Source organism: Sorghum bicolor, chromosome 2, assembly GCF_000003195.3.
Source record: "Sorghum bicolor cultivar BTx623 chromosome 2, Sorghum_bicolor_NCBIv3, whole genome shotgun sequence".
Classification (NCBI taxonomy): Eukaryota; Viridiplantae; Streptophyta; class Magnoliopsida; order Poales; family Poaceae; genus Sorghum; species Sorghum bicolor.
The window spans coordinates 65,173,668-65,225,830 of record NC_012871.2 but is presented as its reverse complement, the minus strand read 5'-3'; the positions used below and the strand labels follow the sequence as shown (position 1 = coordinate 65,225,830).

At 42.8% G+C, this 52,163-nt stretch overlaps 9 protein-coding genes across 11 annotated transcripts; 5 read left to right on the top strand and 4 right to left on the bottom strand.

Annotated features, from left to right (window-relative positions):
* Positions 2,464-6,825, bottom strand: LOC8054863 (DEAD-box ATP-dependent RNA helicase 7). The gene is made up of 14 exons (XM_002460496.2): positions 6,232-6,825; positions 5,715-5,849; positions 5,484-5,624; positions 5,285-5,396; positions 4,983-5,053; positions 4,743-4,897; positions 4,544-4,655; positions 4,092-4,193; positions 3,914-3,974; positions 3,660-3,831; positions 3,475-3,571; positions 3,291-3,385; positions 3,076-3,209; positions 2,464-2,927 (listed from the first exon to the last, which is right to left on the bottom strand). Exons 1-14 carry the CDS (start codon positions 6,739-6,741, stop codon positions 2,689-2,691), a joined length of 2,136 nt encoding a protein of 711 aa, XP_002460541.1. The 5' UTR covers positions 6,742-6,825; the 3' UTR covers positions 2,464-2,688.
* LOC110432559 (probable sodium/metabolite cotransporter BASS5, chloroplastic) lies at positions 12,748-16,337 on the top strand. 2 transcript variants are annotated; one of them, XM_021453263.1, is made up of 8 exons: positions 12,748-13,170; positions 13,419-13,519; positions 13,623-13,759; positions 14,363-14,556; positions 14,644-14,896; positions 15,044-15,297; positions 15,377-15,459; positions 15,755-16,337. In XM_021453263.1, the coding sequence occupies exons 1-8, from the start codon at positions 13,032-13,034 to the stop codon at positions 15,818-15,820; spliced, it is 1,227 nt and encodes a 408-aa protein (XP_021308938.1). In that variant the 5' UTR covers positions 12,748-13,031; the 3' UTR covers positions 15,821-16,337. The 2 variants fall into 2 exon arrangements, with proteins under 2 accessions (XP_021308938.1, XP_021308939.1); XM_021453264.1 differs by having other exon boundaries at positions 12,749-13,170; positions 13,629-13,759.
* LOC8054862 (ycf49-like protein) lies at positions 16,491-19,400 on the top strand. Of its 2 annotated transcripts, none has more exons than XM_021453265.1 (5): positions 16,491-17,822; positions 17,930-18,008; positions 18,308-18,376; positions 18,766-18,917; positions 19,132-19,400. In XM_021453265.1, exons 1-4 carry the CDS (start codon positions 17,575-17,577, stop codon positions 18,871-18,873), a joined length of 504 nt encoding a protein of 167 aa, XP_021308940.1. In that variant the 5' UTR covers positions 16,491-17,574; the 3' UTR covers positions 18,874-18,917; positions 19,132-19,400. The 2 variants fall into 2 exon arrangements, with proteins under 2 accessions (XP_021308940.1, XP_002462684.1); XM_002462639.2 differs by having other exon boundaries at positions 17,248-17,822; positions 18,766-18,908.
* LOC8059021 (protein LITTLE ZIPPER 1) lies at positions 20,667-21,901 on the top strand. Its single transcript, XM_002462638.2, has 2 exons — positions 20,667-21,284; positions 21,385-21,901. Exons 1-2 carry the CDS (start codon positions 21,151-21,153, stop codon positions 21,590-21,592), a joined length of 342 nt encoding a protein of 113 aa, XP_002462683.1. The 5' UTR covers positions 20,667-21,150; the 3' UTR covers positions 21,593-21,901.
* Positions 22,496-26,652, bottom strand: LOC8059020 (transcription factor VIP1). Its single transcript, XM_002460495.2, has 4 exons — positions 25,461-26,652; positions 25,228-25,360; positions 25,055-25,139; positions 22,496-23,102 (listed from the first exon to the last, which is right to left on the bottom strand). The coding sequence occupies exons 1-4, from the start codon at positions 26,513-26,515 to the stop codon at positions 22,873-22,875; spliced, it is 1,503 nt and encodes a 500-aa protein (XP_002460540.1). The 5' UTR covers positions 26,516-26,652; the 3' UTR covers positions 22,496-22,872.
* On the bottom strand, positions 28,977-31,233 carry LOC8059019 (pentatricopeptide repeat-containing protein At2g36980, mitochondrial). The gene has a single exon (XM_002460494.2). It carries the CDS (start codon positions 31,076-31,078, stop codon positions 29,186-29,188), a length of 1,893 nt encoding a protein of 630 aa, XP_002460539.1. The 5' UTR covers positions 31,079-31,233; the 3' UTR covers positions 28,977-29,185.
* LOC8054861 (probable 1-acylglycerol-3-phosphate O-acyltransferase) lies at positions 31,390-35,303 on the bottom strand. Its single transcript, XM_002460493.2, has 9 exons — positions 34,914-35,303; positions 33,989-34,225; positions 33,705-33,751; positions 33,275-33,393; positions 33,037-33,197; positions 32,484-32,593; positions 32,293-32,392; positions 31,864-31,987; positions 31,390-31,770 (listed from the first exon to the last, which is right to left on the bottom strand). Exons 1-9 carry the CDS (start codon positions 35,129-35,131, stop codon positions 31,642-31,644), a joined length of 1,245 nt encoding a protein of 414 aa, XP_002460538.1. The 5' UTR covers positions 35,132-35,303; the 3' UTR covers positions 31,390-31,641.
* On the top strand, positions 44,944-47,725 carry LOC8054860 (DNA polymerase delta subunit 4). Its single transcript, XM_002462637.2, has 3 exons — positions 44,944-45,213; positions 46,876-47,069; positions 47,246-47,725. Exons 2-3 carry the CDS (start codon positions 46,895-46,897, stop codon positions 47,464-47,466), a joined length of 396 nt encoding a protein of 131 aa, XP_002462682.1. The 5' UTR covers positions 44,944-45,213; positions 46,876-46,894; the 3' UTR covers positions 47,467-47,725.
* Positions 48,542-51,154, top strand: LOC8054859 (nucleolin). The gene is made up of 2 exons (XM_002462636.2): positions 48,542-49,945; positions 50,657-51,154. Exons 1-2 carry the CDS (start codon positions 48,636-48,638, stop codon positions 50,838-50,840), a joined length of 1,494 nt encoding a protein of 497 aa, XP_002462681.1. The 5' UTR covers positions 48,542-48,635; the 3' UTR covers positions 50,841-51,154.

Genomic DNA, 52,163 nt, shown 5'->3' with positions numbered 1-52,163 from the left:
TTTTAAGGCATCTGATTCTCCTTTCACTTTCTTTTGCTAGATCACCTGTCCTTTAATATTTTTATTTTTTTAAAAAGCATATGCTCATAACTTATAAAACGGAATTAAAAAGCATAACTTTCACGATAAACTTAACAGTACTAACTCAGCAGTGCTTCTAGACAACATAAGTTCGAGGAATAACTCAACATTGCTAACTTAGTCGTTCTCAAAAAAGTTATACTATAACTTATGTACATAAGTTTACTCCCACTATTTCAAATTATAAAGCATATTGACTTTTCTAAATTGAATTTACTATGTATTTAGACACAACTATATATGTATACACATAACAAAATCAATATATGTAGAAATATCAAAACATTTTATAATTTGGAATAGAGGGAGACATAATTTACACAATACAACTTATGTACATAAGTTGCACAACTAATACGCTAGTGTATATAGAAAGTTACGCAGTTATTATACACAAACAGAAGTTATACAATACAACTTAGCAGAATAGGTTAGCAGCATAACTTAGCAGAATAAGTTAGCAATATAAATTATATATTATAAGTTAATATACATAAATTGGTACTAGAAAAATAAAAATCTTCAAAACATATAGAAGTGGGGTCTAGTTTTGTTCGTCTCGTCACGTTGAACACACCGGTGTAGACGAAATTAAAAATAGATACATCATTTAAAAGTTATAGTAATTTAAAATAAATGTTTTGCTTTTTTTTATGATGACGTCAAAAGCAGAGGAAAAGGGAAGTGGGAGGAGGGGGAAGGAGGGTGGGCAACCGGCGTGTATTAGCTGTCAGATCGTTCGCTGGATATTGTTCGCTGGATTGAAAACTGCTGAACGACCGTGAGAATGGAATTGTGTACCCCTGGCGTGCTCCCCGTGCTGTTTGTATAGCACTATCTTATAAAGTGATCGGTTTCTCCTAAGGGTTAATCATATTTTTTTTACAACCCGACCCACAAGTTTAAGCAAATATAATAATAGTCTAAAGAACAAGTTAATCATTACTTTTGCTAATGAGAAGGAAAGATATGAGTGCTTGGTGAGAGGAGAGCACTAGGGTCACACGAGCTTATGGTGTAGTAGACCTAGATAGTAACTACTCTCTCCATTCTAAAATAAGTGCATATTTTGCACTTTGAGACTAATGTCCCTTTTATATGAGGCGAATGAATGGAAAAAGCACATTGGGATCCATGCAGTGGTGTGGTGCACTAGGATCATGTACTGGTGTGATGCAATTTTTACACCCCTCTCTCCCCATGATAAAAGGGACACCGAATCCTTTCAATAAACTCTCATTTCTCTCACTTTTGTCATCCATTTTCTCCGTTGCCGACTCCAACCTTAGCAGGTGGCGAGCGAAGGACAACCCAACAAGTGGCATCGCATCCAACTGTTCGATGTAGTTGGATCTCTCGTACCTCAAATCACACGTCTAATTGTTAGCTCTTCTTTTAACCCCTTTTGAGAGGGAGCGACACCGGTCCTAGGTGTCGAAGCACCCCGTCAAAGAGAGGCGTTAGTAGAAGAGCTGACAATTATAAGTAGAATTTGGGACACAAGAAATTCAACTATCTCGAACGGTTGGACATCGGTGCCACCTGTTATGCTGCACTTCGACAACCACTACTAAGGTTTAGACTAATAACAGAGAAAATAGACGAGTGAGCAAGAAAGAAGATAGTTTTTTTTTTTTTTTTGAAACGAGAAAGAAGATAGTTGGAAGAAGGGGTGCATGTCCCTTTTGTCATGGGTAGAGAAGACAGAAGAGGCAAGGGAAATGTTATAAAAAGTGTGCCAACTCTTGATTGAGATTGAGGTCCGTGTCTACAGATGGGTCCAAGGATGTTCAGAACATACATAGAAAGTGGCAAGATTCAGTAGACGAAAAATTATATAGCAAGTTTCTAAATAGATGAATTGTAATAGTGTTTTTTTTAGATTTAGCATAAATACAAATAATCGTCTCCATATTGGCATGCTTCGTTATCAACCGGGTTGACACCGCCCAAGTTTTGCGAACATTAGTGAATTTCACTCAGGCTTTGTTTAGTTTGGGAAAAATTTTAGATTTCGCTATTGTAGCACTTTCGTTTGTTTGTGACAAATATTATCCAATCATAGACTAACTAGGATCAAAAGATTCGTTTCGCGATTTACAAGTAAACTGCGTAATTAGTTTTTATTTTCGTCTATATTTAATGCTTCATGGTGCCGCAAGATTCGATGTGACGGGAAATCTTGAAAATTTTTAGGAACTAAACAAGGCCTCGTTACTCCGTTCCTTCTTGATCATTTAAAATGTAAAAATGGATAAACAATAGTGTATGTATTTTTTTAAAAAAAAAGGAATAAACAAAACTGGAGGCAGACAGGAATAGCAACTATATGTATATATACTTTCAGACTACAGGAGGCCGAATCTGCACCCATGCCCGACAAGTTGAAACAATACATATAAAGCTTTACTTAATAAGTCACGATTGTAATTTTCGAGTAGATTTAAACGTACACTCTTGCGTTGGCAAAAGTGAGTGTCGTATTCGAACACCAAAAAAATAAACAAAAGCCGATACAATTGCAGCCAAAACTGAGACTATTCTCTCCCCCTCCTCAAAACTACGTCAAACACAACATAGTTCTCTCAAACGCCCATGCAGCAGCTTCTAATTCCTCCTGTTAAATCTGTTGCCGCCGCCTCCCCTCCCAGAAAACCCTCTGCCGCCACCACCTCTGCCTCTGCCACCACCACCGAAGCCGCCTCCACGGCCACCACCAGAGAATCTCCCACCACCTCCACGGCCAAATCTTCCTCCGCCAGAGTTGCCTCTTGACTGCTCCTTCTCTTGCAAGGGTGGCAGTTGCTTGACTTCATCAATTGTCACCTGTGCAGCATTCTCCGAAGCTGCATGATCATGGAGTGTTTAGTATGCAAAAAGTTATTATAGATGGATTTTAGAAAATAATACAACACTTCTACTGCCTTATTTGAATCGCATGACAAGAAAAAGGGATTCCAGGGACGCATCAGTAAAATATTTTCATGCTTATACCTTGAATGTAATCTTCAACATCTGCTGCAGGAACATCAAATACAACACCTGTTCCATCAGCCGTGAGGGTTGCACCCTTTACATCTGCAAGTTTCTCTTCTGGCATGAACCTTTTCAATATAGTAAAAGCAAACCTGCAGGGAGAAAAGGATTCCCATTTAATCAAAAGATCATACAACCCTCATGAACCAGAAGCACAAATTACCGACACTTACCCAGGTGACCACATCGGTCTGCCAGTTTGAAGATGTAATGTAGTGTAATCCTCCATGGAAGATAACAATGATCTTTTCTTTATGTCCGTGTAACCCTAAGGTACATATTTCTGTTAGATACAACAGCCAATATCTAAAGCACAGCAGAAACAAGGAAATGTAGAACAAGAAAAAAAAAACTTACAACTGCCTTTGCAAGTGCCTTGGCAAGCAAGTCAGCTGCAGACAGGCTGGAAGAGCTTAGCAACTGCTCTGCTTGCTGCCTGAAGACAGGAATAACACTGCACAACACCCATCCAACATGCTTAATGACAAACCAATAAACAAAAGAAACGTGCTTGTCCCAAAATGATCATTGAAGTATCTTACCTATCTGACACACTCGAAATGGCATCTGCAGCTTCACTGCCAGCAGATTGTGCTACATCAGTAGGCTGTGGCGCAGAGATATGCTCAAACTTAACCCCAGACTCCCTTTCTAGTCTGTTGACACTGTATTTATATCTGGGCTCATAAAGCATGACAGCAACACCAGTATTACCTGAAAAATCAAATGATTGCATTAACAGGTAGCAATTATAAACAATAGTTTACGCCAACAAGCATAATAATGTTTAGCACACCTGCTCTCCCTGTCCGACCTGACCGGTGTATGTAAGCTTCAACGTCACGGGGAGGTTCACACTGGAAGTTGTAAATGCAAATGGTAAGTAATTAATCAAGCAAAGGCCTACGCACTACAACATTTTTGGGAGATCAAGCCTAGCTATAGAAATTACTCAACTGCAAAATAGGCCATACCTGAATGATAAGCTGCACATCATTAATATCCAGACCACGAGCCGCCACATTTGTAGCAACCAAAACTTGGAACTTCCCGCCACGGAATCCAGCAAGAATGACCTAAATTATCCCAAAAAAAACACATCACATATCTGCACCTTGCAAGTTGCAACTATAACAACAATGTGAACGGGTAGGCAGATCAACAAAAAGATTAACAAACAAAATTTTAAACTGAGCATAACAGTGATAGCAACAAAATAATAAAGAACGAAGTTCAGCTGTATCAAGGATTAGAATATTTCTGATTTTTTAATGGTATACATTACATGTCAGTAGTATTACACATCTTGTAAACACAGTACAAACATGTCAATGAAATTCAGAAATGCATGTTAAACAGACAGTATTGCGGATTAGTCAATTATATCATCATATTATAACATGTGATCAAAGAAGAATTCTCATACTTCACGCTGAGCTTGCACGACATCTCCATGCAAGGCACGGGATCCAGGAATCAAACCAGAAAGCTCTGATGCAGAATCCTTTGTCTCAGTGAAGATAATGGTTCGGCCTCCACTGAAGCAAAGAAAAGAAAAGTTCAGCTAAGTCAACGAAAATTAAACAGCATACTGTGAAATGACGACCATATATGGTAGTACATACTGGCTATAGCATCGGATAATGTCTGGAATAACTTGTGCCCTTGCTGCCTTGTTACAAGGAAGAGCAAGGTGCTTAACAGATGCACTGGCCTTCAGTTTCTCATTACCGACAAGATCAACCGTTTTCCTGTCAACTTTCAGAAACCTCATAGAGAGCTACAATAATTCCAAAACGCATTGTCAGTTCATAGAAATACTGGAAAGATATTTAAAACAGGCAAGTCCTATAAAATGATCTTACCTTATTCACCCAATCTGGCAGAGTGGCACTGAACAGAAGTGTCTGTACTTTGGTAGCATCTTCTACTTTGCCTGTTCATATATTAGAGGGAGTGATTAAATATATCAAACAGAAAGTTAATCAATGCTGCTGAATGCTCCATTTGAAAACCATATTAATTGATCCATTTAAAAATCAGAAAGTAGTAGATAAAAAAGTATATAAAGAAAATAGTTGGTTCATTTGCACTAATCTATATTGTAACAAAAGAAACATGTTTATGTAAGAACCTACAATACATAGAAACTGACAAATGAGCATACCAAGAATGAGCTCGACATCATCAACAAAACCCATGTTAAGCATCTCATCAGCTTCATCAAGGACACGGAATTTCAAGTTTTTCAAATTGAGAGTTCCTTTTACAATGAAATCCTGCACAAGTAATGTAACACACATAAGAAAAAGAGAAAATGAGCTCACAATGCAACGAGCTGGAGCTATCGAAGACAAGATAATCACCTTGACACGACCAGGAGTTCCAACAACAATGTCCACACCCCTTCTCAAAGCCATTTCTTGAGGACGATAAGGAGAACCCCCATACACACAACATGCGGAAAGCCCAAATGTTGCACCATAAAACTCAAAGTCGGCATGCACCTGAAACTCAATTTAATGATTCTTTTATGTCAAAAAAAATGTGCAAAAGAATCCAATATCTGGAATCAGATAACGGATACAAGTTTTTACCTGATTGGCCAGCTCTCTTGTGGGTAGCAGAACAATAACACTTGGGGTCCTGCCATGTTCAGTTCGTCTAGATGCCTTGTGTGCCCCGTTAACCAAAGACTCCAATATGGGCAAGACAAAAGCCAAAGTTTTCCCCTGTAGGAAATAACATTTTTGTCATACAGGTTTTCACAGAAACTATTTTCATCCAGTACTACATAATCATAATTCTATACTGATGAGAAGTGTTTAGCTGGCTGTCAGCAACAACCATTCGCCTCCAAGCTATCAAATGCATTACTACTGTTCGAGCAGAGCAAAACAATGAGACCATCTGTTGTTCAAAATCAACAGGTATCATAATTCTCATGGAATTCATACAGATACAGAAAAAGTTTCCATATCGCTCACCAAGCATTGCATTCAAGTGTACGAGCAGGGACACAGTCTAGCAATTCAAAGAGTCGTACGTGCTAAGTAATAAGGACTACACCATGTAAATCAACCAAACGAATCACGATTCGGAACTGCTTCTCACCTGACCGGTGCGCGCTCGGCCAACCAAGTCGTTGCCGTCGAGTACGAGGTCGAAAGTGGTGGCCTGGATGGGGAACAGCGCCTTGATCCCCTTGGACCTGAGGCTCTGCCTCAGCGGCTCCGATATCCTGAAGTTCGTCAGCGCGTTCGGGTCCGCGGGGTCCTCGTCGCTGCTGGCCGTGATCTCGCCGTCGTCGTCCGAGGCTGAAGACGAGACCTCGACATTCTTCTTCGTCTTCTCCTTCTTCGCTTTCTTCGCGGCGGGGGCCGTCTCCTCGGAGCTGGTGCTGCTCTTCTCCTCCTCGTCAGAGGACGAGGCCGACGGGGGCGGAGGGGACGGCTCCTTCGCCTTGCGCTTCTTCTCCTTCTTCTCTTTCTTCTTAGCCGAAGCGGCCTCCGCCTCTGCCTCCGCGGCGGCGGCGGCGGCCTTGAGCTGCTTGCGCTTGGCCTTCTTGGAGGCGGAGTCGTCGACGGCCATGGGCTCCACGGCAGAGGCAAGGGCGGGAGACATCACGGGTAACGGGCGGTGGCTGCTGCTGGTAGGGGCGTTGAGGGCTGGCGGCTGCGAGGGGAAGGCGCAGCCGGAAAAGAGGGAGAGAGCGGACGGGGTTTCGAGTACTTGTAGGTATGCCGCGGAAAGCCGGAAACCCTAGTGCAGCGCGTGAGGGCCACGTGACCGAGCGCGGGAGCGGTTCGAGTGCTGACGTGGCCGTTGATATTTTGGACTACGGGCGGCCACACGCTACACGGAGCAGTTCCGTAGCGCTGACGTTTTGGTCCGCGTGTCTCAGCGTGAGAGACGAGAAGGATTGAAGGAAGAAGGCGCACGGGCCCAAAGTGGCAGTGAGACAATAAGAGACCCGCTCATGGGCCACAATTGGATGGTGGTTGGGCTGGCCCAGTAGAACCCAGTGTGGCTAAACGCTTTTCTTATGAATACTGATCTTAGATTTAGGTTGGAGCTGTCATCAAATCAAATCTTTGACTCACAATTACTTGTTGCGTGCTAAGTTGAAAATGCTAAAATATTAAGTGTAGATTTCTATCAAAAGTTTGTTTTACAATAGTAAAATCATCACTATCTTGTCAATTGTATATTGGACATCCACAATGGAGTGAAAAAGCAATAGAAGCCACGTACATAGACATTGTGTAAGTGATTATTTTAAAAAATAATTCATAGTAAGAGATATCCATATATTATAGGTTTGATAATCTCTATGCAGTCTTCATAGTTAGCTTGCCTCGGCATGAGCCACAATACACTGTGCAGCACACTCTGGCCTAGTTTAGTTGCAAAAAAAATTATAAAATAAACGTTATAGCACTTTTATTTGTATTCGATAAATATTGTCTAATCATAAATTACACGCAACCTGTTATTTTTTAATTTATATTTAATGTTGCATGTATGTACCACAAGATTCAATGTGAAGGAAATTTTAAAAAACTTTATAAACATTATAAGGAACTAAACAAGGCCACTTCTATGGCGTGCTTGTCATTTCGTCGAACATGCTTACACGCAGCAGGCGTAACCTGTGGGTGGTGTGTATGATGCGGGATGAAATCACCAGTCTTGGAGGCACGAGAGGTAGTATACTCGACATTGAGCTAGAAAAGGTGGTTCAATCCGCAACGTTGCTTCTCGCTTGTTTTGGCACCGTTTGCTACTCGACATAGTCATGAGCAAAAACGTAGTGTCTCAATATCAAGAAACGCATCATGTTGGAGTGCACACGTCTAGGCTGTTGAAGCGCCTCTGGTAAACCAGGAACTCAAATGTGATACAATACTAGTCCTAGGAGGCTAGTAACACATTTATTACATCAGATAAGTTTCAACGCTGGAAAGCGTGGACAAGGAAAGCACGCTATAATAATAAGACACCAAAATACAACACAGGTCCAAAGGACCCAGAAACAAACGATATCGCCATCGAACATCTGACGAGTCCCAATGCCACAGGCTTAGTTGGGTGCAGACACGACCTTACTCGAACGCCACTTCGGGATCGAAGTCCGGATCTTCCTCTGTTTAATAAAGCAAGAGTGAGTACAAAGTACTCAGCAAATCCAACCTTACCCTACGGAAGGGGATAACAGTATATATGCATATGGATAAATCAAGGATGAGGCTTAGTTTTATTTGCATAAAGCTATCTTTTTACACATGCAAGGTTTCATTTCACAAATACTGTTGTAAAAAACTCTTTTTCCACATATGATAGTATTTCTAAAAATGGGGGTTTGATCACAATTTTAAGTGTTGTTGAACCCTTGTCCCCACAACACAATGGCAGTCAACCATTTATTTCCAAAATCACACTCACTATCATATTTTCACTCATCCCAATCAATCTAGTTGTTGAAACCAAACCATAACCCGTCCGAGACCGCGGACATGGCTATCCAGATAGATTTACACTCTGCAGAGGTTGTACACTTTTCCCACGAGTAGGATACCATAACTTACACCGTCGTGCAAGCACAGATCCATCAAAGTCATTACCCTCCATAGCTAAGTAATGACGCTCACCACGGGAACACTAAGGCCACATATCATGATACCACAATAATTCACAAAGCTCTTTTCATATATTTCCACAATTTCACATACATCACTTAGTGTTCCGTTGCACACCTGCCTTCAGGTGATTGCCATACTAACTAGAGGGATTTAGACTAAGCCTTTCCCATGCAAGGCGAGTGGTTGTACGATAAATGAGTTAGGCAAGATGAATCATCAACTCAGTCCTTAATCGAGACAAGACGGATATCTTCACGCTTAACCCCGCAAGGTATAAGCCACAACACCAGAGCATCCCCAAAAGAGATCCCATCCGCCTCATCTCTATAGTAATCACATTTATAACTTGTTCATTAATCATTTCACAATACCCACAATTTATTTTCACCACTCACACCTTTACTTTTAAAATTATTATATTTAAGAAAATATAGCGATGAGTATCCGGAATGAGTAACAAGTCCTAAGCATACTAAATAATAATATTTCTGTCATAGCATATTATTTGTTCCTAGGTTCGAACAAGACAATTACCGGGTAATATCAATTCAAGGATGGCTATTCAACAGGTTTTAACTAAGCAGCAAAAATACTTCGTACATATATCGTACATGCAATATTTAAAACGGTTTCTACGGGTTGTGTTTAAAAATAGGATCAATATGCATCAAAGGGAATCGGTTGGACTTGCCTCCGTCGGCGTCCTCGGCAAACTCCTGCTGACAGTCCGGGTCCTCGGCGTCAAACTCGCGGTACTCGTTTCCAACGTTCTCGTTTTCCGGCTCGTTCACTCCGTCAGCTAAAATACGCGACGAACGACACAGACAACAGGCACAGATAAATAATCATATAAATTCAAATGAGCTCCAAAAATCATGAAATTAATATGGGAGGTAGGTCATGATTTTAGATGAATTTAGGAAAAAGAATTATTAAAATCAGAGTTAGCATGTGGCATTTGTGAAATGGCTGGACTTTAATCATGCGAAAAAGGCTAACGATGATTAAGAAATACATGCTTCACGAGATGAATTTTGACTGGTAGTGCATGTTGCATGCATGCATGTACTATTTGGAGTTAATGCTTATGGCCCACACATGCATGGTTAGAGAGAAATTAGCAGGGGTCCTTAGAGCTCTTCTGTATGTCATGGTTCTATTCGTTGAGTTCTTGGCAGTGAATCGGTACAGACAAATACAAGGAAAAATATAGAAAAATACTACAGAAAGACAGAGAAGAGCAAGGAGATGCTCATGAGCTGCTCACCTCGTCTTGCGATGACAGTCGAGCTCGGCTTGTGCGTATGGCCGTATACGGTATACGCGAAGTGAGAGCGAGTGAGCGAGTGAGTGAACGTGTTTCTCGGGTGGTGAGAGTGAGCACCCGAGGCTGGCTTTTTATAGGCCAAAGCGCTCAGCTGCGTGCCATTAAAAATGCTACTGTAGCGCATGGTCGGTGCCTAATTTCATGCGAAGGACGATGTCCCATTTGCATGCACGTTGCATGCAAATGGACGGTGCCTAATCACCGTGTCCTTGCATGCAGGTGCATGCAAATGGTCGGTGGCATGTCCTGCATGCATGCATGAGATATATATTCGTGTAGGTGCACTGCTATGTTTTCTCGCATGTAAGCTTGCTGGTACTTGCTATTATTTGTGCGCAAAAAATATAAATGGTGTCTAGTTGTACGTTGCGACTTGCTATCTTTTTGTACAGCAAAAGAGGCGCGGGAAAAAGGCAAGAGGTGGGGCCGGCATGCCGCGGTGCGCGCGCGAGTGAGTGCGCTCGGCGAGGGGGCCGGGCGTGAGTGCGCTGCGGCGCTGATGGTGGTGGGGTCGGCGCACGCGCCGTTGCCGGGTATCGGGCAGAGCGAGCGAGCAAGAGGGATAAGTAGCGGACATATGATGCTCATGCCATGCGGTGCAGGTTATATTTAAAGATGGATAATTAGAATGGATGGAAAAAGGATTAGATGGAGATACTATAAAGCTCAAATGATTTATAGTTTTTAAAATATATTTTGAAAATAATTTTTTAATACGAGTGATTTTTGAATGTAAATTTTTAGGATGTTACAGCTGTTGATCCACAAGCTCGAGCCATGCCATATTGGCTCGAGCACGCTGACCACAACTAAGATCAACACATGTTAGCTGGATCGACGTCCTAAAACCTATGATGACTGCTCTACCATTAAACACAAAAATGTGTTTGAACAGTCGATATCGCGTGATGGCTAGATCCTAAGGTTAGAGGGTATGAGTGACATGACTTAATTGGTTGCCCGAGTTCTCTCGATTCTATACGAAAAGATGCACATATATATTTTGGAAAAATCCACGTAAACCCCTCAATTATTTACGGTGGACTATTCAACTTGAAACTATGAAACCAGATTATCTACCCTTGAACTTATTAAAACTGGTCAAATAACCACCTCAAACAGTTTTGCATGGTGGATTTACTATAGTGACAGTGTTTTTGTCCTTTTTTATTTATTTGAAATCATAAAATAGAAAAACCAATTTTGTTGGACAACATATGAGTAGATTTACACAGTAAACACATATAATATAGTATGATTTAGCACGAAGTTTTTGCTATAACTTTAGATCTATGATTTACTGTAATTAATTTGAATAATTTATAGTTGCGGCTTCTATAGTCTAACTGTGGTGAAATTCTTATGATTGGCTAATTATTATAAATCTCTATACCCGTAAAGAAAGTCGTTTAGGACTAAGACACGATCTTCAAAACCTAACTTTGACTCCTTGTTTTTATAAAAATATTTACCAAAAAGTGGTATATGTATATTTTTATGAAAGTATTTTTTCATATTTTTTATTTTCAAACTCAATAACTTAAAAGTTATTTATGTTTTATATTCCCAGTGTTTGATACAAATCTTGTCCAGAATAACTTTTTTTATGGCTATGGAGAGGGTATCCTTGAAATGTAGTAAAAATTTCATGCTCATTGGATAATGTATAACTTAGTTATGGATTTATTTAGGTTTATGCTTGTTAAATTTATACTTTATATATATCTAAGTTATACATGATCTAATGAGCATGAAATTTTTACTACAATTCAAATATACAATAATTAGCCCACCATAAAAATTTTACCACAATTAGAACATAGAAGCACCAGCTATAAAATATTCTAACTAATTACAGAAAAACTTTATACTAAAGCATATATATATATTTATATCATGTATTTACTGTGTAGATCTACTCATAGAGTCCAATAAAATTGAATTTTATATTTTATATTTTTTTTTATGATTTACTATGTCTTTTTTTATGATTTAATAGAAATAAATATAAAAAGAAAAATACAAAACCATCGTCATTCTAACGAAACCATAGTTCAAAACTGTTTGAGGGTTCTTTGATCTATTTTGAGAGTTTAGGAGGTAGAAAACTTAGTTTTATAGTTTACCGCTTAAGGGTTCTTTGATCAGTTTTGAAAGTTTAAAAGGATAGTTTGGAGGGTGAATTAGTCTACTCTAAATAATTTAAAAGATTATATGTAAACTTTTTTCCTATATATTTTTATCGTTAAAAATTTTCATGTCTTTCATTGAGGCATGATTCACGAGAGAAGAAAGGTAGGACCGTAGGAGTAGGTGCCTTGCCCTATTAAGGTCGCACGGACAAAATTCATAAAAGGCATCTGCGCCGCACCGAAACGAGATGCACATGCTCCAGCGGTGCCGCGCGGCCACCCGCCACCCGCTCCGTGCGACCGTGCGCGCCTCTACCGTCTGTCCGTCTGTGACTCAAACCGTCCGTGCATCGATCCATCCAAACTCTAAAGACCATCTTGAATTTTGTTTTGCGAACGAGACATTTGGAGTTTAGGCCCTCTCTCCATTCAGAAAACTTACATATAAATATTTCACCATTTGGTACTGGTAGCCAGTGTGGATTACTACTGGAACTGTCCAGTATTTGATCCAGATGGTTACAAAATACAAACACGTTTCGAGATTAAATTAGCCAGATAGCACCAAATCAGAAGGTGCTAATCCCGTTTGTATAATCCCCAGACCAGTTCCTTCCATTCCGTCCCTGGTCCCTGCCCACTGCCCAGCCCGGCTGTTCTTCGAGCTTCCCAACAATCTCTGCGGAGTAGGTCACCATCGCAAATCGCAAGCAGACGCCGGCCGAGACTCCCTTTCTCCCTTCCTCAGCTGCTGCTGACCTGCTGCTCCAGTGCCCCCACACGGCCACACACCCACTCCTCGCTCGAGGTCAAATGGCCCCCGCCGCAGCCGTCCTGAAGCGGGCCCACCTCGCTGGCGTCCACTCGTTGGCCCTCCGCCGCCGGCAGCCGGGGCCGCCGGACCGCGTCTCGGTGCCTTCTCTGGCGATCCCGTCGCCGCGCGTTTCTTGGCGTAGGTGCTCCACTCTGATCTAGAACCTCTCCAATCTTATGCTGTTGTACTGGTGTGAATGGATGATGCCTGGAGTCTGTTTGCTGTAGCAGCTTCGGAAACTCCTCACTTGATGGTTTGATTCGTTTCGTCTCCCAATTGATTGGTGATATCGCCGTTGTGTCAAAAGAACAGAGCTTTGGACTTGTGGGTTCAACATGAGGATTGAAAAAATTGTGATGTTGTTTCTGTTTCTTTTGTACAAGCAGAGCAGGGATCTGGAGTGGTTGCTAAGAGGCGCTTCTGGGCGAGTGCGAGTGGTTCCTTGGCGAAAGATAACACTGGGGAGGACGCGGCATCGCCTTCTCAGGTGCCGTTCCGATGCGGGCTTGCAGTTTCTTTATGCCTTAGCTAGTGGGCTTCTGGTCTCGGGATGGTCACTCACTATCTGCTTTTTACACTTTGGATTAAAGCTACAGGGAGTGGAGGAGAGTAAAGTAGATTTGTTGAAGATTTTGAAGAGTGCTAACTCCATTATTCCCCATATAGTGCTGGGGAGCACAATTCTCGCGGTGGTGTACCCTCCTTCTTTTACATGGTTCACTACCAGGTCTGTCATGCAAGTTTTTGCTCTTTGTCAGTCCAAATTCAGTTATCGATCTGTTAGCATGGAATCTACATCGTTGGATCAATGGTCAGTTGAATGTATCTTTCAGCTACACTTTAGCAGTATATGAAAGAGGTGGTACAACAAAGCCCTGTTTGGCTTCCTTTGGCTTTGGACACTTATCTCCCCCTGATGACAGTATCTAGGACCATTTCGTTGGACAGTTACTTTTTCTTGAACTTATTTCTTGATTGTTCTTCCAGTCCCATACCATAAGTAAGGAATATAGGGGAGGACGTTTACTCAGAAGTATGCATATAATTGATACCTGAAAAGGCATTTAAAATTATGTGTTCATCCATACTAATCACCATCTTTCCGATCTCTATATGGTAATGCTTTCTGGTTAGGTCTCTGGACTATAGGAATCCTCTTGGTTTATGCTCACTGATAAACTCTGATGTCCTTTCTGTAATGATTAATCATTAAGCTTATAAGCTTGGCTTTTATTTGTGCAATTATATAGTTTCATGTTTGTGTCCATAGCACAGTGTTCTATATTTGCACCTGTTATTTACATTTCCAGGGGGTGTGTTATTATTGCAGGTATTATGCACCAGCGTTGGGGTTCTTGATGTTTGCTGTTGGTGTAAACTCAAGTGTTAAGGATTTTATTGAAGCAATAAAAAGGCCAGACGCTATTGTTGCGGGCTATATCGGACAGTTTGTCATCAAGCCTTTGTTGGGATTCCTTTTTGGTACTCTTGCGGTCGCAGTTCTAAATCTTCCAACCGGTCTAGGTAAGAAAGTGATTCATGCATTTTTATATGCTTTAGAAGGAGCATTGCAGAAATATGTGGTGAACTCTGCCGTGAACTTGTCTGTAGGTGCTGGTATCATGTTGGTTTCATGCGTGAGCGGAGCACAGCTTTCAAACTATGCAACTTTCCTGACGGATCCACATATGGCTCCTCTCAGCATTGTTATGACATCATTGTCAACAGCTACTGCAGTTTTTGTCACCCCAACATTATCTTACTTTCTTATTGGGCAGAAATTACCTGTAGATGTCAAAGGGATGATGTCCAGCATTGTTCAAATAGTTGTTGCTCCAATTGCTGCTGGATTGCTTCTGAATAGGTATTCCTTTCATTGCTTTGAACTGAAGTATAGGAGACAGCTGTGCTAGATTGAACAGTTCCCTTACTATATTTCTGATCTTTGGCACCCACTTTGAGTAACTTATGTTTTCAGGTCTAAATTCATGTTTTTTTTAATATTACACAGATTCCTTCCAAGGCTCTGTGCAGCTATCCAGCCATTTCTCCCTCCGTTATCAGTGTTTGTCACTGCTCTGTGTGTTGGCTCACCATTGGCAATAAATATCAAGGCTGTTTTGTCGCCATTTGGATTAGCCATAGTGCTGCTCCTTTTTGCATTCCACACCTCATCTTTTGTAGCTGGTTATCATCTTGCTGGTACTTGGTTTCACAAGTCAGACGATGTAAAGGCACTACAAAGGACAATATCTTTTGAGACAGGTGACGTGCTCTCCTATCACATGAGGATATGTTCTTTCCAATTTGTTTTGTTGTCTCACCAGTATATCTCTTGATGCAGGAATGCAAAGTAGCCTCCTTGCTCTTGCTTTAGCAAACAAATTCTTCCCAGATCCACTAGTGGGTGTGCCTCCAGCCATATCGGTATGTGAACTTTTACCATCCACTAGCCTGTTGCAGATTTATCTCTTACAAATGGAACTTTCTTATCAATCTGACATTAAGCTTGGGGACAGCCATGGATAGGTCAATACATGGTTCCACGGTATTAACATCTGTCCAGCAGATAAATAACTTATTACTTCGACCCGATTCGCGTGAAACTTCACCTCTGGGCTTAGAAATCAACACAAACTCTGCAAAAGAGGGGTTGATTCTGTTTTGTCTGCAGAGAGATTAATGAGGATCTTACCATTGTTCACTTGATTCATTTCTGCAGGTTGTGTTGATGTCCTTAATGGGATTTGCTCTTGTCATGGTGTGGTCCAAGAAAACAGAAGCCTAATAACCCAGTTCAAATCGAAGCAACTCTCTTTGTTTCTGACATCGCCATAACCCGTGTTGAAATTTAGTCAGCCTAACTGATCCCCATGGATAGCAATTTAGGAAGGTTGATCATTGGTCAGGATTGCTGCAAAATGATCATCGTGGCATACAATCTGTCTCTCACTATTTATATCTGGTCTTGGTTCTGTCGAACTAAGATTTCTAGTGGCCTGAAATTTCTTTTGAGGAATCTAGTGGCCTGAATTCTTGGATGATGTCGAAAATCCCATGTGAAAAAACCTCTCTAGGGCTTGACTGCACTCATATCCACCTCAATCCACGTGTCTTGGAGTGGATTGAACACACATCAGATTGAGGTGAATACATGTATAAAGCCAAACAAAGGCTTATGGATTTGTTGAGATGGGATGCATGAACGGGCCTCGTCTCCCTTAGATTGTGAAGAAACCCCCGCTGATTTTTTGGTGGTTGACTAGTTTTCCTGAATCAATCGAGTGCTGCTGTTTCTGCTCTTATCTATCTAGACTAGATAGAATTTTCATGGTTCAAATATGAAACTCGTGCGCGCCCCTTCTTTCCATCTGAGTGAGCTTGCAAGTAAGTGTTTTTTTTCACTAAATTATCTTCCAATTTACATTTCTTTTTGAATCATGCCGGCATGCCGGTAACGGGGTTCAATTTCTGGCCAGTTGTCATAGACTCATAGGGTAGATTGTCTCCGACTGCTGTTCATCAAACGATATCAGTTCTCGCATGATTCGTCAGAATTTTTCGTATTCAACTGCACCTCGATGACAGCGTTACAGGAATACGAGTGACCTACACATATGGTTGCAGCTATACACATGTCCATTGTCCATTTGAGTATCTCCATCGGTGATCCTTAAATCAGGACCGGATTTGAGACCTCCCTTTCTTTTTCGAACCTCAAATAATTGATTAGACTCCTGCACTAGTCTCCAAATTTGAGCCCTTAGAACGCATCTACAAGAGTTTAGTAAAACAACTTCCTATTTTAGTAAAAAGAGAAAAAGTCTTCTCCAACAATTTGATAAAAGAGGTACTTAAAATAAAAAAAAATTATTAAATATCCTCCTTAACTCATAAATTTGTAAAGTAGAGAGAACTTTGTATCCCTCTAGTAAAACATATGATCGGCTCTAGTAAACAAAAAAAACAACAAATAGATGTAGACCTTATTATAATTTTTAAATTTTAGAAAGCTATTATAGGATACTGTTGGAGAATTTAAAGTTGCTATTTCTTTTATTAACTTGCTAGATCTATTAGTTTACATGCAAATTATACCAAATTTCTGAAGATACTCTTAGAGCATGGTTAATAATAGAGTCAAGTGGTTGACTATAAGTCAAATTATAAGAGTCAACCTATATATAAGTTTATATTTTTTTTATCTACAATATTTCTTTATTATTAGATGTTTTTGTTCTTTTTCCTATTTCTCTCGCATACATCTCTATTGGAACCAACTAATGTCTATGTTTAGGTGCTTATATGAGAGCCAAACTCTCTTCTCTCCTTCTTCTCTTTTCCACATTATTAGCAAAAACATTAATTAGCTTGGCTAAGCTGCGTGCTCTTACATTCATAATAGGGCCCAATTGTCAGCGGAATACAATTTCTTTTCTTTTCTTTTTTCTCTGTTTCTCTTCTCCCCTCGTGCCGTATCCCTCACCAGCGACTTGCCGGGGTTCGGGTTAACGCCAACCGCACGCAGTTCCCCTGCGTCCCATGGCGTCCCTCCGCCTCGTGGCAACGCTAGCGCCCTCCGGTCCTCCTCCGCCACCTCGACGTGAGCGCCGGAGACCGCCCTCCGCAGTCCGTCCGACGGGTGGGGTGGGCCTGGCGGTGGCGGCGGCTACCGTGGCCACGGTCGCGGCGGCGGCCGCCTCGCCGCCGGCGCTCGCCGCGCTGTCCGAGCCGGCGAACGCGCTCTCGCTGCCCACCTGGGCCGTCCACGTCTCCAGCGTCGCCGAGTGGTACCGCTTCTCTCTGCTACCGGCTGCCTAGCGATTGCTCCCGCGCCTGTAAGCTCTGTGAGGACTGAATGTCTGAATCCAATCCCTGACGGGGATTTGCGTTGCAGGGTGACGGCAATGTGGCTGGTTTGGGACTACGGGGAGAGGACGGGGCTCAAGGGTTGGAAGGGCCTCTCGTGGGGGATGGTGAGTGCAAATTTCGTCAGAGCTTTTAGATCTTTGCTAAGATATCGTTTGCTGAAGAAATGTGTGGTGGTTCTTGTCTATCTGCCTGTAGAACTACAGATTGCGATGTTTTGAGATTTTGGGTAGGAATGGTTCACTTTAATGTTATCTTGAGCAGAATAAACTTGTGTGTGTTTCTTTTGTTTGCAGAACTATGCTATTTAGGCAGTTCATATGTTCATAAATTTTCAACTGTTTTGTCACTGCTCATGTGATGTTTTGTTGACTGAGACTGACAAATCTTTATTTCTGTCGAATAGGTTCCACTTCTTGGTGGAGCAATGTGTGCTTGCACGTGGCATTTCTTCTACAACTCAGAATCTCTGGAAGTAAGATATTTCCTTGAGTTATGTTTGTTGTTTGCTGATATGATTATCACTTACCTGTTCCCATTTTTTTTAATGTTCTCAATTGTGAGATGCCATTGTGTCCCTGGCTTACTTAATGAAACTTAGGTTAGTGTACACCAGCAACCATTTTCATATATTCTTTTTGCTGAGATCCTTATGCAGTCATGTTTTACTATTTTTTGTGATAACATAATTTTAAATTTGATAAAAGCACAGTAGGGGATCAAACTCCTGTTTTCTTCTTCAAAAAAAAACCTTCATCTTTTTCATAAAAATAGACAAAAGCACAATGCAATACAATCCGTATTTGAAACAGTTCTTTTGCTCGTATTGTTTGCCTTGGTGAAAGTGGTTTTCTTTATTCACAGGTCCTTGTTGCCCTTCAAGGTGCTCTGACAGTTATTGGTAACATAACAATGTGCATAGCTGCATACCGCATCTTCAAAGCATCCCAGGAAGGCTCAAAAACTTCATAGGCTGCAAGATTTGATCTTACAACCGGTTTGAGAAGGTAAATGAGGTGTGCACTAGCTTTTCTCCGACATGGATGAGAATGGGGAACTATTTGACTGCTGTTTAGCCATTAGCTAAAAGTTTCTTAGAAAGGATTACCTTTCAACAATATGCACCCTCTGTTGTAGTATTATTTGCCTTATTTCTCAGGGGTAAGATAAAAGACAATGTTTGGAACTCAGTCATATTTTGCTTCACTCAGGAATGTTCTTTATTTGTAGGGATGCTACACCTCATTTGAAAATTGACATTGCTGAGAGCCTGAGAGGATGGTAGGAGAGGAAACAGATAGAAGGTTGATTGGCTTTACCTTCTGAAACATGATTGTGACCGTGTTGAAGGAAAAACAGAGCTGCAACTCTCCTGTAAATGCCTGTGAAAATCACCCTGAATTCGTTTACAGCCTCAGATAAGCAGAATCCATTCACTCGATACAAAGAGATGGCACTCAGTACGCTACAGTTTCGAGCACTGAATGTTAGTACCATGATACCATCTCCACCACTGCAAAACCCTGTCCCCGCAAGCTCATCCGTTCATGGCCATCAAACCAATCCTGCCAAAAAGGCATCAAAGTACCTGCTCTCTATCTCGAGGTGCCACTGGCACGTGGCCTCATGATGCTAAACCCTGAACACAACATGAACGTCGCTGTTGCCGGACGAGGATCGCACGTGTATGTATGCATGTATGTGTTCACGGATCATGGCGCATCTACCTAATGTGATCCCATGATTCACATGCGCATTGGTGAACCGGGTTCATGCGGGGGGCCAGTGTCAATGGCGAAAGCTGCAGCAACGATGGATGATTCTGTGTTCTGTCAATGTGTGCAGGGAGGTCAAGCGTCGGAATGAAACCTCCACTCGGCAAAGATATGCATCAAATGAGTGGACGCAGGACCGGGATTGGGACCCGGTGGGGGGGACACGCGTCGCGCATCGGTGAGCGTCTGGGACGGCATCGGACGGTGCAGATCCAGAGCACAGGTGCTGTTGATCTTGTGGTGTCAAACGCAAATTCTTGTGTACCTCCTTGGTTACGTTATGTGTGTGTAATGAGTGCAACTTTTGGCCAAAGTTGGGGGGCAGTGGCCCAAAGTGTCTTCCCTGCTCCAAGTTTTTTCTCGAGAGATTCTCGCTTCCATGATGGTCCTTGACGCAGTAACAGGGGGCTGAATGGCTGCTGCTTGGTGACTGGTTTCTGGGTGAGAATGGCGTGGAATGAAGGACATCTCTCATGGAAACTTGGCCTCCCAAGTTGGCAGAAACTGTGGTGGTGACCGACAGATCATTTTCAGGCCTGCGATAGATCAAATGGGAATTCCTTCCCACAGTAGACTCTGTTGGAACAGTGCAGCGAGAGTTCTGAATGCAGACGGCAACTCGCATGTTTGTTTGCAGATAGGGGGAGGTGAGGACGTGAGGTAAAAAAAGGCGCTGGGGAGGCATCATTCTGGCGAAGAAACCGCACGAGCAAAAAGGATGAGATGCTCGAAAGCGAATTTGACCTCCCCGTGCCTTGCTCTTGCTTGCACCATCGAGTACCACGAAAACTCTAAAGCTTCATCATGCAATGCAAGCAAAGCACCCGGCCCAAGAAATCAATAATGCAAGCATGGCCATTTTGCTTTTTTTGACGTGTATATTTACCAATGCAAAAAAGAAGTTACACACACACACACACACAGAGAGAGAGAGAGAGAGCACAATTATTCAGCCAATTCATTTTCAAATCTGGGAGCTTCCTGCAGAAACCCAAATGATTCCCTTTATTTGTAGTCTTCTCCTCCCCAACCTAGCTACTCCTGTCAAAAAGATCGTGCTGTCTCGTCGCCGATCCATCCATACTCTCTCATCGATTTCTCCACGCCCCTCTCCTTTTTTTCCCCGATGGAAATATGCTGCTAAATGATTAGCGCCCGGAAGATCCATTGTCCCATGCCATGCCATAGTCCATGCTCCATGATGGAGGAGGAGCTAAGCTAGCTGCCTCCGTCTCTCTCTCGGCTCACTCACATGCGTCATGTCAATGTGTGCATGCACCACCAAACAAAAACCTAAAGCTACCACCACCAAAGCCCCGAGACGAGGGGATCGGAGGTGAGATGAGATGAGATCTCTCTTCTTTATATATAGCCTTAAAGCCCTTAAAACACTTCGTCTCGAAGTCACTGAGCTCCACCAAAGAATCTACTAGTAGCTAGGAGCAGCAGGCGTACGCCACCCACATACAGCAACATGTGCTCCGGCTCCTCCTGGTCCTGGAGCAGCAGCAGCAGCAAGAAGCACCCGTCTCTTGTTGTCGTCAACCTCGAGCGGCAGCTGCGGAAGACGACGACGTCTCATGTCTCAGTTGCCATCAGGAGAAAGAGGTAACTGATTAGCGTGCTCTGTTCAAGTTTCTCAAGCTTCCTCTGCTCAAATTGCAGCAGCAGCAGCAACAGTTCCTGCAATCACACCACATGTATGCAGGCTGAGGCTGAGGAGGTTGAGGTTGAGAGCCGGAGCAGAGGCCATGGAGATGCTGAACCTGAAGCTCTACCTGGAGAACCGGTGCATCCTCGCCGAGAACGAGAGGCTCCGGGAGAGGGCCACCGCGCTCCGCCGCGAGAACCTCGCGCTGCTGCAGAACCTGTCCAAGACGGCGGCCGTGCCAGAGGCAGGAGCAGGAGCTGCGTGAGATTGCTTCCTCGGCTCTGCCTGCCTGCTGAAGATGAAGTAGCTAGCTTGCGTCCCCTCTCGTTGGTGCATGTGCTAGTTGTGTGGACACTGGACAGGACAGTGAACTCCTAGTTATCATCCATCTGCTTGGCTGCTGCGCCATGTCTGTGCTCATAAATCGCCAGGTTTCCTGGAGCTCTCTTGGTCTTGGGTGCTCTGTGCCATGGTGTTTGTACATTATAAGTGCGCGGATTAACTAGATTTTGTTGGCAACTACTACTGACTCTTTTGGGTGAACTGGGCAAGGAAATAAAAGCAGCTTTTTTTTTATCATAAGAACACGGTCAAGTTAACTTCCTTTTGCTACAAAACAGAAAGAGGCAATGCAAGGAGCCAAGGATGATTTGCTAAGCTTTATCAACTCTTTCAAATCAAAGAGTTAGTTAGATCAGGAATGAACCTTTCCTGCCTTTTCTCTTGCTGCAAAGCTATAGACTTTCAGCATATCTAGGCATGATGAGGACCACAACCCCTCGATGCTTTCTTCACCTATCTGCCCTTTTTCTTTGACAAAAGGCTAGGCAATGCAAGATCCATTGATACGTGTTGTGACAATGAGCCTGTTCTTTCAACAGTGTTTTTCTCGGAGACAAATCAGCGAACAGTACTTTTAGCCATAACTTTTCAAACAATCAAACCAGCTCAATATATATGCACACAAGTATATCCAAAGCATGCACCAAACTTTCCCAGAGTCTGTTCTGAAATAACACTTTCCCAGAGCCAGAGCCTACAAACCAACAGCAGATAGATAGCAGCCCCATTGGGCAGTTGGGCACATTCTCTGCAACACCGCGCTGGACAACAAGATCAATAGCAAGTTATGCTAAAACATAAAAACATCAACTACGGCGAATCCATCTGAACTTCGAATAGAATGATTAATGAATAGCTGCAGGATTTCACGCATCCGCATCTACAGAATATGTTGTGGCCCACAATTGACCCCCTTTAATTCGCAACACAAATGTACCTAAAAATGATTTTAATAATTCTAGCGGAAAATTACAGAGACTAAAAGTTTGTACAACACAGAATCCACCCAGGCATTACCAACATCCAACAACCAATGAAACCAAATAGCTTTGCAAGAAACCACAAAAGACGGAATATCCAACTGCTGTTGTTCTAAAACCTAAGAAGAAACGAATATCCGGGAACACAAGGTATCCCTTCATGAATCTGCAGTATGAGTGACCTTCAACCATGTGCTGGGCCGAACAGGTCTGTGAAATCTCCTTAATGGTTCCACTGCTTCTGCTGAGCTTTGAACTGCTCTGATTCCTGTTGCTGCTGCTGCTGAGCCTGCTGGGCGTCTGATGGCTGCTTCTGCTGTAGCTGCAGCAGCTGCTGTTCGAGAATCTGGCGGTTCATATGATGATGTGAACCGTTCGGCACATGAGGATCACTGGCCTCACCAGCAATTTGTTTCAGACGATGCACTTCTGCAGTCAGTGCTTCATTCAGAGCTGGATACAGAACCATGTACCAATGATAAAATCAGTAGTTGAATAGGCCAAAGAAACAAGTTTGCAATGTAAATACCATGGAAAAATAAGGTCCATTATTTTTTCGAATATGCAGGAGATCTGCATATCATTGCATTAGCACTACACACCCCCACTGTTATGAAATTACATACACGCCAGTTAGTTGAAAACAAAAACAACCCAACCTGTAGCAAAATAAGGTCCATGAAGACACAAAAAATACATAATAATGACCATGAAGCCCGATAAAAAACATTGAGATCCTAACACATGGATTATGAAAACAGGTAAAACTAAAGTTTGCAGCACAAACCAATAATATTGAAATTATCAGGGTTCAAAATTTCGGCGAAATTCCGCTGAAATTTCGCGAATTTCGGTAATTTCAGTGGTGGCCGAAAGAAAAATCCGAAATTTTATTATATACTAATACATGTGCTATATAACTTTAGACTCATATTTTCTATTGTTTATATTACATATTCTTCTATTCAATAGATGTGTAATCATAAATCATATTGATACTTGTTTAGATCTAATTTTTTAAAAAATAAAAACATACTTCATGTGATAGTCTCTAAAAAAAATTCGGCGAAATTTCGGCCGAATTTCGCGAAATTCGGTAATTTCGGTGGTGGCCGAAATTTTTGCGATAACGAAATTAAAAACCTTGGAAATTATTTTGTTAGAACATTGATGCTATTCATTCAATTATTTAAATTACTAAAACATACATAGGTCATGTTAGGGCAATTTCAAGAGACTCTCTGTATCCTTCCTAATTATTAGGAATAGAGATTTTGATGAAAAAACATCCTCCAACAGCTTCTTTAATTGGATATCCAATAACTCTCTAAACGTCAATTTAAAGAGGGAGTTTAAGAAAGACTCTTGGGGAAGCTCTCAGTGGACTATACAGTCAATTAGAGAACGATGAGGTAAAGCAATAGCATGGAATGCCAGGTCTAAGTTGAAGACACTGGGAATAATAAGGACACTAAATAAGTAAATAAGCTGAACATATGCCAAGTCGGCAATGCTGTATTGGCATCGAAAAATCAAAAGAAATGCATTCAGACTTATTCCAACCTGCTCATAACACTAGGTTTAGGTTTACTCAATAACAATCTTCATTTTGTTCGTATTCTCTACATTCCCCTTCTATGGACTCGCTACTCGCTATTATACATGTCACCCACACCCCCTTCTCTGCGCACTTCAGAATGTAGAAACTGCCATAGATTTGGATGAATGAGAACAATCTTCATAGCTCAAGCCATGAATAAAAAATAGAAAATATTTCCTCAAAACAGATGCAAACGTAACATCTTTTTGAGAAAAAAGGAGCTTACAGTAACCCACTGATGCTAAAAAAAAAACTGTAACCCAGTAATGAAAATATTTACTATCTTCTGAAGGTTATAAAATACGTTTCAGGGAAATGGTAGAAGATTAAAAATCATATAAGTTGGGGAACTTATCATTTACAAATCATCATTTTTCTTAGAAAAGGTCTGCATCTAATGATCAGCCAATAATCACTGCAATTTACATTTGACACCTATTGAAAACGCACATATAAATATAGGAAAACATAAAATCCTATTTCTTGAGTTTTTTAATGTGCAAAGTTGCACATGCAAGTCCAAAATAAAAGAACAACTGCTCAGTGGAAAGCATGAGACTAGAACCAAAGAAAACAGAAAATAACGAGAGTTGAGAGCTATGTAGGTATTGTGTTAAGAGAAAACAGAAGCCAACATCCTTAGAGCATCTCCAAGAGTTCCAAAAATTTAGTTCACAAAGAAAGAAAACAAGCTTTACAACAAGAAAATATAAATCAGTCACCGATGGAACAGGAAAATGCTGATTCCAGAAAGGATGTACAACAGTAAATGTTTTTTTTTGTGGGGTGGGAGGCATAAACGTACCATCTTTCAGCTGTGCTTGCTGCTCCATTGCTTGCAGCCTGATCTTCATCTCACTGTTCATAGTTTTAAGTGCCTCACATTCCCTCTGCAAATAGATATTAAGCCAGTATAAAGCAGTGCCAAAACTTGGGCCAAGACCAAAAATGATCACCACATTCAGAGAACAAACAAACCTGCGACGATGCTGCTTTCGAAGATAGTGTGCTAGTTTCCATCTGCAGCACGCGAACCTTACGCTCAAGCTCACCCATGTACTTCACCTTGCGCTCCTTGGACTTTGCTGCCGAGATCCGATTAGCAAGAATCCTGCAAATTTTACCAGAAAAACACTCGATTTCAGCAAACCAAACCACTACTTGGAGGCTGGATCCTCTCATAAGATGAACTCCAGAAATAAAATTTGAACCTCTTGACCCTCTTAGGATCAGCAAGAGCGATCTCAGCGAGGCGATCATTGGCCATGATCTTCTTCATCTCAGACTCGGTGAACTCTCCGTTGATAAGTTCAGAAGAAGCAGTCGCAACCGCACTGCCCGATGCCCCACTTCCAGCGCGCGAGAGGCTGCCGCCGGCGACTGCCACCGGAGACGCAGGCGGCAGTCTCAGAGGAACCTGGCCCGGGCCTCCAAAGTTGAGATTGCTCATGATGCTGTCCACCGACAGGCTGCGGCAATGGCGAGGATGGCTAGCGCTGCTGCTGTCTGCGTTGCCGTTGCCGCTGCCGTTGCCATTGCCACTAGCCGCCCAGCTCTCAGCCTCATTCTCGCTGCTATCAGCGGGGCTCCAACCGCGTTGGCTGCTGCTTAGGTGGTCGTTCCTTTCGTTTTTGCTACCCCCGGACCCGGAGGAGACGAGCAGGTTCGGGTCCCTGTACGAGCGGAATAGCTCCTCGAGCACGGAGGCGTCCCTCGACCTGCTGTAGTCCCCAGCCGCAGGAGTCGTCATCGGCAGGGGCGGCAGCTGGTTCGGGCGCGAGAACCCGACGAGGAAATCGCTACGGGACCTCCGGTGCCCCGCCCCACGCGGCGGCAGGACGGACGCGGACGGGACTTGCTGCTCGGAGCCGCCAGGCGACGGCGGGGAACGCGGGACCGCCGCCGCCGCCCCCGCCGCAGGAGCGGTGGAGTACGGGAGCGGAGCTAGAGAGTCCACGGAGAAGAGCGGCGGCTTCGGGAGCGACCGAGCGAGATGCGATCCGGCGCCCGGCGCGGGTGGCGCGAGCGTCGGCAGGCTCTGGTAGGTGCTGAAGGCCGAGAAGCCGGAGGAGCTGGACGCCAGGCGGGGCGGCGCCATCGGCGGGAGGAAAACCGTCGGCGCAAAGCGGCGTTGGTACTGGGAGGCGAGGTCCATGGGGAGCTGGGGCTGTGTCTGTGGCGGGGGCGTTTGGGGCGCCTGACCGCTCGTCATCGGCGAGAGGAGGCGGCCGCGGCGAGCGGGATCGGCGGTCCTGTCCTCGTCCATGGCGGCGGAGGGGTGGGGTTGAGCCGGAGCCTAGGGTTTAGGAGGAGCGCGTCGCGAGGGGGGGAAGGTGGGGACCCGGGAATATTACCGGCGGCGAGGTTTTGTGACGGCGAGACGAGCGAATGCGAACGCGGAGGCAAGCGAGCAAAACGTGAGGGCGGGGGAACGGGTGCGGTGCGGTGCGCGCAAAAGGAAAGGCGCGTCGACGAGAACGGAAAGTTTGCTGTTTGCCTTTGGCTTCACGCACCACTTGGGCTTGGTGGGCTTTCCTTTCCAGCGCTGCTTGCCATGGCTGGGCGGCCCGAAAGAGTGACATGGGCTTCGCGATCACGTGAACTCCATGGCCACTTTTTTTTTTGAGCCTATAGGTGAAGCCCAAACATGAGGCAGGCCTGCAGCAGCAGCAGCCTGTTCAGCTCGTTGGCAGTTGGCACACGTTTACTACATACATACTCGTTCATCTTCATCTCATATCTATACTAATGGCCACTTGATGTATAGTATAACTTCATTTCCGTATGACTTTTGGAGTATTACTGATAAATCATAGAAAGTACAGAAACGGATCAATTGGATGAAGATGCAGTTCCACGCTTAGAAGTTGTTCTTGTTACATTTCGGTCCTGTTGGTTCCTTCTAGAGTTCTAGTAGCTTGTGCAGTTCTGCTAGTTTAGAAACTTAAAACTTGGGGTGTGTCTAGTTTCGTTACTGGTTGGTCGTGGTGTAAGCTGGTAACGCCACTTTTCAGTTTATATCTGTTACTTGTACTTTGTGGCTTTATATAAAAGCAGGGATTTCCTCTGTAAGAAAAAAGATGAAGGCTCGCTGTAAGTTAAGAGTGTGGTAAAAAAAGGCCCGGTGTATGAGAATGAACCAATGGTTGCACCTTTTTTGAGAACGTAAACTTGAAAGATGTACTCCATCGTTGTGAGATGATTGGTTTCGACTCAAAAATCACCCCATTTGGATTATGAATGGAGGACATATATAATAAAAGGCTTCTACAAGGTTTTAACGTGTGGTTGGCCAGATACCCATCGAACTGGGTCAGCTTCATCCATCGGAATCGATTGTTTTGGGCCCAATTTGATCCTGAATTTTCTAGGCCGAGGGTTGTGCCACCACCTCCCTAAAGTATACATTATTATGGATCCATAAACGTAGGCACAGCATTGTCAGAAGAGGGGATAAATCATGTGGAGACCAGAGGTTGCACCTTAATGCGTTGTTCGGTTAATCCCCTTCCAATCAGGCTTTGTTTGGTTAATCTTCTTCTCAAGTGGATTGAAGGGAACCGATAGGGATTTTAACTTGTACAGGGGATTTAATCATCTTCAACCCAAGGCCTTGTTCGCCCAAACCATGGAGATTGGAGGGGGGGGGGGGGGGGGTGTTGAGAAGGATTTTGACTTAGGCCTTGTTTGGATGTAGTCGGATTCACATCAATCCACATGTGTTGGGGTGGATTAGAGTGGAACTTGAACTAAATTCCACCCCAATCCACTCCAACACATGTGGATTGAGATGAATCCGACAACATCCAAACAAGGCCTAAGGGGATTTAATCCCCCTCAATCCCTCCCAATCCCCATGGATTTGGGACAAAGCGAACAGGGCCAATCCCCTCCAATCCTTACTAAACCCAACAAGGCCCAAGTTAGCATTGTCCATTATGCAATGATTTAGTGAAGATGAAGGATAACAATAGAGAAAATGGTTGGATCCACCTCCCCGAGTCAATTGGTTCATGATGTTTGTGTTTCTTTGCCCTAGGTGTGTGTGCATCATCTTCCACTAGTAGGTTATCGAGGTATAAACCATATGTAGTGGCTGTTTAAATTTCGTCCGCACGCTGCCACACCGCTGTTGTGGCAGTGCCAAAGAGTGACATGGAAAATCACCGCCACAACTGTAAGAGAACACGCTGAAATGAACTAAAATATTTGTGGTGTGCCTAAATACCAACCAAACAGCTCTCCTTTTTTTTTTCCTGTGGTCACTGAAGCTGAGGCATAGCGAGTTAAGACTGGCAACCAAAAGTATTGTACTCATGCTCAAAGATGGCCTAAACCTCTGAATTTCCCTTGGGTCATCGGGCACTTTCCAACAACAGGTTATAGTAGAGGTATAAACCAGTCCATATTGTATTCATGTTCAAAGATGGATATGGCTCTTGGGCCATCGCATATATTGCATGTGATGTTGATGAAATCGTGTGTATGGGAGGTTTATTTCACTCTCTCTGTAGAAAACCCAGATTAGCCATACTACACTACACCTTAGCATGCATCTCTCTCTCTCTCTCTCTCTCTCTCTCTCTCTCTCTCTCTCTCTCTCTCTCTCTCTCTGAAGGATTAGCATGCATCACTCACAGCACATTTTTCTTATGGAGAATACCCGGCCTCTGCATCCCACAGCTTCTAAAGGGAAAATTATAAAGGGTAAAGAGCACACTTAAATATAGAGAAATCAAATGCAAAGTCTATTATTGTTTCGCTGTCCATTCTTAGCGAAGATGTCCAAGATGACAACGTCACAGCATATAAACACAAACAGAACCTAGCTTGAGCTTTCGTTAGCAACACTGAGTTAGAACTTCATTGCCGTAGAGCATATACGGAAACAAAGGAAGTCCCATTTGGAACATAACAACAATCTCAATGCGGTTCACTATGATGACCTATACGACTGTACATCGAAAAACATGATATCTCTCATCTCGCCATCCAACAAGCTAATAACATCCCAACCTGAATGATCAAGATCCTGTGCACCTGATACAAAAACTTTAACAGCACCTTGGACCTCGATCCAGCTACAGCCAGGTGATTTCTTGATGCCATACTCAGCCATTGCTATTCGCACCCGCTCAGCCTGGTTCCACTGCCCAGTGGCGCAGAATAAGTTGGACAGCATGACATAACCCACGTCTCCCGCAGACTTGGTCGCCACCATGTCTTTCACTGCCTTCCTTGCAACACTAAAATTCAGGTGTTCCAAAGAGCATGCGCTAAGCAGAGCTTCACGTATGTCGCTGTTATGTGTCTGAATCATTTCTGAATAACGATCCAGCATCTCCATGGCCTTTGTAATGTTCCCTGATCTCGCATACATGTCAAGAATGCAAGACAGATGCTCTGGCTTTGGCTGAATTCCATGAACAGACACCATCAACTCGAAGAAGGTTTTCCCATGCTCCAGAAGACCAGAGTGGCTACAGGCTGTGAGTAAGCCTGTAAATGTCACCTCATCGGGGCAGACATCATGGGATTTCATGCTGTCGTACACCACCAGTGCTTCATTGGGCAATCCATTTATAGCAAATCCGAACAACATTGTGTTCCATGAGACCAGGTCCTTGTTGACAATGGTACTGAACACATTAGTACCACCCTCCAAATCCCCGCACTTGGCATACATGTCTATCAAGCTGTTGGCCACATACAAGTAGGACACAAACCCGCTTTGGAACACCCTACAGTGGACCATCCTTCCACTTGCTAGAGATGCCGCAGTAGCACAAGCATGCAGCACAGCCCCAAATGTGAAGTCATCCGGATGGATGTGTTCGTGTGCCAACATCTCGACAAATAGAATGAGTGCTTCATCAGCAAGGCCGTTCCTTGCAAGTCCTCCGATCATTGCAGTCCATGAGATGACATTGGTCTCAGGTACACTTCCGAAGAGAGAAGTGGCTTTTTCTACACAGCCAAGCTTCATGTAAGCATCAATCAGTGAATTCCACGATACAATGGTCTGCACCTCCATGGACTCAAAGATCCGCACGGCATCATCAAGTAAACTGAATTTAGTATACAGGGAAATCAGAGAGTTACTGACCTCGGCCATTGCATTCCATCCACTCTGCACTACAATCTTGTGAATTGCAGAGCCAGCAGATGGGTTGGCCAGCTCGGTGCAAGCATCAACAAGAATGCAGAGTGTTGCATCATCACAGGTGAGTCCCGCCATTCGCATCTTGTTGAAGAGAAGCAAGCAGTGGTTAGCATTGCCGCTGCGTGAATATCCCATAAGCAACGTGTTCCAGGCGACATTGTTTCTGTTGGGCATTTCATCAAACAGTTCCTGTGCGAGCCTCAAGTCGTCCGAGGCGACATAGGCATCCAGGAGCGAACACCAGGACAGCGCATTGCGCTCGCGCATCTCACCGAAGGCGCGCGCGGCGTCTTCCGCGCGGGCGCACTTGGCGTACATGGAGATGAGCGAGTTGCCCACTGGAAGCAGCGCCCGCAGGCCGACTCGGAGGAGGCGGGCGTGCAGCTGCGCTCCGGCGGTGGGGCTTCGGAGTGCCGCGGCCGCGGAGAGTGCAGCGGTGAGCGAGAACGCGTCTGGCGCGGGCGCGCGGGAGAAGAGCGCGAGCGCGTCGCGCGGCTGTCCGGCGCGCGCGTAAGCGGTGAGCATGGCGTTCCAGGCCACGGCGTCGCGCCGCGGCATGGCGTCGAACACGGCGCGCGCGGAGGCCGCGTCGCCCGCGCGGCCGAGGGAAGCAATCCGGGAGGTGGCGGCGACGAGGCCGGCGAAGGGCCCGCCCCCCGCCGCCATGCTCTGCTACCCGTGCAGCCGCGCGACCAGCGGCATGTGGGCTTAGGCTCATCAAAAGTTTGAGTAGGCGAGAGAGAGGTTGGCTGGTTTGCGTTGTGTGAACTGCCGTTCAAAGTTACTCTGCGCAACAATTTCTTGAAACTTTGTAGAAAACCATTTAACAGGAATATAGAATTTTAAAAAGACCAACTTTTTAAACAGGATCAGACTGACCCTGGCCAAGTGATGCTACCTTGCCAGTATCGGAACTCTGAAGGAATGGAGAGGTGCTTTCTGCGTTACTACTAACAAAACAGACTGGTTCACTGAAATAATGTGGTTCTTGCGTATTGCAAGTTGAAAATCAAATAAAGAATCGTACATACATTACATAATGTTAATACATTATGTTTCTTACAGTCAACACAGAATATATACACGGCATAATCCGTATACAAACAAATTGGTGGAAGAGGGCACAAATATTTCCAGATTGGTGGAAATGAGCAAAGATTTCCACCATCGTATATCTTTGCTTCATATAAACTATTGTTGGGCACGATAAGATTGTTGAACATGCCACTTCATGCAGATATTAGGCCACCAGGAAATGTGAAGCCCTCCTCCCCATTTTGGGATAAAAGATTACGGCACGCGTAGAAGACAGCCGAGTGGAACCCTGAAGGGTTGTCTATAAACACAAAATGTCCACTCTGCAGCACATGACCACTAAAGTTTAGTCCTTGAACCAGTATTGTAAAATTGCAATTCGTGACTATGCAACATTGCCAGCATGGAAAGTTTACCTGTGGCACCCTGATTATTTCACAAGGAACTTTCATGTCCTTCCGTGCTTGCTGAGCCCCTTGGTAGTTCATCCAATCTTCCTGACCATATATGAAAGTAGTCGGCACTTTCCAATCGGATGCGCTGTTGCAAGTTAAAGGACAATAAAACATCATGATACATCAAGAGACTCCATTTACTCCAAATGAGATGATGATTTCATTAGTTTGGACAAGTTGTTGCGTCTAGAATTAACCACCCCAATTGAAGTGATAATTTAGTTTGGACATGAAAAATATTTTATAGATATCATGCAGGCCCGCATCTCTGCTCCTGGATATTATTTACAAAAAGATGGAATTCCAAGACTTCAAGAGACTAAATATTGTATTGTGAACGATCATATCAGAGAACAGTTAATCATAAGTAGATAAGTATAAGAAGCTAACCACTGCAGAAGAGGTTTCCTTGCAAATGCCCCGAAGGAAAATATATATTTCAAGCACAGCTCTCCACTAGCTTTGGCAGCTAAGGTATGGTAAATATAATCTTCATACATGACAAAACAACAATAAGGTTCAGAGCAAGTATAATAAGAAATAACACATTTAGTGCGTTAGCTATTAACCAAAAAAAATACCTGTCAACAATGTTGATTCTTGATCTGTTAGTATATCACCAGTTGAACGTGTACCAAACCTGGCACTGGTATATCTTTGTACTAGACCTGGACCCCAAGGGCCCAATCCTCTGTTCGAGAAAAACAGATAAACATCACAAAAAGTAGGAGCACCTACCAAAAAAAAAAAAGAGAGCATTGATCTTTGTTTTTGCAACAAAGCCTCACATATTTTTCCCATTGGAGCAATCGAGTGTGCTATCAGAATATATTTAAAAAAATAAATGGCTATCACATATCAAATAAATGGGTACCAACTCTTTCAAAAATAAGTCTGCTATCAAAATATATTTCATAGTGTACCTAACCGAATCTTATTTGATATTGTATATGTTTATGCATTTTTCTACTTGGCCAAAGCCATAAAACTATAAAAATTTAACTTAGGGCAAAGCTAAAACAACTTACAATTTGGAATGGAGGGCAAAACAACAAATAGAGTCACATAAAATTTTAGTTTGTAATATGTAATGCTTCAAAAAGAAAGAGAATAAGTGCACTAAGCTTAGATTACCTAATAACTCTTTGGGGAGTAAAATTGGACTCCCAAAGATGATTCACTAGCATGCCTTTCCATGTTGCTCGAAACTTGGTTAACCACTCAGAGCTATGGTCTGTTTCTGACGAGAAGCCAGCAGGACCAACCAAAACTAAGTGCTGAATGTGTTCAGGGTGCTGAAATATGACTGAGTTGTTAGTGATGATTGGCATAAATGGAGACACTGGATGTGGTAAATGTTTTAGGAACATACCTTTAGGGCATACTTTGCCGCAACATATCCTCCAAAGGAGTGACCAAGCAATATAAAATTACTGAGGTTCTTGGCCTTGCGCCACTCCTCAAAAGAATCTATGAACCATGCCTCAGTTTCTGTTTACAAACACACCCATAAGAGAGGCAAAAGATTTTAACTTGTTACTACACCACTCATAAGCATATGAGAAGAACTGAATCGATATATGAATTTGGTGGAATAAAACTATTTAGGCTTCATAAAATGGTTAAAACCACTAAGATTTCATAGAAAATAACATATCAAAATACCACCAGAAAATTAGAGAACATGGCATGATAAATGATGCAGAAAGTTAAAAGCCAATGACAGTTGTGGGTTATCAGTAACATGATAAAAGAACTAACATCATATCTAAACTTGTGCAGGTAAAGAATGAAGTATCAACCTTCGGTACTTTTACATGTGAAGTCAGGTCTGCTTGAACCACCCCAGCTGCAAAAGGAATGAGAAACGTCAATGCTATAGTGCCATCAAATGCATCAGAGGAAGATAAAATGAGAATGGACGGCGCTAAACCATATGCCATGACATTTTAAAATTTATAAGGACCAGTTATTTTATAATTAAATAAAGTCATTTTTTTCTTGATTGCGATAAATCCACTACTGATTAAAGACCTATAGTGATCAACAACAAAAATTATTCTGTGCCATTTTTGTCAAAACTTACCCAAGCTGATCAATGGCAATCACCCTAAAACGACTTGCAAGGGCGTCAAAGTTTCGAAAGAAGAACCCCTGTGAAGCTCCATAGCCATGGACCATAACCAGGGTGGGGGCGTTCTCCTTGCCATCAAATGTTACAGTATTAATGAACCTTGGTTCATCACTCGCTGACCTAAACCATCTTACTTTTGACCCAGGTGGAGCTGAGCCAATGTTGACTTGTTCCTGGACATACCCAGTTCTGTAAAGACAAAATGAAAGGTGTGTCATGTACCAGCAAAATACAAAAGAGAAACGCATGTGTATTTCCTACCTCACTCTTTCACACACCTTGCAACATTTCATTATAATCAGAAGCAACCGTGTGCTTACAACCACTAGGTTCAGATGAATGAGAGTACTTAAGTGACAATGTTATGATTTTTCTTTTTTAGAAAACTTACAGGTATGATTTTGAGTCCCCAACATTTCAGTTAGTAGAACTCATAAACTGTTTGCTCGATAACTTTGCAGCTTCGCATTTAGCTAGCAGTTAATTTCAGCACTAATAGCAGATTGCAGTGAAACAGCAGCAATAGCCCAGTCAGACTTCATGAAATGGCAAAGGCACGCAATAGTCCGCAACATTTCAGTTATTTTATTCTTAGCCGGGCTAGGCTACAGATGAACCAACAACCGATCGCCGAATTAGCACCGGCGCAAATGCAATGTATTTCCAAGCTAAGCGATCGTGCATCTATTCCGGTCAAGAGCCTGAACTTTGTACCAATTGACACGCAATTTGATAAAGAGTACTCTTTGATGAACTGATGGGCGAAATGAACTAGCTAGCTGTACCGCACCAGCGAAATGAAAAAGCCTGAAGTACCAAATCCACACAGTATTCAGCTGCTACTTTGCTAAAATTGGAGGAGGGGGCGAGGTCGTACTTGACTATCGAGAGGAGCCGCTTCTCCGCGGCGATGATGCGATCCGTGGAGGTGGGGATCCACCGGAGCGCGCTCGGCCACACCCGCGCCCACCTGGACCCCGCTTGCGCCGGCGCCGGCGCCGCCTCCGTCGTGGCCGCGACCGCCGCGGAGGCCGAGGCCCGCCTCATCTCCTCGGCTGCCATCCTGGTCGTCCTGGCGACGGCAGCGAGGCGCATACGACGCGCACGTTTCCCTTTCCCCCCCCCACACTTCCTCCTCCTCGACTGATGATGCTCCTGCAGTCTGGAGACGTCAGGTCTGCTCTGCTCGTGCTTTTCCGGTGCGACCCCGCGCCCGTGCCCGCGTGCCGAGCCGTTCGGTTCGGTAGCGTAACCGGCTAGCTTTTTTTTTGCCGTGTTTTTAAAGGGAAGAAAGGGAACAGAGACACGGGCTGGTTCGCCGTTCTCGCCTCCGCGAGCCGGAGCCGACGACCGCGCATCTGCAGTGCAGCGGCGGCCTACGTCAGGGCGTGCGTGGTGCCGTGGTGCGCCACATGCCGCGTGGGGTGGGGTCTGGGATTGGAGCGCAAGCCACCAGGGGAGGGAGGGGAGCACCGGAGCAGCGACTCCGCGAGGCCGGTCGGTCGTCCCGTCGGGCCTTTTGACCTGCTCCGGCTTCTGGAAAGTCGGCGGCGGAAACGTACGGGACGGCTTGCGCGAGAGATGACGGCAGCAGGTATGGCCGAGCCCGAGCGGCCGGCCGGTCGCTTTCAGATCCATGGAGAAATCAAACACAAAATCATGCAAAATCACGAGAGCGGGTGGAAAACGAGTTAAATCAGAGTAGGAGGAGAAGAGAAAGAGGGTCTATTTGATTTAATCGCCATAAAAAAAAAGGGGGTCTATTTGATTCGCTCATCGTGCCTGGAGTTGCCTGGCCACTTGGGCAGGCAGCACGCCCGATTTTTCCGTTTCTATTTTTCTTGATTGATCTGAGATCTTCTTGTTTATGCCCAGATGATATGGCTGCAGGGTTTTTTTTTTCTATACAGATGCATCTCTCTACGATAATAATCAGATCGATTTTCTTGTAGCATGTGAGACTCTAGTATTTTTTTAGCATGTGCGTACATAGATGATTTCTCTCTATGATAATCAGATCGATTTTTTAGCATGTGCGTACTGACATCCAATGGTGGCCTTGTTTAGTTCACCCTATCTCCTACTCTCCTATACAACTAAAAAGAATAAAAGGAAGACATTTTTTTCGTGCGACATTTGTTTGGTGTAACCTCAGCGTTCTCTCCCCTTGCGATCCCACGGCGCGGCTCCACGGACGAAATTGAAGGAAACACAAAAGGAAACGTACGCCTGTCTCCTTCATCGCGATCAGCGCGTCTCCTCCTCCGTGCGACCACCGATCCTCCTCCGTGCGACCCCGCTCCACATCCGAGCACCTACGTTTGAGCTCCATCATCAGCGCAACGACTCGGTGCAATCCCCACTCAACACTCGACGCTGCAACGGACCATTGCGCCGTCGCCAAGTCGCTGCTGCACCAGACCACTGAACCACCGTGTCCAGGCCAAGTCGAGGAGGCCAGCCGCGGACTCCAGCAGTCGCAGCAGCAACGAACAACACTGCGTCGAAGCCGACTTGCCGAGTAGAGGCACTGGCAAAGCAGGCGACGGCAGCGACGTCGTGACTTGCTACAAGCCGACGACAACCATCTTGCAGGCGGCGGCCGCCGGTAGCGGCAGGCAGTCCAGTGGATAGTGACGACAGGCGCCTCCAACTCCTCTGACCACTATAATCGCATTTCAAGAACTAATTCTTGAATCAGATTTGCGGACAGCCGCCGGCCGGCAGTTCTAGCAAGAGTCTCTGATGATTTATTCATCGACAAAATATCTTAAAATTTGCAATATTATTTATCATTTTTGTAGGATTAAACTTTCTTAAAGTTTCTACAGAGATTTCATATCTCTTTCATATGTTCTGAACAAGAATAAATATATAACTGTAAATATCAACCTATTATTCCATTTGATCTAAAGGTTGTGCATTGATACATGGAACACTTCAGCAACCAATTAAAAGGTATGTGTCATATACATAATCTTTGTTTTTTCATTTTTTTTGTAAAGTGTTTTTAGAACAACAACCATGTAATCCTAAAAATATTATTTACACAATTAACTTTTTGTATACCTTTCTAATTATTGTTTTCATTTGCTTAATATCTTGTCATAATATTCGTTTAGATATATAGTGATGGTATACAGAAAAAGAAAGCATGTTACTATAGTGGATGATAATATCCAAGCAGACTGCAAAAAAAGAAGAATTAAATGAATGCAGAAAAAAATAGAAACCAAAAATAAGAAAAGAAAAGGCGACGGAAGTGAAAATTATGACTAAAATGCCTGCATTTTAATCATTGATATTGCTCATGCTTATTTATCATTAAATAAAGGAATGATTTAATTTCCAACAGATTATATCCAGCATCTAAAGGAAACTTATCACTGAAATGCCCTGGTAATATATATTACAAGTTTTGATTTATCGTGTATTTTTTTGGTGAATTTTATGTGGATTTCACTGTTTCATTCCACTTGGGTCTGAGTTAGAGTGACAGCTTTGAGCTCTCAAAGTTTTCTTAATGAGTAACTGATCTTATACTAATGTCATTTAATTGAAAATGCGCTGTTCTCTTGTAGACCAACTTTGTTCTACTGTCCATGTTTGCAGTGCACTTGCAGTTGTACCTCAAATACCACTAATGCCTCAACCTGGGATCCTACACCTTGATTTTGCTATAGCAGATGAGTCACCATAAAAAATGTACTATTGCAGTCCCTGCTCATTTGGAAGAGGTCATTGAGTAGATAGCTTGTGGTCAGCCATGGACATAGACCATGGAAGAAGATCATTGTCATTGACTCATTGCTGAGAGTGTCTACCATGGAAGGGGAACAATGTAAACTCCCTGAGATTATAGCTGTTTGCAAAAAAAAAAAAGATACAAAGTTTGGAGATTCTTCTTGTAATTTTCTTTCAGAGTTCAGCGAAGATAAGCACTCAAGTGTGCAAAGTACACTCAAACAAGTGATGGTTACAAAAGTTCACATAACCACAGACATTTGTACTTTGGTTTACTGGTCAGGTGAATAGCCACATCGTACGACAAAAACATCATGTCATCGGTTTGCGGACCCTTGTGGTCCTGCCCTGGCACCCTACCCGTTTCATCTAAATGACACTCCCTATGGACCAACACGAATGGTTCTTTATAAAAATGCCACCTTACAAAATGAACAACGACATCGTTACGTCATGTCATCATAGTAGAAAACAATGCCCATGTTGATCGTCGCTCGCCTTCCACATCTATCATCTCCACTGCCTTCATCATGTTTGTGATCTTGCGACGTCGTGTTCTTCGTGACTGTGTTAATTTTATGAATTTTTTTTAGATTGAATGCCACTTTAACGTCGGTATTTAATTTTATTGTTATCTTATCGTGCGATCCATGTGTTTTTTTACAAAAGTTTAGCTGTCCCGTAGCAACGCACGGGCATGCTGCCTAGTAAAACTAAAAAGTTTTTAAGATTCCCTATCATATCGAATCTTTCGACACATATATGAAGTATTAAATATAGAATAAAATAAAAACTAATTGCACAGTTTAACTGTAAATCGCGAGACGAATTTTTTGATCCTAGTTAGTCTATATTAGACAATATTTGCCACAAACAAACGAAAGTGCTACAGTAGTAAAACCAAAATCTTTTCGCATCTAAACAAGGCGTAAGTACACATTTATCTTTGAAGGATTAGAAAGTGAGTGGCATATGTATATTGATTAAAGTAGTAACTCTATACACGTTACTTTAGAAAATGACGACCACAAAACAATGTAATTTTAGCATTTCGAGAAGTCAAAACTGTTTGAATTTTGAATAAATTTATATAAAAAGGTACTATTATTCTAGATGCAAAATAAATACCGTTAGGTTCGTTATAAAATATATATATTCATAATAAATTTATTTGGAGACATAAATGCTAATAGTATTTACTATAATTGTATTCTTTTGTAAACAAAGAGAATATATATACCTAATGTGAACTACCAGTTCGCTTGTTTCTTAAATTTTCTCATATATGATGCTTAAATGGATAAAAAGTTTAAAACCACGTTTCCAATTATGTTATCTAGCAAATAGCTCCGATGTTAAGTGTTCTATCAATTGTCATTGCCATTTTTAAATAGCGGCAACTTCGACGTCTTCGAAGACCGCCAATAAAATATGGGCCTTTGGTGAGTAGAGATTTAGTGAGGCAGACAAGGCTAGATGAACTATATAATGGAATAGATCAAACTGTATCCATCAACTTCCACTAGCATAGAAAAGATTTTTAGACGCCACCTATTTCTATCAGAGGTGGTTTAACTAGCACGCCGCCTCTAACCACTTTGAGGGCAATGTAGCTTCGCGGTCACCTCTAAAGATCAATTTTTAGGGATCGCTCCATTAAGAAAACCATCTCTAGAAATAGTTCTATTTTTAAGGGCGGTTGTGTCAAGAGGACCGTCTCTAAAGATCCATTTTCAAGGGCGGTCCTCTTTATAAAATTGCCCAAAGACGATTCCTTAAGAGAATCTCCCCTACAAATGTATCAAGAGAGGTGGTTCTCTTTAGTCAACCACCTCTAAATACCCTTTCTTCCTCCTCGGGGCAGTTTGTTGAGCACCATTGTTCAGCTCATTTCAGATGAGGAAAACTGTGTTTTGGAAGCTTTTCTCCCAACTGCATGATTCCAGTCTACTAAGAAATACTATACATGTCTCAGTCGAAGAACAATTAGCTATGTTTCTGCATATAGTTGACCATAAATTGAGAAATTGTGTAATTGCCTTATATTTCAAGAGATTCGGCAAGATCGTAAGCCAGTATTTCAGTGAGGTCTTGATAGATGCACAACTGATATGGTTCTTTTATGCAAGACCATTACAATATAGCTGATCCAAACCAAGTCACGAAAGACTTGGATGCTGAATGATATGGCTAACTATATATGATAACATAAATGATGCACATTGGCAAGACTCAGACAAACTAGAGTCTGATAGTGATGATTGTTAGGAGGTGGTTGCCCTTGCTGCAGTTAGCAGTCAAGTTTCTTCATCTAGTGTCGAGTTCATGAAGCTTAACAAGAGAAAAATTAAAAGGGCCGAAAAGTTTAATACGCTACCTGCTTGCTGCAAAGGTTGGTAGGGCTAGCAAGTCCAACACAAAACCGTCTCCTGTCTGTGACGATGACGATATGGATGTCAAGATAACCAAATACTTTGCGTGGTATCCAACAGAACCTTGCAAATGTAGGTTGCACCTCCTCCAGACCCTAATGGCCCTCTATGGGATATGCTCAAGAAGATCGCAATGGCACCAGATGATAGGCTTGCAGTTGGAATGCACCTTTATAAGCCAACAAGTTCATTGTAGCTTTCTTACAAATATGAATCAATAATACTTTGAGCGTTGGGTGTTCAAATATTTATCTAGTGTTGATCTTGGTGATGACTGATTATGCTTCACAGTAGCTAGATGATTTTTTGATTATGGTTGATGGGGTCTGTTTCTGCTGCACCCTTTTGGAATCAGTACTATGCATGACTACATGCTAATTAGGTGCTGCCGAAGTTGATGGTCAGAGAGATACATGACAGACTCTTGGGACAATCTTGTATATCGGTGAACTATTATCTAATCTTAAGTTGTAATGTTTATTAGCTTATTGTTTGAGAACTCGTCATGTAAAAGATTATGATTATAGCTCATATAAGTTCATTACTTATAATTGGAACATAAGTTCATAGTTCATTTGTTTCATATTGTGTTGTTCCCATTTGAAAATATAATTAACCATTTTATATTAGATCTGATATTTTATTTATTTGTTCTCGTACTATGAAAAGCTTCTTATATAAATAATCACTTTAATAATAAAGTTCTTCATATGAAGATAATCTTGTCACTCTTAGGCCATGTTTGGTTGGAGCTTATTTTTTTATCACCCATCACATCGAATATTTGGACACATACATGGAGTACTAAATATAGACTATTTATAAAATTAAAAACACAACTAGAAAATAATTTGCAACATGAATATTTTGAACTAAATAGTCTATTATTGAATACTAATTGTCAAATAAAACGAAAATGCTATAGTACCTGATAAATTTTAACACCCCAAACAAACACCCTCTTAGACAAGCGAAGTGTAACCCAGGCAAGCTAACACAACCAAATGACGCGGCTTTTTTACAAGCTCTGTCTTTCATCAACCAAACCATGCCTGACTTTAGCTTTGCCTGGCCAATTCTTGCAGGTTGGTGATAGCCTAGGCAGCTATCCCAGTGTTCCATCCAAACTAACCTCGGGTTTGTTTTTAACTATTTTCTTTAATATTGATGCTTAATTTATATATTATATACTCCCTCAATTTCAAATCATAAGTCATTCTGACTTTTTTGAAGAGTTAAAATATTTCAAGTATGACCAAATTTATATAACTATGAGGATTTCCACGTGTTGCCGCAGATATGAAGAAAGAATGCAAATAAGTTAGAGTGTTAATCACTAAGAATCGGGATATATATATATATATATATATATATATATATATATATATATATATGTGTGTGTGTGTGTGTTATGGTATTGGTAATACAACAATATATGTTAAAAATGATGTGATTTGCTAATGTGAATAGTTTGAATGAAAATATAATGACATGTGTTAGTTGGATGTATTAGTGGATGATGATATGGACACTTTGCGTGGTGAGATAGTTAAGGTCTTTGTTTAGTTCCCAAAATTTTTTGGTTTTGGTTATTATACGTTTTTATTTGACAATTATTGTCTCATCATGGACTAACTAGGCCTAAAAGATTCATCTCGTGATTTACAGACAAACTATGTAATTAGTTTTGTTTTTTTACTATATTTAGTGTTTTATGCATGTGCCATAAGATTCCATGTGACGCGAAATCTTGAATTTTTTTTGGTTTTTGGGGTGAACTAAACAAGGCCTAAATATGCTATATGTGTAGTGGAATGTTCTAGTAGATGCTGATGGACACTTTGCATGACAAGAGAAATAACTAGTGGTGTTTATCTTTATAAGAGATATAGATAAAATGAATAACATTTATAATATCAAATAAGTATAATTGGATTTTTCATTCATTATATCCTCATAGTTTACATATTTGATGTCAACGATCTTTATAATTTTGGTTAAATTTGATATATTTTGACTCTCTAAGAAAGTCAGAATGACTTATAATTTGGAACTAAAGGCAAGTTTGTAGATGTTGACTAGAACTGCAGCTGCGCGTGACAGAAAGAGGGGCTGCAATGAAGCATATATACGTCTACATCTAGGCCTAAATCGTCTCTACATGTATTATGTGGCATTCTTGTGACAACCAAAGAATTTTTTTTTTAAATTTTGATCTATAATTTTTTTATTTGATAATTATTATTCAACCGTAGAATAACTAGGCTCAAATAATTTATATTGCAAATTATAGCCGCATAATTAATTATTTTTTATTTATGTCTAATGCTTTATATATGTACCATAAAATTATATGTGTTTGAAAAATTTTGGATTTTGAACAAGGCCTCAGTCCCCACTCCTCAGTCCTCGCTTCCCACTTCTCACGCTCTGTCCCTCCCTTTTGCGCAACTGGGCGGCCGCCGACGCCAACGCCAACGCCAGGTGACCAGGCCTTCGTCGGTCCCTTCCCTGGTCTTCGTCGCATCCGTCGCCGGCGACGAGCACCCACAGGGTATGTGTACCTTTTCTCCTGCGTTCTTATGGGGAACCGTACACCCGAACCCTAACTCTTTGGCTATTTGTAATCGGATTTGATCTCATCTCAAGTGTATATTGAAAAAAAATAGTATAGATGGGTAGATATTTGATAATTATTATTCAACCGTAGAATAACTAGGCTCAAATAATTTATATTGCAAATTATAGCTGTATAATTAATTATTTTTTATTTATATCTAATGCTTTATATATGTACCATAAAATTATATGTGTTTGAAAAATTTTGGATTTTGAACAAGGCCTCAGTCCCCACTCCTCAGTCCTCGCTTCCCACTTCTCACGCTCTGTCCCTCCCTTTTGCGCAACTGGGCGGCCACCGACGCCAACGCCAACGCCAGGTGACCAGGCCTTCGTCGGTCCCTTCCCTGGTCTTCGTCGCATCCGTCGCCGGCGACGAGCACCCACAGGGTATGTGTACCTTTTCTCCTGCGTTCTTATGGGGAACCGTACACCCGAACCCTAACTCTTTGGCTATTTGTAATCGGATTTGATCTCATCTCAAGTGTATATTGAAAAAAAATAGTATAGATGGGTAGATCCATGTGGTCCGCCCCTGCTGCCGTTCCAGTTGATCCATCCATTGTTAGATTATAGGTTCGTCATCTTCGTCTTTTAGTAGTGGCGAAGCCAAAAGTTTTATAAAGTCTGGGCGTAATGTCATAGTAATACTAACAAGAAAAACATGATGAAAGATTATAAGAGGGGTTAAGTGCTAAGAGAACAGTGACTCGCTGACTAAGTTTAAGCATGCTCAAGCGTTCCTAATCACTTAAGAGTTCTGTGATATAGTAGACATTACAATTTTGATATTAAATGGAATAAATAAAGAAGAGAGTGGAGAGCAATTGAGAAAGAGCAAATGAATACATAAGTTTTGTCTATCTCCCCTCTTTCCTTTTATATAGGAAATGTGTGAGGGAAATTTTTCATAATTTCTTCTAATAGGGTTTGTATTTTAAAAAAATATTTTTAGAGAAATTATTATGTCACAATGTTATGTGATTGGGCCCTGGGAACATTAATATAATCTCTAACATATATTGTTACTAGCAAATATGCACGTGCGACACGCACGTGTCTTTAGGATCTAATTTAAATACAGTGAAAATATTAATTGTGTTGTCAGTATTTAATAAAGGTATATTTCTAGTTTAGTAATTTTAAAATTTTTCATCTTAGAGTGAGCCTAACATCATTCTTTATTTTATATAGGACAATTCAATTTTATTTTCTAGGGATATGAACACAAAATATCTATCCTATTTTTTCACTTTGGTTTTTCGTTCATTGAGTCATGGTACTGTATCCATCCTGTTTTTTTCTTTTCTCTTTATTTTGGTTTTTTTATTTCCTCTATTTGTTTGCACGCAATAAGAAGTCTAAGAGTCAGATTTTACTTCCAAGCAAAATAAAATATGAAAGGAAAATATGTATTCATGTAAGAAAATATGTATTCCTGTAATAAGAATCATATTTTTCATGAGTGATAACTTATGTATAGCATATTACAATACAATAAAAATTGAAGAGTTTATCTTTTCAAAATTCACTTAGCACCGTAGAAGTTTCTTTTTCTTCCATTGTTTTAGTAGTTCCCTCTTGGAAGATATGCTTCTCCTGATGATATGTTTTTCTGTTGATGTATTTTATATTGGAGTCCAAGAATCGGTCTGGTCATGTAGACCCTGAATGAATACGTGCTTGATTTTTTGTTTTGTCTTGTTGGTTGCCTCTTCTCGTTTTGTTATATATTTGTTATAAAGAGCCGTGTCACATTAGGAGTCATATTGAAATTTTGCAAGATCGTAGAGTCTGTTTAGGACTGTACATATGTGATGTGAGATTGAGTTATACACGTTTACATCTTATATACATGTAAGATGTAAGATCACGTATGATGGATGGCTCATATAGCACGAAGTCTAGATCGAACGGTTATTACATAGGGAGACTCTCTAAAAAAAACTCGCTCTTTTATAGTGTGATGATATATATATATTAATTATATAGGTGCTAATTCATCAAAAGATGTTAGAAAAAAATAGAAGTTGCTCAAAAAAAAAGAAAAAGAAAAGAGAAAAAAAATTGTATGGGCTTTTATTTAGTGGCCCATCAATGCCACGCACCGCCGGCTCCTAGCGCAGCGCCGACGCTCATCTCCCTCGCAGCGCCGCTCAGGCTCTGTCCCTCGGCGCAGATCTTCTGCTCCTCCCCCACTCGCGCTCAGGCTCGGTGCCAAGGATCGGATCTTCCGCGCGTCGGCGGCTCCCCCTCGGCGGCGTCCAGCGACGGAGGGGCAGTCCCAGGCTCGGCGGCGGCGTCGGCGGCTCCCCCCACCTTCTGTCGCCAGTCGCCTCGCGCCCTCGCCTGCGTCCTCCGCGCACCGGCCGACGACCCTGCGTACGCACCTCCCTCTCCCCTCCCGCCTCTGCTGTTCCCGTGGGAGCCCGGCCAGCTGCCCAGGGAGGCCGGGCCTTGGCTCCGCCGGTGTCTTTTAGCGCCCTAGGTTCTTGGAATCTTGGTTCCCAGTTAAGGTAGGGTTGCAATTTCATTTGAAAAGACATGGGGATTCAACTGAACACCCATTCCACGCCCTGGAAAGTGGAAGTGCAATGGATTGGCGACCGAGGAACATTTCTAATGTTGTGTTGGTGACATGAGCATGATGATTGACATTCTGCAAAATCGTTCTTTCTTGTTTTTTTGCCCTGTATGTATGTATTCCAGAGCGTCAATCCCACTGCCTTCTATTGAGGTACACACATGTGCTTGCAGTGAGCTCAGAAAGAGTGTTTAGGAATTAGGCATGCCTTTTTCAGTGTGGTTTGTAGATTATGTCACTAATGATGATCTTAGCTTGCTTGGTCTCGGTGTATCGACTCATGGCTATGCATATCCAAGCAGGGCTGTCTCAACAATTTTGAGGGCCCTTGGGCAAGCAATACACCAAGGGCCCGACAATCCAATATTTTAATATTACGATTGAAGTATATAGTATTATTATTAATAAGAGTTAACTTGCATTCATAAAAAAGACAATACATTAAAGAAGCTAAAAAAACGGTAAAATAACTATTATGTTCATGCTCCTGATCCCTGACTTCAGGGTCACTTGAAGTTGAAAAAAAAACTATGTATAGCACCAGACAAATGTTTCTTAATTAGACAACATCTAACATGTTTTAAAAAAATATTGAATAGAAATTTAGAAAAGTAGTGCAGGCAGCTAGGCCCTAACTGAACTGAAATTATTTACGGAGTTCCGTCTTCGGTCTGGCATTCGCTGTGTCAAAGTCAAGGGATGGCCGAATGGGGAATGCTATACGATCACGGTCTTACGGATGACGGATTGGGGATTGATCCACCGGGGAATGCCAGGCCTAAGGAACGCTGGAGCGACCACAGGCCCGCAGCGGCGCAGCAGCACGCCGTCACCGCGTCCAGGGCAAGGAAGTCGCGACTCGAAGGGACGCGTCATGCGTGATACGAAGCGCTGGCTAAGCAGAATAGTTGCAGGATAATCAAATGAACCGTATGAACCTGAATACATATACTATAGATGGGTATACTCATGGGCCCCAAGCCGTCGCACTGCCTGCACCCCATATGAGACGGGCCTGTATCCAAGTGACCATGCATATCTATGATGCTAATATTAGATGATTGCTACATTAGATCTCACTATGCATTTGGCTCTACTACAATGATGCTAACAGCTTTGTGAACAGTGACTGGACCAATGTTTCGCTACCTGAGGGCTGACTATTATATGCATATTGGTTATACGGTTATACCACAATGATGCTAGCAGCTTTGTAAACAATGACTGGGACAGTGTTTCATTACCTACAGGCTGCCCATATTCAGTTCTTTATTTACACAATACCATGCTTAGTGTGCAGGACTAGAGCTCTGAATGTAAAGATTTCTGGTGGCTCTCTGCGTGCACACTTGTAGTGTAGGAGTATATACATCTTTCAACCAAAAAATAAATAAATAAATTCTAGAGTAGGTCTGATTTCAAATTTCTGCTGGAAGGAATTGACAAGGAAACACTTGCAGGACTGAAGAATAGAGAAACATGTCGTCTGGTGGTGTGAAAGATTTTTACCGGCAGAAAAAGAAAGGAGGTGTGACCAAGGCAGCAGCATCTTCGAAGAAGAAGACACAGCAGTACACTGGTGGGGCCTCTGTTGGCGCCCCAGATACTGCTCAGACATCAGCTCTAGTTTCTCATGGCTCCTGGGATCTCAAAGGTACTCTTGCTACTTGCTGAGGAGGGTCACAGGATGATAGGAGTAATTTCTGTGCTCCTCACTTTGTGGGGAAGTGTAGAAGTTCTTTTTTAATTATACTCATATATCAGTGCTATCTCAAGCTCTTTTTCCATTTTGATACCCTAAGCCTGTTGCTCGTGGTAATATTTCTGCAGATGATTTTGGTGATCAAGAAGAGCAGCTGCGTCAGTTTGACATGGACATGAAATTTGGCCCATGCATTGGTGTTACTCGGCTTCAGCGCTGGGAGCGAGCCTCAGCCATGGGCCTCCATCCACCAGCTCATCTCCGGGACCTCTTACTGCATGCGCCATCAACAAAGAATCGCAGTGACGGTAGTCCCTCTGTTGAGTGCCTTTGGGAGGGTAATGTCTAGAAGAAATACCTAATATGATAAGCACTCAGCTCGCCTTTTTCATAGTAACTGGTTCCATCTTCTCCTATCAACCTAAATCCCCCGCCACACTAAACATCGACCCCCAGATCACTTCTCTCTACTTCAAGCAGTTAACTGAAGGCACCTGCACATGCAACCTCTTGTTGCTGTATGTTGGCACATGTTTGTTTCTCTTGCACATGTTTGGTAATAACAGTATACATAGATAGCTACATGTCCGTATGATGGCACTTCTTGCTGAGGTCTCTTATATCGAGATCCTGTTGCGTTATGCCTATCTGAGCGCGTCATGCACGCGCATGAAACATTTTCCTGTCAGGTGCCATCGCATTGTGATCGAATGTTTGGGGTGCTGCAACTTCACACTCGCAAACGAAGAACTACCCATGACCATGATGGAGGCATGGAAAAATGGCCCAAGACTCCAAGAGACATGGATATTGGCGATCCGTCAGATTGAGAACAGCATTACTGTCGGGAGAGTTTCATAATACCATTGTGAGCTGGGCATTCTATATCTATATCTAGGCAAAATTTCAGGCTATTCTTTTTGTCCATGGTCCCCTAACTAAACCGGACATAATGCAGAGTTTCTTCTACCAAGACTTATATGACCCATGCTCATAGGAGATTAATATATCGCGTCTAGCAATGATCAATATAGAAGAGTCCGATTACAATACGTATTAGATCGTGTCCTACGTTTCTCATATATATCCAAACCAGGTGGGTGCCCTCCATCTGTATTGATACATACATGGTCTGTACAACTCAAATCAAATACATTAACAAATGGAATTTCTATCGAATATAAAGACACGTACATGATCTGGACAACTAAAATATATAGGTACATGGTCAGGTTTTGTATGAAATTCTATCAAGAACTCCAAACCTATCTCCAATCCAAAACCAAATAAAACAACTTGATCCATATATTGTGCAGCCGCGAACCCACAATGGATCATGGTGGAGGCGTTCGTCCAGCCCAGCAAAAAGACGGGCCTGTTCCTCCAGGCCCAACTCGCTGCCCTTCTTGTTAACCCCAAAGGCGAGAAAAACTTTGTCGCTATCGAGACTCGAGAGCGTTCAGCCGACACCGTCCGTTTCGCTCCCCCCCAAACCCCAACGGTTCTGCGCCGCCGGCGATGGACGCCGCGGGGGTCGCAGCGAAGTTCCGGGCCCTCGATGCCGAGCTCGCCGCCAAGTCCTCTCGCGTCGCGGAACTGGAGGCCAGGGTCTCGTTCCTCGAAGCCGAGAACGCGCGATGGAGAAAGGCGCTGGCGTGTCTTGCTGCAGGCGACGAGGATCCGAAATCTGGCCGGTTGGCGGGGTTTCTTCTACGCGGGAGCAAGCGCGAGTCAGCCGAGAAGCCGGGCGGGAGTGTGGCGTGCGATGTAATTGAGGTCAGTGACGACGAAGAAGAGGGGGTTAGGGTTACTGTTGATGCCAGCAGCAAGGGGAGAAGCCCGGAGGAGGAGGGCGTCGTTGCCGACCCGACTCCTCGGAAGCGCGCGGTGCGGGCGGTGGCCGGAGAGAGCGAGGATGAAGACGTCGCAGAGGGAGGCGGTGGAAGCAGCAGGGGAAACAGTGTGGGTGTGGGTTTGGAGGACGACGATGTCTTGGTGTCGCCACGGGGTAGGAAGCGTGCGGCGGCGCGGCTGGTCACCAGTGATAGCGAGGATGAGGATGCAAATGACGGTAAGCATGGTGTTGATGATCCGGGGGAAGGTGGTAAGCCCAGCAAGAAGCGTCGATTTTGCGGAATCTGTGACAGTGACGATGAGGATGCCACTGAGGGTGTTGATGTGGTTACTTCGAAGGCTGCTTCACCGGCGCAGATTGAGAGTGGGGAGGATGAGGATGATATGATTCCCATTTGTCAGGTGCTGAAGAAGATGAGGAAAGAGATGGCCAACCATGATGACGACGAGGACGATGAATTAGGTGAAGTAAAAGGGTGTTCTACTCCCCCAACAAGACGCTCGGCTCGGTTGGTTAAAAATCAGTCTAAAGGGGGACGAGCTACACGCCGGGTTCTCAACTTTGTTGAACCCAAGGAATGTGAAGGGAGTGAAGATGATATAGAAGAGGATGATGATATGGAGGATTTCATAAATGATGAGGATTCTTCAGAAAATGCTTTTGAATCTGCTGAAGAATCCTGCGACGAACCGCAAGTGTCTGGTACATCTGTTCTGATTGAAGAATCCTCTACAGGATCAGAAGAGTCTGACAGTGTGGTAGACTATGCAGATGTTATAGCTTGCATAGGCCGTAAAAACAAAGATAAAGACTGGAAATTTGAGGGAGATATGCTAGCAGCATTCGATGAACATCCCGAGCTCTGCCTGAAGGCTGTTTGCGCCCTCTATCGGAAGCAAACCGAAGAGGAACAAATGCATAAGGCCACTATTGTTCATAACAAGCAGGGATTTAGCCAGATACATGCCCCAAGGTATGTGCATATACACCTCATTGTCTTGCTGCGCTAGCTATTTAATTGATTTTCTGGCAGATTTATTGCTTGTCAAAAGAAGCAAGGGGACGACATCAGCCGGGACTTTAATTTCAGCATTGTAGGAACCTTGCGTACATATATTTATTTCACACCTTTTCCTTTTGGTGAAGGAAGGATTTAGTTAGTGGTTGGTTGGAAAGTCAACTGTGTGTGTGCTCTATTTATTTGTGTTTACTGTTTAGTTTCATTTCTGAAGCACTACTGATACCTTTTTTTTCCCCTCATGTACTGTAGGTTAGCAAGGTTCATTATGCAGATTGAACTACTAATTGCTAAATATGGTTAAATTTCATGTTAGTAGTCAATAATAAATTACTAGCTCTGTATTGCGACCGATGTATTAATGAACATTGGTTGCACTTGGACATTGTAAATTAACCAAAATAACCTGTATATAGACTCATTAAGTTGACCATGGTAATTCTCAAAATGATCAGCCATGATTTTTGTTCATCTAAAAAGTTTCAGTTGAGGGGAAATTTCATTGCTATTAACTTGCTCAACAAGGTGCATGAATTTTGTGTAGCTCCAAGTCTACTGTAATATTCCACTTTAAAGAGTGAAGTAGAATGAAATGACAGGCACTAAGGGATGTTTTTCGTGTGCTCAATTGACTGCCATTTGATTACACTCTGCTGTTCATTGCAGGGCATCTGGTATAGCCGAATTTCTTCTGGATGGTGATCTGTATGGTCCAGTGAAGAAGACCATCTCAGACTTAGGAGAGTATGATCGTTATGCTCTTGAGTTCTGTCACATGATGGCTTCACATTACTCAAAGCAACTGTTTGCAATTTATCAGAACAAGGAGGACCCTTACTTTCATCCATAGCTCTGGGTTACATGTACACCTTAGGTTGACCTTTTTGTCCCTCGCGGTGTTTTGCCAAATGTCTGCCTTACCCTTTTCACTCTTTTGTACATACGTGTTTAGTTGTTGGATCTTCTGGGGAAGTTAGGACCTGTTAACTCTGGATGCTTGTGTAGGAAAACGAGTGTCCTATTGTGTCTGTGTTGTGGTCTTGTGTGTGCCTAAGTGCCTGTGCTGCGCTTCCTGTTTAATATACACCCTTAAGATAATCTGTTTATTGGGCATGAAGCCTCCTCTGCAGCATATGTATGCATGCCAAATTACTATAGCTGCAATGATGCTTTTGATCTTGAGTATATTACTGCGATTTGCACAAGAGATGAATTGTAGTGTAGGTTAATGGTATTGGTAGGTAATAGAATTTCTGCAGAGTCCTGCAGTTGCTTTCGATGCAAACCATTATTAAATGGAAGGGGGCCACTAATTTACATGGACACAAACTGACTAGGTTGATACTGAATTCATGCTTATGGAGATCTTTTTTTTTTTTGCTAGAGTTGCTGAAATTTGTTTTAGGTAATGCGTGTAGGGATCTTGGTCAGCAGTCTGTATGATGTTTCCCTCGTGACCTATATAAGTTATTTCTTGTTGCATTCCTAGCAGGAAAGCTACATAAAAAACTTTATGGATCTTGCAAATTGGCCACATATTTTAGGCATGGGTCCTAGCCACATATCTTAGGCATTGGGTCTGCAGGACCAACATTTAAGCTGGCAGACATGAGGCATAATCTTCCATTTAGATGCATAAAGCATGGAGTAGTTAGCTCATGCCTGTACAACTAGGTGGATGGATGGCTGGCAAAGTGGCAATGACATGTTGCCATGGCGGTCCAGATAGACAGCCTGTTACGCGAGCATAGCACAACTCTGTCAGATGGGAGTGTGAACTTGGACTGAATGCCAATGGAAAAACCAGCGCCCCAGCTCAATCTTCCCTTACTGACTCCACCATCATCCTCTTCCAAGACCTTGGCTCGCGTAAGCGCTGATAACGCCGGCGTCCTTTTCCTTTTGCAGAAAATCCCAGCAAATCCGTAATTTCCTTTTCCTTCTTGCAGGAAACAGAGAGCATAGTCCAAGGGCAATCTTTTTGGCAGGCAGTAGTGCAGGAGCCGGGACACACAAGAGGCCAAACCCCAAAGCCCTAAACACAGAGGGCGTGCACACCAAACAGAGAGCATAGTGGTTGGCCGCATCACCATCCACTCCATCCCCTAACGACGATGCTCATCAGCTCGGCGTCATCCGCGGCGGTGGAGTCGGAGTCGGAGGCTGACCTCGG

Bases quoted from the DNA above. Each gene is read 5' to 3' on its own strand.
- LOC8054863 (XM_002460496.2), bottom strand. From the start codon at position 6,741: ATGTCTCCCGCCCTTGCCTCTGCCGTGGAGCCCATGGCCGTCGACGAC. The intron at 4,194-4,543 runs GTATGAGAATTC...GGGATAATTTAG, and splicing joins TCGTGCAAGCTCAGCGTGAA to GTCATTCTTGCTGGATTCCG. The intron at 3,832-3,913 runs GTGTGCTAAACA...TTGATTTTTCAG, and splicing joins AGGTCGGACAGGGAGAGCAG to GTAATACTGGTGTTGCTGTC.
- LOC110432559 (XM_021453263.1), top strand. From the start codon at position 13,032: ATGGCCCCCGCCGCAGCCGTCCTGAAGCGGGCCCACCTCGCTGGCGTC. The intron at 13,760-14,362 runs GTCTGTCATGCA...TTATTATTGCAG, and splicing joins TTTACATGGTTCACTACCAG to GTATTATGCACCAGCGTTGG. The intron at 14,897-15,043 runs GTATTCCTTTCA...AATATTACACAG, and splicing joins GCTGGATTGCTTCTGAATAG to ATTCCTTCCAAGGCTCTGTG.
- LOC8054862 (XM_021453265.1), top strand. From the start codon at position 17,575: ATGGCGTCCCTCCGCCTCGTGGCAACGCTAGCGCCCTCCGGTCCTCCT. The intron at 17,823-17,929 runs GTACCGCTTCTC...TTTGCGTTGCAG, and splicing joins GTCTCCAGCGTCGCCGAGTG to GGTGACGGCAATGTGGCTGG. The intron at 18,377-18,765 runs GTAAGATATTTC...CTTTATTCACAG, and splicing joins ACAACTCAGAATCTCTGGAA to GTCCTTGTTGCCCTTCAAGG.
- LOC8059021 (XM_002462638.2), top strand. From the start codon at position 21,151: ATGTGCTCCGGCTCCTCCTGGTCCTGGAGCAGCAGCAGCAGCAAGAAG. The intron at 21,285-21,384 runs GTAACTGATTAG...ACATGTATGCAG, and splicing joins GTTGCCATCAGGAGAAAGAG to GCTGAGGCTGAGGAGGTTGA.
- LOC8059020 (XM_002460495.2), bottom strand. From the start codon at position 26,515: ATGGACGAGGACAGGACCGCCGATCCCGCTCGCCGCGGCCGCCTCCTC. The intron at 25,361-25,460 runs GTTCAAATTTTA...TAAAATTTGCAG, and splicing joins GATCCTAAGAGGGTCAAGAG to GATTCTTGCTAATCGGATCT. The intron at 23,103-25,054 runs GTACGTTTATGC...TTCTGTATCCAG, and splicing joins GCAAGCACAGCTGAAAGATG to CTCTGAATGAAGCACTGACT.
- LOC8059019 (XM_002460494.2), bottom strand. From the start codon at position 31,078: ATGGCGGCGGGGGGCGGGCCCTTCGCCGGCCTCGTCGCCGCCACCTCC.
- LOC8054861 (XM_002460493.2), bottom strand. From the start codon at position 35,131: ATGCGCCTCGCTGCCGTCGCCAGGACGACCAGGATGGCAGCCGAGGAG. The intron at 32,393-32,483 runs GTATTTTTTTTG...TCATGTATGAAG, and splicing joins AGAATCAACATTGTTGACAG to ATTATATTTACCATACCTTA. The intron at 31,988-32,292 runs GTTAGCTTCTTA...AACTTGCAACAG, and splicing joins AGGAAACCTCTTCTGCAGTG to CGCATCCGATTGGAAAGTGC.
- LOC8054860 (XM_002462637.2), top strand. From the start codon at position 46,895: ATGTCGTCTGGTGGTGTGAAAGATTTTTACCGGCAGAAAAAGAAAGGA. The intron at 47,070-47,245 runs GTACTCTTGCTA...ATATTTCTGCAG, and splicing joins TGGCTCCTGGGATCTCAAAG to ATGATTTTGGTGATCAAGAA.
- LOC8054859 (XM_002462636.2), top strand. From the start codon at position 48,636: ATGGACGCCGCGGGGGTCGCAGCGAAGTTCCGGGCCCTCGATGCCGAG. The intron at 49,946-50,656 runs GTATGTGCATAT...TGTTCATTGCAG, and splicing joins AGCCAGATACATGCCCCAAG to GGCATCTGGTATAGCCGAAT.